Below are 72089 nucleotides of genomic sequence, written 5' to 3'. Positions count from 1 at the left end.
TAAGTTTAGAAAAACCATACATTATTACTTAACCAAAAGTTGACCAAAACAAGTCAACAACATCCACTATTAAATGTATCAAAATAGAATGCAAGTTAATGTTTAACAAAAGCTGCCATCATAAATATGCAGACTCTCTAAGCACAGCGGAAGCAATCAATCATGAACCTGAGAATAAAACATGCGAGTAACTGTCAACAAAAATTTGAGTGAATTATAGGTTTAATATTGCAAACAATATTTAATTTAAACCATAAAAATTTATATTTGAAAACATAAAAACTCATTTTTAGACCACAAAATTATATGCTAGAAAATATATAAAAACATTATTCCATTTTTCGTGAGCCACCTGGTAACCACTTAACCATTTATTTACCCTTGCCAAATGCAATAAATAATATACACCGAACAAGTGTATCTTCAACTAAATACGAAGTACTAAACATTCCGATTATAAATTGCTAGTGCGACTAGCTCGAAATGGGGTTGTCAAACCCGATAGATCTATCCGTAGGATTCGCGTTCACCAGTAGAAACCAGTGATTACAGTTACCAGACTAGGGAATATTTTTGTTCAACTCACAATGAATAATTTAAACCAACTTCCACATGTGTCCAAAATATAAAATAAATTGCATGTATTCTCATCCCAAAAGATTTAAAATAGAAAAATAGGACTATAACTCACCTTAAAGCAAATGAAGTAACCACACAAAAATGCGAATAGCAAACGAAGTAAAGTGATCAGGAATGATCACAACGCCAACCTATAAATAAAGCAGGTCGATATAAATAACTAACTTATGTCAAGTCTTAGTATGATAGCTATTGTACATGTTGCAAGTAGATATAGAACAACACTCAACATGCATCGGTTTGATCGGAACAGCGTACGGACACACTCTTTCTATTTTTAGAAAGTTTCTATTTTTAGCAGGTTTCCATTTTTGGAAAGTTTCTATTTTAGGAAAGTTTCTATTTTAGGAAAGCTTCTATTTTTAGAAAGTTTCTATTTTTGGAAAGTTTCCATATTCAAAAAGTTGCTATTTTTGGAAAGCTTATAAGTTAAGAAAGTTTCCTTAATTAGAAAGTCAACAAAAGTCAACTGAAAGTCAAAGTCAACTCAAAAGTCAATATTGGTCAAACATAGTCATCATTGAAGTTAAAATGTAAATTATATTAATAATATAAGTTATAATGTTAATTAAAGTCAATTATGTATAATTGTGTCATAACATAAGTTTAATTAAATTAAAATGAATTATTAAAGTTAACATAAGTTTAAATGATATATTTAGTATAACATAAGTATTTAATTAATTAATTAAATATTAATCATAATATAATCTTTGTGAACAAATAAATAACTTTAAAACTTGTGTATTAAAAATAATTAAACTTGGATAATTAAGGAATTATTTATGCTAAATCAAAGTGCAAGGTCTAAAGTGAAAAAGTTAAACCCTAACCCTAATAAACCCTAGCCGAATTTTAAAGGGTAAAATTGCCCTTCTACCCCTCTAATTTTCAGCCCAAGCAACAACCCTTAACCCCCTCTTCAAGCTAACTTGTTCCCTAAGTAATTCCTAATTAAACCCTAATTCTAGAATAATCCTAACACTCCTATATATAAAGGCCTAACCTAAACCTAATTCTTGTACCAAATCACAACAACAATTCTCTCTCAAAAATCTCTCTCCCTCCCTCTTGTTTTCGGCCAAAACCGAAACCCCAACACCATCATCACCATCGAAATCTTCAAGGGTTTTTGCAAGTGATCTTCAAGTGTTCTTCGCGTTCTTCGTGTTCTTCAAGAATCTTCAAGGAGTTCTTCAAGTTTTTCAAGGCTTTGATCTTCAATCTTCATCGTGTTCATCACTTCTTTGTTAGTCATCTTGAATCTTCAAAGGTATAACATAAACCCTAAACTATTTACATAAACTTTGATTCGTTTAATTCATATTCATGTTATAACACATTCATAAACATACACACACCTAGATCTACACATGAAAGAAAAAAATAATAAATATATTTGTATGTCGACCAAGAAAAAAAAAAGGGAAAAGGAAAGTTTGATCTTAAAACCCTAGGTTATTACATGAAAGATTGGTTTATGGTTAATTTAGGAAACAGAATATATATATATATATATATATATATATATATATATATATATATATATATATATATATATATATATATATATATATATATATATATATATATATATATATCGACATATACATATATATACATGTAAAAAAAATATTTATATTATATATATATATATATACACGAAAATATACATGTATATATATATATATATATATATATATATATATATATATATATATATACTAAACCCTAATTACTTAAACCCTAAACCTAATTAATTATTAAACCCTAATTAATTAAACCTAAACCCTAGATATTTATGAAACCCTAGGACATTAATTACTAAACCCTGGTTATTAATTACTACTTTAATTAACTAACCCTAATTAATGAAACCCTAATACTACTTATACTATTAATTAACATGTATACACTATTACTATTACTAGTACCTATAACCTACTACTTATATTATAACACATAAAAACATTTTTGGGATATGTATTAGAGATGTATAGATCTTCGAACTTTCTTGACGAATGGTTTCTACGAAACTCTAGGCAGAAGGGTTTAGATTTCCGATTTAAAGGATCCTATAGCTCAAGCCCCTATACCTGAAATGGCCATTCGAAGGGAAAGGGGTGATTGGAAGCTTATCTAATACGGCAAGTATCCTAAAATAAAAACACTCTTAAATTAGAAACTTTCTAGTTATAGGAACTTACTAAGATAATAAACCTACTAAAAGTGGAAACTTTCTAAAAATAGAAACTTACTAGGAAAGGAAACTTAGTAAAATGAACTATACTTACAACACTATCATACCTAAACACTTACTTAAACTTGGGCAAAAACACTTACTACTCTTAAATGTCATAGGTTGACTTTCTGTTCATTCCAATTTTCTATTCCGAGGAAAAATCGTCATCTCTCTCTACTTACTAAGGTGAATTCATAGCTCCACTTTACTTTGTGCACAACTAATTTACTTTATGGGGTGAGACACATGTTGCTTTTAATATTTACAATTTAGACACAAGTGCCAAACTGTTAAACTATGCTATACCCGTCTATGTCCGACTAAGTCCCTACAATGATATTTTTAATTGCTCGTTGATTGCATGCTTAATTATTGTGGGTAGGCCTATCGGGAGGAACGTCCTTGATACATTTGACTAAGTCTTTTTATTACTTGATAATGAATTCTTAACCGACAAGGACAGACACAACTTGTCATTGGGGCAAACTTGAACGTTTAGTCTAAATATCACGCATTGGCATAAATTTTTGATCTGCGAGATCAACTTTATAAACTAAATCTTGTGGTCTAAAACAACGGTCAAACTTAATTGTTAAACCTATGATTTCACTCAACCTTTTTGGTTGACACTTTAGCATGTTTTGTCTCAGGTGCTGTTTGATTCAAGCTTTCTTTCTTACTGCTTATGTGATGCTACTTGGACTTTGGATCAAGAGATATCGCATTATTTACTTTTGCATTCGAACATTTACATTATTGTTACTTCCATCATTGTAACGACGTTTCATTTTCCACTGCGTACTCTCAATAAAGATAATTTTATCATTTAGTATTGTTCTCGTTTATTATAATATGTTGGTTTATTTGGTATTAAGTCACATTTCACCCAGGCCCTAGCTGGGGGTGTGATACACTGCCTGTAAACCTTTGGAATTCGATGGAACCGAGGGTCCAATCAGATTAAAACGGTGGACTGAAAAGGTTGAATCGGTGTTTGCCATAAGTAAATGTACTGAAGAAGACAAAGTGAAGTACGCTACGCATACCTTCACATGTACTGCGTTAACATGGTGGAACACCTATCTCGTGCAGGTGGGACAAGATGCTGCTTACGCATTACCGTGGTCAGCATTCAAGCACTTGATGAACGAGCAGTACCGTCCCAGAAACGAGATCAATAAGCTCAAGGTAGAGCTTAAAGGATTACGAACGCAAGGTTTTGACATTACCACGTACGAACGACGATTCACAGAGTTGTGCCTATTGTGTCCAGGAGCGTTCGAAGATGAAGAAGAGAAAATCGATGCATTTGTAAAAGGGTTACCGGAAAGGATTCAAGAAGATGTGAGTTTACACGAGCCCGCCTCTATACAAAATGCAAGTCGAATGGCTCACAAACTCATAAATCAGATTGAGAGAAGGATTAAAGAACAGGCGGTCGAAGAAGCCAACACCAAACAAGTCAAGAGAAAGTGGGAGGAAAACAGTGACAAGGGTCACCAATACAACAACAACAATTACAACCACAATCGCAACAACTATCCCAACAACCGCAACATCAATCGCAACAACAACTGTCCCAACAACAACAACCGTCCCAACAACAACAACAATCGTCCCAACAACAACAATAATGACAACATGAGGCAAAAAACCAGGTGCTTAATATAACAACCCATCCTAATCTATCTGGACAAATACATTACATTTTGTTACATCACGAGGTACTTGACCTCTATATGATACATTTTACAAACATTGCATTCGTTTTTAAAAGACAAACTTTCATTACATCGAAAGTTGACAGTATGCATACCATTTCATAATACATCCAACTATAATTGACTTAATAATAATCTTGATGAACTCAATGACTCGAATGCAACGACTTTTGAAATATGCCATGAATGACTCCAAGTAATATCCTTAAGATGAGCTAATACACAGCGGAAGATTTCTTTAATACCTGAGAATAAACATGCTTTAAAGTGTTAACCAAAAGGTTGGTGAGTTCATTAGTTTATCATAAACCTTCATTTCCATCATTTTAATAGACCATAAGATTTTCATTTCTCATAAATATACGTCCCATGCATAGAGACAAAAATAATCATTCATATGGTGAACACCTGGTAACCGACATTAACAAGATGCATATAAGAATATCCCCTATCATTTCGGAAAATCCTTTGGATAAGATAAAACAACATTGAAGTACTAAAGCATCCGGTACTTTGGATGGGGTTCGTTAGGCCCAATAGATCTATCTTTGGGATTCGCGTCAATTAGTAGATCGGTTTACTAATTCTTAGGTTACCAAGTAAAAGGGGCATATTCGGCTTCGATCATTCACCCATATAATGTAGTTTCAATTACTTGTGTCTATTTCGTAAAACATTTATAAAAGCAGCATATGTATTCTCAGTCCCAAAAATATATATTGCAAAAGCATTTAAAAAGGGAGTAATGAAAACTCACCTAATGTATTTTGTAGTAAAAATACATATGACTATATTGAACAATGCAGGGTTGGCCTTGGATTCACGAACCTATATCATTTGTATATTCATTAATACATATAATCGTAATCAATTAAATATACATATAATTATTGATAGAGTTAAGTTAAATATATTTTTATATGGGGATCACTTGTTTGTAATTAATAATTATGATAATACTAATATTAGTAATAATATTGATACTTTATAATAATGATAAAAGTGATAATAATAATAATGTTAATAATGATATTAGTAATGATAATAATATTAACTTGTATTAAAGTAACTATGATAATATTTATTATAATAATTCTTTTAAAACATACTTTAATTAAGATCTTAATAATTTTTCATAATAATATTTATATCTAAAATTTCAAAATTTTTAATCTTAACAATATTATTAAACTTGTATATTTATAGTTATAATAATCATAACTTTCATGTTTAATTTATAAACTATTGACAATAGTTTCTTTTAATATTACTTTGTATTCATAATCATAATTTACATGTGTTCATATAATTATAATAAATCTCCTAATCTTTATTATAACACTTTTTATCATAAATTGATCTGTTTAGTATTCTCAAAATCCCAATATTATTACTAGCAAAAATAACACAAATAATACTATAAATAATAATATTATTGATGATAATACTAAATGATGGTACTAGTATAGTTAGTAAATATAATTAACTTAATAATACTAATGATATACATGTATTAATGTTAATAATAATAAAAAGTTACTTATCATAATAAATACATAATAATAATAATAATAATTAGTATTAGTAAAAATAATAATGAAAATAATGAAAATAAAAGAGTTCAACCTTGAAGAAAAGCTCAAAAAGCATGTCACCGCCGGGACTCGAACCCTTGACCTCTCGGAACCCGTCAACACCCCTAACCACTAATCTGTTCCTGCTTTTCCTGTTTAAAACCCCGTCTAAAAAAATATATTCCGTATGTATGTGTCTCTTAACCTCCTTCTTCCTCCTCAATTTCAATTCAAAATCAATTTAACCAAAACAATCACTCTTAGTTTCTATAATTAAAATAGAAGATGATTTAAATTTGGAATTTAAATTTAATAGACTCAACAAAACAAAACAAAATAGATAAAACAGAAAAAATAGCTTGCTGTGCGACGTTATAAAAAAATAATGATTTCGCGATTTGTATGTTTTGAGACCTTGTTATCTATATAAAATATCTTCCAAATGATCATTAGAATATACTAGCATCATCAATTGAGTCTGAGCTGCAACAGATTACGCTAATTCGTTTGAAGAAATTTGTTTGACTTTTTAAAACCAAAATTTTGACTTCAAAATTCGAGCTTGTTAAAAGGAATTGGATGTTAAAACTTTACAGAAAGATCGACTAGAGTAATCCTAACATAACTACATTATTATTTTTTGAAATAAAAATTGAATTTGGGTTATGAATAAAAAGTGTAAGAACAGGGGAGTTTGAGTTGTTTATTTGGATATCTGTTTTAATTCTTCATGTAACAGAGGTTGTTAATTGATAATTGATAATGAGAACACTAATTGACCTCTCTTCCATAACACAAATTAATTTGGTTGTTTTATATCAAAAAGGAAGTCGACAAGCAAATCATTCGTACAGCCATTCTTTAAAAAAAATAAAAAAATAAAAAGATAAAAGGTGATAACAATTGGTAACAGATTTTGGATTCTTCCTAGTATTTGGATTCTGTTTTGTACAAGATTAGGAGTAGTAAGACAATGTGATTACAGTAAGATTGTGAAAGGGAACATAATTTGATTCTATTTCCTAATTTTATAAATTATATAAATAATATTAATAATTAATAACTAATATGATATTAATAATAATAAAAATGATAATTTTTAATTAGTTTAATTATTATGAAAATAATATTATTAATGATACAAATAATAATACTAATTGTAATAATAATATTAATATTATTAATGATAATAATAATATAACAATTTATATATATCAACCTTTATTTCACTATGTTATAATAATTTTATCAATATTGATATTAATATTAATACTTACCTTAAGGAGAGTACTATTAATATGGTTATTATATTTTAATTTGTAAGAAATTTTAATATGTTAATATTACATATTATTAATTATGTAATATTTAATAATTAAAATAACATATATTTACTTAAGATATTATGTTATTTTATAATAAAAATAGATATTGTAATACATAACATTTATACCTTTCAAGATATAATACAATGATGCATTGAAATCATATATGTTTATACATAGATTCATTACAACTAAATTATCTTGTATCTTAATTTATATAACTAATTCTAATGTTTCAATTATATTATATAATTTCAAATCATTATATATACTTACATTTATATATATATATATATATATATATATATATATATATATATATATTCATATATACATATTTATTTACAAACAATTGTTCGTGAATCGTCGGGAGTAGTCAAAGGTCAAATGTATACATGAACACAGTTCAAAGTTTTTGAGATTCAGTTTAACAGACTTTTCTTATCGTGTTGAAATCATATAAGGATAAAGTTTAAATTTGGTTGGAAATTTCCGGGTCGTCACACTTAAGGTGTGAGAAATACCATCAGGATAATTACTGTAGTGAGTTATGCACAAAATGCAAAAGAACGGGTCACAGTGCTGCAAAGTGTGGAATCTATGGACCAAAGATTAACAGGATTAAAGGAACAAATAATGTCGGAACATTTAATGCCGCCATTACTTGTTTTGGGTGCGGAAAGACGGGCCATTACGAAACTGCATGCCCGGACGAAGTAAATAATAATGGCCAAAACCGTGGAAGAGTCTTCAACATTAATACGGTTGAAGCACAGGAAGACCCGGAGCTGTTATGGGTACGTTTCTTATTGACGATAAACCTGCTTATGTTTTATTTGATTAGGGTGCGGATAGAAGCTATATGAGTAGAGATTTTTGTGCTAAATTAAGTTGCCCATTAACGTCATTAGAGAATAAGTTTTTACTCGAATTAGCAAACGGTAAATTAATTACAGCAGATAAAATATGTCAGAATCGAGAAATTATACTGGTTAGCAAAACGTTTAAGATTGATTTGATACCAGTAGAGTTAGGGAGTTTTGATGTGATAATCGGCATGGACTGGTTGAAAGAGGTGAAAGCAGAGATCGTCTGTTACAAAAATGCAATTCACATTGTACGAGAAAAAGGGAAACCCTTAATGGTGTACGGAGAAAAGAGCAACGCGAAGCTAAATCTTATTAGTAATTTGAAGGCGCAAAAACTAATAAGAAAAGGTTGCTATGCCATTCTAGCACACGTCGAGAAGGTACAAACTGAAGAAAAGAACATCAATGATGTTCCCATCGCAAAAGAATTTCCCGATGTATTTCTGAAAGAATTACCGGGACTACCTCCACACCGATCTGTTGAATTTCAAATAGATCTTGTACCAGGAGCTGCACCAATAGCTCGTGCTCCATACAGACTCGCACCCAGTGAAATGAAGGAAGTCCAAAGTCAATTACAAGAACTTTTAGAGCATGGTTTCATACGACCAAGCACATCACCGTGGGGAGCTCCTGTTTTGTTTGTCAAAAAGAAGGATGGTACATTCAGGTTGTGTATCGACTACCAAGAGTTGAACAAACTTACCATCAAGAACCGTTATCCACTGCCAAGAATCGATGACTTGTTTGATCAACTCCAAGGTTCTTCAGTTTATTCGAAGATTGATTTACGTTCTGGGTATCATCAAATGCGGGTGAAGGAGAATGATATTCTGAAGACTGCTTTTAGGACGCATTACGGTCATTACGAGTTTATGGTTATGCCTTTTAGTTTGACTAACGCACCAGCTGTGTTCATGGACCTCATGAACCTAGTGTGTGGACCATACCTTGACAAGTTTGTCATTGTTTTAATCGATGACATACTTATTTACTCAAAGAATGATCAAGAGCACGAAGAGCATTTGAGAAAAGTGCTAGAGTTGTTGAGAAAAGAAAAACTGTATGCTAAGTTTTTAAAGTGTTCATTTTGGTTGGAAGAAGTTCAATTCCTCGGTCACATAGTGAACAAAGAAGGTATTCAGGTGGATCCGGCAAAGATTGAAACCGTTGAAAAGTAGGAAACCACGAAAACTCCGAAGCATATACGCCAAATTTTAGGATTGGCTGGTTACTACAGAAGATTCATCCAAGATTTTTCCAAAATAGCAAAACCCTTTACTGCATTAACGCATAAAGGGAAGAAATTTGAATGGAAGGATGAGTAAGAGAAAGCATTTCAATTGTTGAAGAAAAAGTTAACTACGGCACCTATATTATCATTGCCTGAAGGGAATGATGATTTTGTGATTTATTGTGACGCTTCAAAGCAAGGTCTCGGTTGTGTATTAATGCAATGAACGAAGGTAATTGCTTATGCGCCCAGACAATTGAAGATTCACGAACAAAATTATACGACTCACGATTTGGAATTGGGCGCTGTTTTTTTTGCATTAAAGACTTGGAGGCACTATTTATATGGGGTCAAAAGTATTATATATACCGACCACAAAAGTCTCCAACATATATTTAATCAGAAACAACTGAACATGAGGCAGCGTAGGTGGATTGAGTTGTTGAATGATTATGAATTTGAGATTCGTTACCACCCGGAGAAGGCGAATGTGGTAGCCGACGCTTTGAGTAGAAAAGACAGAGAACCTATACGGGTAAAAGCTATGAATATAATTATTCGTACTAACCTTACTACTCAAATAAAGGAGGCACAACAGGGAGTTTTAAAAGAGGAAAATTTAAAGCATGAAATACCCAAAGGTTCGGAGAAACATCTTAAGATTAGGGAAGACGGAACCCGGTATAGGGCTGAAAGAATTTGGGTACCAAAGTTTGGAGATGTGAGAGAAATGGTACTTAAGGAAGCACATAAAACCAGATACTCAATACATCATGGAACGAGAAAGATGTACAAAGATCTCAAGAAACACTTTTTGTGGCCGGGTATGAAAGCCGATATTGCTAAATACGTAGGAGAATGTTTGACGTGTTCTAAGGTCAAAGCTGAACATCAGAAACCATCAAGTCTACTTCAACAACCTGAAATTTCGGAATGGAAATGGGAAAACCTTACCATGGATTTCATTACTAAATTGCCAAGGACTGCAAGTGGTTATGACACTATTTGGGTAATAGTCGATCGTCTCACCAAATCAGTGCACTTTCTGCCAATGAGAGAAGATGATAAAATGGAGAAGTTGGCACGACTATACTTGAAAGAAGTAGTCTCCAAACATGGAGTACCAGTCTGTATTATCTCTTATAGGAATGGTAGATTTGTTTCAAGATTTTGGCAAACGTTACAACAAGCATTGGGAACTCGTCTAGACATGAGTACTGCCTATTACCCATAAACTGATGGGCAGAGCAAAAGGATAATACAAACACTTGAAGACATGCTACGAGCATGTGTTATTGATTTTGGAAACATTTGGGAGCGACATCTACCGTTAGCAGAGTTTTCCTACAACAACAGTTACCACTCGAGTATTGAGATGGCACCGTTTGAGGCACTTTATGGTAGAAAGTGCAGGTCTCCAATTTGTTAGAGTGAAGTTGGGATAGACAAGTTACGGGTCCAGAGATAATCCAAGAAACTACCGAGAAAATCATTTAAATTCAACAACGATTGAAAGCCGCCCAAAGTCGACAAAAGAGTTACGCGGAACTTAAAAGAAAAGATATAGAATTTGAAATTAGAGAGATGGTCATGCTTAAGGTTTCACCTTGGAAAGGCATTGTTCGATTTGGTAAACTGGAGAAACTAAATCCAAGGTACATTGGGCCATTCAAGATTATAGATCGTGTCGGACCAGTAGCTTACCGACTTGAATTACCTCAACAACTCGCCGACGTACATAATGTAGTGACCCGAACTTTTCCATGTTTATATATATTAAATGAAAGTGTTATTTACATGATTAAGTGTTTCCAACATGTTAAGCAATCAAACTTGTTAAGACTTGATTAATTGAAATAGGTTTCATATAGACATTTGACCATCCAAGTTGACCGGTGATTCACGAACGTTAAAACTTGTAAAAACTATATGATGACATATATATGGATATATATATATATATATATATATATATATATATATATATATATATATATATATATATATATATATATATATATAGTTAACATGATATTATGATAAGTAAACATATCATTAAGTATATTAACAATGAACTACATATGTAAAAACAAGACTACTAACTTAATGATTTTGAAACGAGACATATATGTAACGATTATCGTTGTAACGACATTTAATGTATATATATCATAGTAAGATATATTAATACATCATGATATCATGATAATGTAATAATTTAACATCTCATTTGATTTAATAAACAATGGGTTAACAACATTTAACAAGATTGTTAACTTAAAGGTTTCAAATCAACATTTACATGTAACGACTAACGATGACTTAACGACTCAGTTAAAAAGTATATACATGTAGTGTTTTAATATGCATTCATACACTTTTGAAAGACTTCAAGACACTTATCAAAATACTTCTACTTAACAAAAGTTCTTACAATTACATCCTCGTTCAGTTTCATCAACAATTCTACTCGTATACACCCGTATTCGTACTCGTACAATACACAGCTTTTAGATATATGTACTATTGGTATATACACTCCAATGATCAGCTCTTAGCAGCCCATGTGAGTCACCTAACACATGTGGGAACCATCATTTGGCAACTAGCATGAAATATCTCATAAAATTATAAAAATATGAGTAATCATTCATGACTTATTTACATGTAAACAAAATTACACATCCTTTATATCTAATCCATATACCAACGACCAAAAAAACCTACAAACACTTTTATTCTTCAATTTTCTTCATCTAATTGATCTCTCTCAAGTTCTATCTTCAAGTTCTAAGTGTTCTTCATAAATTCTACAAGTTCTAGTTTCATAAAATCAAGAATACTTCCAAGTTTGCTAGCTTACTTCCAATCTTGTAGAGTGATCATCCAAACTCAAGAAATCTTTCTTATTTACTGTAAGATATCTTTATAATATAAGGTAATACTCATATTAAAACTTTGATTCAATTTCTATAACTATAACAATCTTATTTCGAGTGGAAATCTTACTTGAACTTGTTTTCGTGTCATGATTCTACTTCAAGAACTTTCAAGCCATCCAAGATCCTTTAAAGCTAGATCATTTCTTGTCACTTCCAGTAGGTTTACCTACTAAACTTGAGGTAGTAATGATGTTCATAACATCATTCGATTCATACATATAAAACTATCTTATTCGAAGATTTGAACATGTAATCACTAGAACATAGTTTAGTTAATTCTAAACTTGTTTGTAAACAAAAGTTAATCCTTCTAACTTGACTTTTAAAATCAACTTAGCACATGTTCTATATCTATATGATATGCTAACTTAATGATTTAAAACCTGAAAACACGAAAAATACCGTAAAACCGGATATACGCCGTCGTAGTAACACCGCGTGCTGTTTTGGGTTAATTAATTAAAAACTATGATAAACTTTGATTTAAAAGTTTTTATTCTGAGAAAATGATTTTTCTTATGAACATGAAACTATATCCAAAAATTATGGTTAAACTCAAAGTGGAAGTATGTTTTCCAAAATGGTCATCTAGACGTCGTTCTTTCGACTGAAATGACTACCTTTACAAAAACGACTTGTAACTTATATTTCCGACTATAAACCTATACTTTTTCTGTCTAGATTCATAAAATATAGTTCAATATGAAATCATAGCGATTTGATTCACTCAAAACGGATTTAAAACGAATAAGTTATGGGTAAAACAAGATTGGATATTTTTTCTTGTTGTAGCTACGTTAAAATTGGTAACAAATCTATATTAATCATATTTTAGCTAACTTATATTGTATTATACATGTATTCTAATATATTATGTAATCTTGGGATACCATAGACACGTATACAAATGTTTTGACATATCATATCGACCCATGTGTATATATTATTTGGAACAACCATAGACACTCTATATGCAGTAATGTGGGAGTTAGCTATACAGGGTTGAGGTTGATTCCAAAAATATATATACTTTGAGTTGTGATCTAGCCTGAGACGTGTATACACTGGGTCGTGAATTGATTCAAGATAATATATATCAATTTTTTCTGTACATCTAACTTTGGACAACTAGTTGTAGGTTACTAACGAGGACAGCTGACTTAATAAACTTAAAACATCAAAATGTATTAAAAGTGTTGTAAATATATTTTGAACATACTTTGATATATATGTACATATTTGTTATAGGTTCATGAATCGACCAGTGGCCAAGTCTTACTTTTCGACGAAGTAAAAATCTGTGAAAGTGAGTTATAGTCCCACTTTTAAAATCTAATATTTTGGGATGAGAATACATGCAGTTTTATAAATGTTTTACGAAATAGACACAAGTAAATGAAACTACATTATATGGGTGAATGATCGAAGCCGAATATGCCCCTTTTGCTTGGTAGCCTAAGAATTAGTAAACTGATCTACTAATTGACGCGAATCCTAAAGATAGATCTATTGGGCCTAACGAACCTCATCCAAAGTACCGGATGCTTTAGTACTTCGAATTCGTTTTTATCATGTCCGAAGGATTTCCCGGAATGATAGGGGATATTCTTATATGCATCTTGTTAATGTCGGTTACCAGGTGTTCACTATATGAATGAATTTTATCTCTATGTATGGGATGTATATTGAAATATGAAATCTTGTGGTCTATTATTATGATTTGATAATATATAGGTTAAACCTATAACTCACCAACATTTTTGTTGACGTTTTAAGCATGTTTATTCTCAGGTGATTACTAAGAGCTTCCGCTGTTGCATACTAAAATAAGGACAAGATTTGGAGTCCATGCTTGTATGATATTATGTAAAAACTGCATTCAAGAAACTTATTTTTGATGTAATATATTCTTATTATAAACCATTATGTAATGGTTATGTGTAAACGGTATATTTTAGATTATCATTATTTGATAATCTACGTAATGCTTTTTAAACCTTTATAGATAAAATAAAGGTTATGGTTGTTTTAAAAATGAATGCAGTCTTTGAAAAACGTCTCATATAGAGGTCAAAACCTCGCGATGAAATCAATTAATATGGAACGTTTATAATCAATATGAACGGGACATTTCACATAATACTTTTCATGTCTCGAATCTGAAGAAATATTTTGCTAAAAAATATCTCACTATTCCGTTAGACGAAATTCAAATCAATGAAAAACTTCAATTCATCGAAGAACCCGTCGAAATAATGGATCGTGAGGTTAAAAGACTTAAGCAAAATAAAATACCAATTGTTAAGGTTCGATGGAATGCTCGTAGAGGACCCGAGTTCACCTGGCAATGTGAAGATCAGATGAAGAAGAAATACCCGCACCTATTTCCAGAAGATACGTCAACACCTCCAACTGCTTAAAATTTCGGGACGAAATTTATTTAACGGGTAGGTACTGTAGTGACCCGAACTTTTCCATGTTTACATTTATTAATTGAAATTGATAATTACATGATTAAATGTTTCCAACATGTTAAGCAATCAAACATTTTAAGACTTGATTATTTGAAATAGGTTTCATGAAGACAACTGACCACCCAAGTTGACAGGTGATTCACGAACGTTAAAAACTTGTAAAAACTATATGATATATATATATATATATATATATATATATATATATATATATATATATATATATATATATATATATATATATATATATATAGTTAACATGATATTATGATAAGTAAGTATCTCACTAGGTATATTAACAATGGGTTATATACATAAAAATGAGATTACTAAGTCAAGAAATTCGAAAATATATATATATAACGATTATCGTTATAACAACGTCTTACTAAATACATATGTATCATATTAAGATATTGTTACACTATATTTAACATTATAAAATGATAATTATATAAATCATTAAGTATGTTAACAATGAACTACATATGTAAAAACAAGACTACTGACTTAAGAATTGCGAAACAAGACATATATGTAACGATTATCATCGTATCGACATTTTAATGTATATATACCATATTAAGATATATTAATACATCATGATATCATGATAATGTAATAATTTAACATCTCATTAGATATAATAAACAATGGGTTAATAACATTAAATGAGATCGTTAACTTAAAGGTTTCAAAACAACACTTACATGTAACGACTAACGATGACTTAACGACTCAGTTAAAATGTATATACATGTAGTATATTAAGATGTATTAGTACACTTTTGAAAGACTTCAAGACATATATCAAATCACTTCTACTTTAAAAAAAATGCCTACAATTGCATTCTCATTCATTTTCATCAACAATTCTACTCGTATGCACCCGTATTCGTACTCGTACAATACACAGCTCCTAGATGTACATACTATTGGTATATACACTTCAATGATTAGCTATTATCAGCCCTTGTGAGTCACCAAGATATGTGTGAACCATCATTTGGCAACTATCATAAAATATCTCACAAAAATACAAAGTAATGGAGGCTATATGACAAGCCATGGTTCACGAAATTCTTCACCAACCATATCACTTTCATTTTCCAATTTTTATGCATCAAATTGATCTCTCTCAAAATATTTCTTGATGTTCTAAGTGTTCTTCACCATATTCATCAAAATCTACATCAATCTAGCTCTTAAATCTATACATAAACCAACTTACAAAACAACTACTCAAGAACACTTCAAGAACACTTTCAAGTTTACAAGTCTACTTCCAAGCTTTCTAATCCATTCCAAGTAATCATCTAAGATCAAGAAACCTCTGATATTTACAGTCTATTATCATTCTAATTCAAGGTATAATTCATATTCAAACTTTGATTCAATTTCTATAACTATAAACTATCTTAATTCGAGTAAAAATCTTACTTGAACTTGTTTTCGTGTCATGATTCTACTTCAAGAACTTTCAAGCCATCCAAGATCCTTTGAAGCTAGATCATTTCTTGCCACTTCCAGTAGGTTTACCTACTAAACTTGAGGTAGTAATGATGTTCATAACATCATTCGATTCATATATATATATAACTATCTTATTCGAAGATTTAAACTCGTAATAACTAGAACATAGTTTAGTTAATTCTAAACTTGTTTGCAAACAAAGTTAATCCTTCTAACTTGACTTTTAAAATCAAATAAACACATGTTATATATCTATAAGATATGCTAACTTAATTATTTAAAACCTGGAAACACGAAGAACGCCATAAAACCGGACATACGCTTCATAGTAAAATCGGGGGTTATTTTGGGTTAGATAATTAAAAACTATGATAAAATTTGATTTAAAAGTTGTTCTTCTGAGAAAATGATTTTTCTTCTGAACATGAAACTATATCCAAAAATCATGGTTAAACTCAAAGCGAAAATATGTTTTTCAAAATGGTCATCAAGACGTCGTTTTTTCGACTGAAATGACTACCTCTATAAAAATGACTTGTAACTTGTATTTCCGACTATAAACCTATACTTTTTCTGTCTAGTTTTATAAAATACAGTTCAATATGAAACCATAGCAAGTTGATTCACTCAAAACGGATTTAAAACAAAGAAGTTATGGGTAAAACAAAATTGGTTAAAAATGGTTAATTTGACTACGGGATGAATTGACAAAAATATATACTAACCATATGCTAACTGTGATGACCCGGAAATTTCTGATCAAATTTAAACTTTATCTTTAAATGATTTAATATTTTCGACACGATAAGCAAAGTCTGTAAAACCGAATCTCAAAATTTTTGAACTATTCAAGTACCCTTCGGTTGTTCTCAACGATTCGCAAACCATTATATGTAAATAGATACATATATATACTATAACTTAAAAACGTAACAAAGTTTTAATGGTTTAATACGGTACATTAAACTTATTGGTTTAAATATTTATTTGAATATATATGATAAGTTGGAATATTAATTGTATGAATAACTTGCGACGTATATTTAAAACGTGTTTATGAATGTTGAAAATATATATTAACTTGGTCATAAAACGATTTGTTATTATACATATATATATATATATATATATATCAACAAATAGCGAGACAATGATTTATAGAAGTAAATGACCAAAACACTCGAAAGTTTAAGATACACTTTGAATGATATAGTTTATTGATAATTTAAGACTATATTTTGACAAAGGTACGAGTCACAAAACGTAAATTGCGAGTTTTCTAAGCGTACGAAAATGCGTTCGAGAAACCAGAACCGGGACATAAGTCGAGTGACAACGTACGAGTCATCGGAACGAAAATTACAAGTCAACTATGCATGTGAATTTAATATAATATATAATTAATTATATAAATTAAATATATTAAATATATTATATAAAATTATGTCGATAAACAAAAAGTTAAAAGTTTGTGAGCTGGATCAGAGGGTCATGCGATCACATGGCCTTGAAGCACAAATCCCAAGTGATCGCATGGGGTACTTTTTCAGAAAAGGTTCTATAAATTGCTCGAGTTTGGGTTCAGTTTTTACACCTTTTCATCTATCCATCTATCCTCACTCCGTATGCATTATATTTATTTATTATATTATTATTATTATTATTATTATTATTATTATTATTATTATTATTAATATTAAGATTAATATTATTATTAATCTTATTAATATTAGTATTATTAATTAGTATTATACATAAAATACTACGACGGAGTGCCGTTCGAGTAATTTAAAAACAAGTTTTACGAGCGGGATAGAGCTAAGGAAAATATGGGTTATAGCTATGGAGGTTATGGGTAATATTCATGGGTACTGTTCGCAAATCAAACCTAGTGTTTATCATCTCCGTTGTGTCTACGTACTTTTCTACAATATTGAATCTCAATATTGATACGTAAGCACCCATATTTTATCTTTTATATATTAATTGTGTATCCATGACTAGTGCTCGAGTATATATATTTAAGCATGCTTGTATGCTAAATTTCGTCGTTAAACAGTTTATAATGAATCACAAATTAAATACATATATTACTGGTAAAAGGTATATGATATACATGTTTTTGGAAAGCTGGCGAAAAATCAATAACTTTTCATTTAGATATCGAATAGTTTCGATGAACGGATTAAAAGATATGATCAACTGAATTATGATTGACGTTAATTGAAATTGCTTTTGAATCTGCAATTAATATTTAAACAACTTGTTTGTAAGATTGATAATTTGAATTTTTGAATATTACCAACCGAGTAAATGAATCCTTATATAAGGTACGTCTCGTTTTGTTGAACTATTGTCAAAATTGACTTTTTGAAACGACTTTGGATAACTTTTGTATGTCGATCTCGAGCATTAGGATTGTGATACACTATGACCCAACCTAGTTTGTTAGACATGTATTGACCAACATATGTTCTCTAGGTTGAGATCTACGGTTAATCTTGCATTCCAAGTTACGGTCACTTTTTGATGAATGACCTTATGTGCTGCTAAGGTGAGTTTCATTTGCTCCCTTTTTAATTGCTTTTGCAATCTATATTTTTGGCTGAGAATACATGCACTTTATTTTAAACGCAATGGATACAAGTACATACTAAATTCTACACCGAGTTTGAATCGTAAATCCCTAAGCTTTGGTAACTAGTAACTGCCAGTTATAAGAACTGGTGGGCGCGAGTAGTTGTATATGGATCCATAGGGCTTGACATCCCCGTCTGTTCCAGGTATAGAAACCCTAGCCTGAACTATAAAACAGACGTATGCTATTTGAGTTTAGTACACGTTGGTTTGCATGTATTGTACATGTTGGTTGCATGTATGTTAAAATAGGGGTACTTATTATAACGTTAAAGTTTAGTTACCAGGGTGCTCAATCTTGTAGAATATTTTGATAAACGTTTCTGGATGAAACAACTGAAATCTTGTGATCCACCTTTATGTACAGATTATGCAAAACATTAAAACTATGAACTCACCAACCTTTGTGTTGACACTTGTTAGCATGTTTATTCTCAGGTTCCCTAGAAGTCTTCCGCTGTTTGCTTATATGTTAGACAAGCTATATGCATGGAGTCTTACATGGCATATTTTTCAAGGAAACGTTGCATTCACCAAATCATCACCATGTATCTTATTTTGACTGCATTGTCAACGGAAGTACTATTGTAAACTATTATATTACGGTGATTGTCTATATGTAGAAATCATCAGCTGTCGAAAACCTTTGATTTAAATATTCATTTATGATGTGCCTTTTCAAAAGAATGCAATATTTACAAAACGTATCATATAGAGGTCAAATACCTCGCAATGAAATCGATGAATGACGTGTTCGTCCATATGGATTTGGAGCGATCGTCACAGTTGGTATCAGAGCGTTGGTCTTAGTGAACCAGGTCTTGCATGAGTGTGTCTAACTGATAATTGTTAGGATACATTAGTAAGTCTGGACTTCGACTGTGTCTGCATGTCAAAAGTTTTGCTTATCATTTCTTATCGGAAATACCTGTCTATCATCTTAAGTCTAAACGCGTCTTATTGCATTGATTGCATAGATAGTGTATAGACCAAATTTCATATCTTAGCATATCTGTTACTGTCAACTTTACCTGACAGCTTTCGAAAATTTCTCCGTAATTTGCGGGATCCCTTGTACTATATATTGGTATTCTATGTAATTAGAATATCATCCGATACCCAAAAATCATTTCATACCAAAAATCCTTTATCTAATCGTGTAAGATGAATCCCGTATCTAGTTCAAATTCCTTAAACTCTGACAGCTATTCCGATATGGATATTCACCTGAATTCCGAAGACAGTGTAACCGGAATGGATCAACCAATTAGCCATCATCTATTCTGGATGAATTGGGGATGGGTTCGTAGTCTACTTAATTATTGGAGACAAGAAGAAGGTGATCCATTCCATCCACCACATTGCCCTCTTGGCGAAGAACCTGAAGCACTTACCGGCGAACCTGTTCGTAATACCATTTTCTCTCTCATCTCTAGAATATCTCGTCATGATCATATACTATCTCAAATTCTGTATCTTATTCATCCGCTCGTCCGAACCGCCAATCATCCCGGTGTAGTAGAAGAAGTCAACGAGCTTCGCGCTCGGGTAGTGGCTTTGGAGAATATGGTGCAAAGGTTACAAGCACCAGCAGAATCACCGGCATCAACAGTACCACCGACAACAACACAAACAGTACCATTACCACCACCAACAACATCCGCACCACAAGCCTCAACATCACAATATGTACCTTGAACATCAACGTCATACGCATCGTAGTTACCAAGAAATACCAGCAACAATAACCGATGAAGTATTAACTCATTTTCCCTGAAGAAATTTTATGTATATTTAATATATATGAAATTTGAAATCAAAATAAATCTTTTCGTACTAAGCTATTACGCGTGAATCTTAACTGGTAGGTACTACTCGGTTAGTTCATATTACTAATATGCAATGATGTACATCCTTCCTTAACAACTTAACCATTGTTAACTACAATCTCTGTTTCAACTTAATGAATTACATTTCATAATAAACCAAGTGTATTATTCAATTACATAATTGATTTTACATTTTCATTTTCGATGTACTCAAAACATTCCAGAAAACATCATCTGTGCCTTGTAAGGTTCACAAAAAAAAAAAATTCCACGAGCATCAACATCCTTCATCGAGGAATAAGAATAAATAATGAAGTATTGATTACATTAGCGAAATACTCCGCAAAGATGATGTAATCTTTAATGTTTTAGAGATTAATCATTTCTAAGTCAAGCCGAAAATTAAATGAGCTTAATATGATATTAACTCATTAAATCTGTGTTACATCTGAAGAAAATATACATACATATATTTTCATAAAGACGGTAATAAAAATTCTTTTGTACAAAGTATTAATTGTGAAGTCTTTAACGGGTAGGTAATACCCGAGAAATATATAAGTTCGCAATTAATATGTTACACTATACATTCTTCAACTTTGATTCAAAAATTATTAACAATGCTCACAATGATATACAATCATTTTCATACAAATTCAATTACATATTCTGATATTGACGGATCAGAATCCAAGTCATAACTCTGAACCGGTGTCATCATTCTTAGATCTCTACTTCTTTCAAAGCTATACTTTGACTTTAAATCTGTGCAAGATCCATTAGCATTGTTTTTACCGAAAATAACCTTGCAATTCCTTTTCAAAAGTATCCAGTATTATCAACCGTTCAACCAGTCAACGATGACCTTTCAGACTTGTAACTTTGGCATATACGTTTTTGTTACTGGGGAACATTTCATGTTCCACCACATTAACAGTAAATGTACCAGCAAATTCATTAATCTGTGACTTAAAGTCTCTCCGAAAAACCATTATAATTGTTCATTGAAACCCTATCATGTACTCATCCACATCTTGTAACGGTAATTACCATACCAACTACCGGGAATTAGCAATCAGTATTTCGAATTTCGCAGCAATTCTACGCCAACAGTTATATATATACATATAATGTTTATCTCCTAGACTTACTTACTTCGAATGTGAAGTTTCTGAAAAACACCTTAAACCGCGAACTAGTTCTCGAAATTTTGAAAAGTACTGATGAAGCAGCAAAAACTGTAAATGACCTTAACAGTAAAAAGTTTGATGATAAAGAATAGTGTGTTGGCAAAGCTCAGAAAAAAAAAAGGTTTGGAACTGGAAAACGGATTGAGCAAAGTATGAAGGAGGCTGTGGATAAATCACAAAGACGAAACCTGCCTTCCAAGAATCCAAATGATTCAGTATTTGCTGAAGCCATTGACCAATACCTTGCTTCCGAATCTAAACTCTTGCGGACAATATTCTTCATCATCCTCTGATATTAGAAATTCTAAGATATCTTCGTATCTTTCATTATAAATATCCTCGATATTTCTGGAGATATCTTCATAACTATTCTTATCTGAAATCATTCATATCTTCGCGCTATCTGTATTACATCATAAAAGAAACTATTTTAGTTTCTAAATTCTGAAACCTTCATGTTTAAAATATGAATGTTTTGAAGTAGTGTTGGGAACTGAAGCATGAATTAGTATAATATAATGACACTTGATCAACGTGATTATATTACAGTAAGTCATGCTGAGTTTCTAATGGAACGTGATAAAGATTCACATATCCCACCCTCATCATGAACCATGTTATATAACTCTTTCATTCTATATAATCTCTAAGTATATCAAGAAAATATATTTCTTGATGATTCGGTCTTTTCCGGATATTCTGGCAATTTGACAAATCAAGATCGTGCCATTACAATTCCCTTCTTAGAACATTAACTATGTTCATCCAAAACTCCATACCTACGAATTCTGGACCATTATTCGCTTGACTTGAAGGCGGGAAGAGAGAACGAAAGCATGAAGCTTCGAAATATAAAGGAGAATATAATCCCGATAACAAACCCAAAATTTACAAACCATGTATATCAATGCGTATAGCAATATAAAGAAACGGGAGAACTAAAAACACTATAAAGCTAAGAGTATAGTAAAAGTGAATAGATTCCTCCGGCGGCAGATGAAAAAGAAGAATGATATATATGAAAGTTAGGAGTATATCAAGAATCAGAACTGGATGAAGCATTTTCACAATCTATTAAGAAGTATTAAATAAGGAAGAAGATTATAGGAGTGATGAAAACAAATGAAATGAAAGAGGTCAATTTATAGCGAAATATCAGACATAGCAATCGAGGCAGATTACGCATTTAATCAAAGAAAATCCTAATTTCCTCAAATTCCGAAGAATCAAATCTTATTTAGATTATGAAGATTTTCTATTCCTTAAATTCCGGAAATCAATCGTAACTATGTCAAAAGCTAAGACGAATCTCTATTCTTTCATTTCACTCTTTTACGATAACTTCTCTCATACGCTTCGAGAAATCAGATTGTTTTATCCATATAAATCAACGGTGATAAAATTCTATTTATCAACTCATATTCGTCATGAAAACATTTCTATTGTTAGCCATGACGACCTCACTTAAATTTCGGGACAAAATTTCTTTAACGGGTAGGTACTGTGATGACCCGGAAATTTCTGACCAAATTTAAACTTTATCTTTAAGTGATTTAATGTTTTCGACACGATAAGCAAAGTCTGTAAAACTGAATCTCAAAATTTTTGAACTATTCAAGTACCCTTCGGTTGTTGTCAACGATTCGCAAACCATTATATGTAAATAGATACATATATATACTATAACTTGAAAACGTAACAAAGTTTTAATTGTTTAATACCGTACATTAAACTTATTGGTTTAAATATTTATTTGACTATATATGATAAGTTGGAATATTAATTGTATGAATAACTTGCGACGTATATTTAAAACGTGTTTATGAATGTTGAAAATATATATTAACTTGGTCATAAAATGATTTGTTATTATATATATATATATATATCAACAAATAGCGAGACAATGATTTATAGAAGTAAATGACCAAAACACTCGAAAGTTTAAGATACACTTTGAATGATATAGTTTATTGATAATTTAAGACTATATTTTTACAAAGGTACGAGTCACAAAACGTAAATTGCGAGTTTTCTAAGTGTACGAAAATGCGTTCGAGAAACCGGAATCGGGACATAAGTCGAGTGACAACGTACGAGTCATCGGAATGAAAATTACAAGTCAACTATGCATGTGAATTTAATATAATATATAATTAATTATATAAATTAAATATAATAAATATATTATATAAAATTATGTCGACAAACAAAAAGTTAAAAGTTTGTGAGCTGGATCAGAGGGCCATGCGATCGCATGGCCTTGAAGCACAAATCCAATGCGATCGCATGGGGTACTTTTTCAGAAAAGGTTCTATAAATTGCTCGAGTTTGGGTTCAGTTTTTACACCTTTTCATCTATCCATCTATCCTCAATCCGTATGCATTATATTTATTTATTATATTATTATTATTATTATTATTATTATTATTATTATTATTATTATTATTATTATTATTATTATTTTATTATTAATATTAAGATTAATATTATTATTAATCTTATTAATATTAGTATTATTAATTAGTATTATACATAAAATACTACGACGGAGTGCCGTTCGAGTAATTTAAAAACAAGTTTTACGAGCGGGATAGAGCTAAGGAAAATATGGGTTATAGCTATGGAGGTTATGGGTAATATTCATGGGTACTGTTCGCAAGTCAAACCTAGTGTTTATCATCTCCGTTGTGTCTATGTACTTTTCTACAATATTGAATCTCAATATTGATACGTAAGCACTCATATTTTATCTTTTATATATTAATTGTGTATCCATGTCTAGTGCTCGAGTATATATATTTAAGCATGCTTGTATGCTAAATTTTGTCGTTAAACAGTTTATAATGAATCACAAATTAAATACATATATTACTGGTAAAAGGTATATGATATACATGTTTTTGGAAAGCTGGCGAAAAACAATAACTTTTCATTTAGATATCGAATAGTTTCGATGAACGGATTAAAAGATATGATCAACTGAATTATGATTGACGTTAATTGAAATTGCTTTTGAATCTGCAATTAATATTTAAACAACTTGTTTGTAAGATTGATAATTTGAATTTTTGAATATTACCAACCGAGTAAATGAATCCATATATAAGGTACGTCTCGTTTTGTTGAATTATTGTCAAAATTGACTTTTTGAAACGACTTTGGATAACTTTTGTATGTCGATCTCGAGCATTAGGATTGTGATACACTATGACCCAACCTAGTTTGTTAGACATGTATTGACCAACATATGTTCTCTAGGTTGAGATCTACGGTTAATCTTGCATTCCAAGTTACGGTCACTTTTTGATGAATGACTTTATGTGCTGCTAAGGTGAGTTTCATTTGCTCCCTTTTTAATTGCTTTTGCAATCTATATTTTTGGGCTGAGAATGTGACAACCCGGAAATTTCCAACCAAATTTAAACTTTAATCTTTATATATTTCCGACACGATAAGCAATATTTGTTAAGTTAAATTTCAAGAATTTTAAACTATGTTCGTACATTCATTCAACCTCGACCAAGTTCCAACGATTCACGAACCATTAAACGAATATGATTATATATGTATATGTGTATATATATTATAACTTGAAACGTAAACAAAATATTAGATTAAATACTTTATATGATTGTATCTGTTTCAAAATGTTTATCAATGGAATTAGAAGACAAGATCAAATGATTGAATTATCAGATATATTGAATTATGATTACAAGTCTCTGTTGAAAGGCCCACGTTGATTTGAGAAATCTTTCCATTTTAACAATATTCAGAAAATGGTAAAGTAATTTATAAATAAGAACAAATTATCAATCATTGAGAACTAGACAAAGGATAGTGGAAGATTGAATCTCATAAAGACTCGATTGATCTATTTAGTTTCAAACGTACAAAAACGTTTTCAGTTTAAAAAGAACTTTATTATTAAAACGTATATAACTTTTATAAATATCTAGAACCACTTTTGACAACTCATTACTTAACTAGTATGATAAAGATAACGATATTTATATTTATATTTTATTTTATTAAATATATATAATGATTTAAATTAATATTATATATATTTATACGCATATTATACGTACATAATTTTATACTTTTACTATACTTAAACTTTACCTTTACTTTATATTTACTTTACTTTAACTTTAATAATTCACTTTAATAATTCATACTTTAATAATTCACTTTAATAATTCATACTTTAATAATTCATACTTTAATAATTCACTTTAATAATTCATACTTTAATAATTCACTTTAATAATTCAAAAATCTATTATAAATAGAATTCAATAGGTTTCATTATTTCATAGAAACTTGAAAATATTTTTTCTCTAAACTCTCTCAATCGATTTACATATATATATTTACTCCGTATTATTTCAAGATATTATTAGTATACATAAAATATTACGACGGAGTGCTGTCCGAGTGATTTCGAAATTGTTTTTCGAGTAGGATAGGATTAAGGAAATTATGGGTTATAGCTATGGAGGTGATTGAGTATGGTTCATGGGTATGCTCGTGAGGTCAATATAGTGTTTATCATTTCCGTTGCGTCTACTTACCTTTCCTGCAATATTGAATCTCAATATTGATACGTTCGTGAATCTGAGGCCAACCTTGCACTTGTTCAATGACGTTATATGTTGTTTTACTACGAAATACAGTATGGTGAGTTTCATTTGCCTTTTTACCCTTTATATTTTTGGGACTGAGAATACATGCGCTTTTATAAATGTTTGACGAAATAGACACAAGTAATTGAAACTACATTCTATGGTTGAATTATCGAAATCGAATATGCCCCTTTTTATTAAAGTCTGGTAATCTAAGAATTAGGGAACAGACACCCTAATTGACGCGAATCCTAAAGATAGATCTATTGGGCCTAACAAACCCCATCCAAAGTACCGGATGCTTTAGTACTTCGAAATTTATATCATGTCCGAAGGAGGATCCCGGAATGATAGGGGATATTCTTATATGTATCTAGTTAATGTCGGTTACCAGGTGTTCACCATATGAATGATTATTTTTGTCTCTATGCATGGGACGTATATTTATGAGAACTGGAAATGAAATTCTTGTGGTCTATTAAAATGATGGAAATAAATGATTATGATAAACTAATGAACTCACCAACCTTTTGGTTGACACTTTAAAGCATGTTTATTCTCAGGTGTTAAAGAAATCTTCCGCTGTGTATTTGCTCATTTTAAAGATATTACTTGGAGTCTTTCATAGCATATTTCGAAGAACGTTGCATTCGAGTCATTGAGTTCATCAAAGATTATTATTAAATCAATTTATAGTTGGATAGTGGATATTATGAAATGGTATGCATGCCTGTCAATTTTCGATGTAAAGAAAGTTTGTCTTTTAAAAACGAATGCAATGTTTGTAAAATGTATCATATAGAGGTCAAATACCTCGCAATGTAATCAACTATTGTGAATCGTTTATAATGTATATGAATGAGTCCTTTCAGTTGGTATCAGAGCAGTGGTCTTAGCGAACCAGGTCTGCATTAGTGTGTCTAACTGATAAGTCGATAGGATGCATTAGTGAGTCTGGACTTCGACCGTGTCTGCATGTCAAAAGTTTTGCTTATCATTTTGTGTCAAAAATTAACTACTTATCATCCTCGAGAAATTACCTGCTTATCATTTTTAATCTAAGACACGTCTTGCTGCATTGATTGCATAAATAGTGTATAGACAAAAATTCATATCTTAGCATATCTGCTAAATCATATCTTATCGTATCTGTTACTTTAAACTTTGCCTGACATATCCCGCAAAGTCCTCCGTAATCTACGAAATCTTTTGATCTATATATATATATATATATATATATATATATATATATATATATATATATATATATATATATATATATATATATATATATATATATATATATATATATTCTATGTAATTAGAATACCATCCGTTAGCCAAAATCATTTCATATCGGAAAAAAAAATCCTTTATCCAATCGTACGAAATGGAATTCGTCATCAGTTCAAGTCACTCAGATTCCGAAATGGAATCCCATTCAAGCTCCGAAAGCAGTGTGACCGGAATAGATCAACCAATCAGTCATCACCTATTCTGGATGAATTGGGGATGGGTTCGTAGCCTCCTCAATCATTGGAGACAAGAAGAAGGTGATCCCTTCCATCCACCACATTGCCCTCTTGACGAAGAACCTGAAGCACTTACCGGCGAACCTGTCCGAAACACCATTTTCTCGCTCATTTCCAGAGTATCTCGTCACGATTATATATTACATCAAATTTTAGATTTTAGTTATCCACTCGTCCGAACCGACAATCACCCCGGTGTAATAGAAGAAGTCAACGAGCTTCGCGCTCGGGTAGTGGCTTTGGAGAATATGGTGTAGAGATTACAAACACCAGCAGTAGCATCAGCAGCATAACCAGTACCACCATCATCAACGCCAACAGTACCATTACCACCTCCAACCACAACCGCGTCGTAAACCTCAACTTCACAATCTCTCCCATGAGCATCAACGTCATACGCACCATAGATACCAAGGAGTGCCAACAACAATAACTGACGAAGTATTAATTCATAACTTCATTGGAGAAACATTCCGCGGCGATTATGTAATCTCTAAAGTCTTAGAGATTATCTAATCTAGCCCTAACCATAAATCAGTTAAGTGAACCAAAATGATAGAAGGAAGAGTAGAAACCCTGACTAAAATGGTGTGTGATTAACAAGCTAAACTTGCTTTACCAACAGCATCAACAGTACCGTCAGCGTTACCAGCATCGTCAGTACAGTCAACATCCGAATCAACAAAACCGATAACATCATAAACTCCGTCAGTTCAAGAATCACTGTGGACATCATTACGAATCAATAACGTGTATATTGTATCAACGAGTTATGAAGAATTAACTCATTCCCTCTGAAGAAATTATATGTATATTATTTATATATATATATATATATTTTGAAATAAATCTTTCCGTGCTAAGCTATTGTGTGTGAATCTTAACTACTCGGTTAATTCATATTACAAATATGTAATAATGTACGTCCTTCGGCCGCAACTTAACCAGCGTTAACTACAATCTCTGTCGCAATTCAACAAATTCCAATTCATAATAAATCAAGTATATATTTGATTTTACACTTTCATCAACGATGTACCCGAAACTTTTCAGATAACATCATTCGTACTTTGCGAAATTCATAAGAATTCCACGAACCGAACATCATACATCAACAAATAACGAAGTATTGATTCATAATTTCAATGTCATTAAAGAAATACTGCGTAAGAGTTATGTACTTTTTAAAGCCTTTAGGGATTATTCAATTCTAGTTTCAACCGTAAATCAAATGAGTTTAATTTAACATTAGCTCATTAAATCTATGTTACATCTGAAGAAAATATACATATATATATTTTCATAAAGACTGTAATAAAATTCTTTTGTACAAAATATTAATTGTGAAAATTTTTTTTAACGGGTAGTTAATACCCGAGAGATATATAAATTCACAATTAATATGTTACATTCTTCGAATCTGATTCAGCAAATCATCCATTATACTCCCTACTTTCACAACAATATACATTCTTTTATAGAAATCAAAACAACCATACTCATTCAAAATTTAATTACATATTCTGATTTTGAAATCTCAAAATTCAACTTGAGATATGACCAAAATCATCACTCTTAGATCCTTACATCTTTCACAAGCTATATTTTGACTTCAAAACTGTGTTAGAACATCAAATGTATGTTAACGATTACAATCTGTGTTCAAACCCTTCGAAAATTTCTGAAGACACTTCGAATGATGAGCAATCGAGATGATGATCCAACCACATGTTACCCACAGTTATATACCCGAAAAACTCTCGAAATGAAAGTAAAAGTTTAAACAACGTATCCTCGTCAGATTCTTTGGCATTTATTAGCAAAAATAACTTTGCGACTCCTATTCAAAGTAGCCAGTTTTGTCACAGCTCCAGCAAGTCAACTTCGACTTTTCAGTCAGACTAACCTTATTATAACCTTGAGATATACACCATCGTTACCAGGGAACCTTTTACATTCCACCACATTATTAGCAGATGTACCAACAACTTCATTACCCTTTGACTTTAGCCTCTCCAAAAAGTCATTATAATTATTCATTGAAACCCCATCATTTACTCATTCGCATCTTGTAATGAGAATTGCCATACGAATCATTAGGAATTAGCAATCAGTATTTTGAAATCTCGCAGCATGTCTACGCCAACAGTTATATGTGTATATATAACGTCTATCTTCTGGACTTAATTTGAATGTGAAGTTTCTGAAAAACACTCCGAACTACGAATTGGTTCTCCGAAAATGGAAAAAATGCTGATGAAGCAGCAAAAACTATAAACGACATTAAACGGTAAAAGCTGGATGATAATGATGAAGTGTGCTGGCAAAGCGCAGAAAAAGAGAAGTTTTGGAACTGGAAAACGGATTGAGCAAAGTAGGAAGGAGGCTGTGGACAAATTACAAAGACTGAACCTGACTTCAAAGGATCCAAATGATTCAGTACCTGCTGAAGTCATTAACGAATACCTTGCTCCTGACTCTAAACCCCTGCGGACAATATTCTTCATCATCCTCTGATATTAGAAATTCTAAAATATCATCATATCTTTCATTATAAATATCCTCCATATTTCTGAAGATATTTTCTTAATTTTTCTTATTTGAAATCATTTACCTCTTCGCGCTATCTGTATTACATCATAAAAGAAACTATTTTAGTTTCTAAATTCTGAAACATTCAAGTTTAAAATAGGAATATTTTGAAGTAGTGTTGGGAACTGAAGCATGAATTAGTATAATATAATGACACTTGATCAATGTGATTATATTACAGTAAGTCATGCTGAGTTTCTAAATGGAACGTGATGATTCACAGATCATAACATCATCATGTGACATGTTATACGACTCTTGTATTCTATTTAACCTCTAAAATATCAAGAAAATATTTCTTGATGATTCGGCCTTTTCCAATATATTCTAGTAATTTGACAAGTCAAGGTCGTGCCATCACAATTTCCTTCCTAGAACATTAACAATGTTCATTCTGAAATTCATATCTGTGAATTCTGGACCATTGCAAGCGGTGCTTAATCGCAAGAAGAAGAAACGAAAGGACAAAACTCTAAAATAGAAATTGGGGTATAAATTGCAGCAAATAAAAGAGAGCATTAACTGTGAATGATAATGATTATAGAAGACAGAAGTAGAGACTTTGAAATATAAGGGAACATATAAAGCCCAAAGATAAACCAGAAATTATAAACCATATATATCGATGCATATAGCAATATAAAGACACGGGAGAACTAAAAACACTATAAACCCAAGAGTATAGTAGAAGTAAATAGATTATTCCGGCGGTAGATGAAAAAGAAGAATGACCGATATGAAAGTTAGAAGTATATCGAGAATCAGAACTGGATGGAGCATATTGATGAATACTTTAAAATATGAGTTGAGGGGGAAAGAATAGAAGGTGATGAAACATGACTAGGAACTTAGAAATCAACAGATTTAACTCACACAATGGCTGAATAAGTGAATCAAACCCTCTAGTGAATAGGTTAAGTTTTTTTGATTAATTTAGTCAAACCACAAATAAATCAAGTGTGATTAGATCAACACCTAGAGCTATTATTCACCACCTGGTTGATTTGTACTGAGAGAGAATCGGAGGAGCTCACTAGATCTGAGTGTGTGTAACAAATGAGAGGCTTAACCTAAAATAAAGAACATAAGACTTTATATACCCCTGCTGTTGACTCACCCATACGATTCATTCATCACACGTACGAGTTGGCTTCATCAGCCGTACGGGTGATCACTCACTCGTGTCTTCTCATTTAGGTTGTAATTGTGACTTAGCTCAGCATCAACCGTGCGTATGAGCCTGTCAGCCGTACTAGTGAGGCTTCACTCGTACGTCTGACTAAGTCTAACATAGTCAAACATCTAAATCTCGTTCCTGCAGTTCCTGTAACCGCATACAAACACGGATAGGATAATAACGAGCAATCATGGTGGCCTGTAAACTGTTGTACCTGCAATGGACGTGGGTAGATGTCTAAGGACTTGCATAAAATGCATCAACAGAAGGTGTGAGTTGTAAGGAAACGAATGAGGTGAATTTATAAGAAAATCTTCGACAGAACAATTAAAATAGACGATCGCATTTAAAGTGGATCCTAATTCCCTTGATTACCAGAGAATCAAATCTTATTAAGAAGATTTTCTTCAAATCCCTTGAAATCTGGGAATCAATCATATCTACGTCAAATGATAAGATGAATCTACACTTACTCATTTCACTCTTCTATGTTAGCTTCATTCGTACTCTTCATATAAATGGATTATTTATCCAAATTATTCGCTGATGATAAAACTCTAATTTTCAGCCCGTATGCATCATGAAAACATACTTATTATCATTCACGACCTTTCTACTCAAATTTCGAGACGAAATTTCTTTAACGGGTAGGTACTGTGACAACCCAGAAATTTCCAACCAAATTTAAACTTTAATCTTTATATGTTTCCGACACGATAAGCAATATTTGTTAAGTTAAATTTCAAGAATTTTAAACTATGTTCGTACATTCATTCAACCTCGACCAAGTTCCAACGATTCACGAACCATTAAACGAATATGATTATATATGTATATGTGTATATATATTATAACTTGAAACGTAAACAAAATATTAGATTAAATACTTTATATGATTGTATCTGTTTCAAAATGTTTATTAATGGAATTAGAAGACAAGATCAAATGATTGAATTATCAGATATATTGAATTATGATTACAAGTCTCTGTTGAAAGGCCCACGTTGATTTGAGAAATCTTTCCATTTTAACAATATTCAGAAAATGGTAAAGTGATTTATAAATAAGAACAAATTATCAATCATTGAGAACTAGACAAAGGATAGTGGAAGATTGAATCTCATAAAGACTCGATTGATCTATTTAGTTTCAAACGTACAAAAACGTTTTCAGTTTAAAAAGAACTTTATTATTAAAACGTATATAACTTTTATAAATATCTAGAACCACTTTTGACAACTCATTACTTAACTAGTATGATAAAGATAACGATATTTATATTTATATTTTATTTTATTAAATATATATAACGATTTAAATTAATATTATATATATTTATACGCGTATTATACGTACATAATTTTATACTTTTACTATACTTAAACTTTACCTTTACTTTATTTTTACTTTACTTTAACTTTAATAATTCATACTTTAATAATTCACTTTAATAATTCATACTTTAATAATTCATACTTTAATAATTCACTTTAATAATTCATACTTTAATAATTCACTTTAATAATTCAAAAATCTATTATAAATAGAATTCAATAGGTTTCATTATTTTATAGAAACTTGAAAATATTTTTTCTCTAAACTCTCTCAATCGATTTACATATATATATTTACTCCGTATTATTTCAAGATATTATTAGTATACATAAAATATTACGACGGAGTGCTGTCCGAGTGATTTCGAAATTGTTTTTCGAGTAGGATAGGATTAAGGAAATTATGGGTTATAGCTATGGAGGTGATTGAGTATGGTTCATGGGTATGCTCGTGAGGTCAATATAGTGTTTATCATTTTCGTTGCGTCTACTTACCTTTCCTGCAATATTGAATCTCAATATTGATACGTTCGTGAATCTGAGGCCAACCTTGCACTTGTTCAATGACGTTATATGTAGTTTTACTACGAAATACAGTATGGTGAGTTTCATTTACCTTTTTACCCTTTATATTTTTGGGACTGAGAATACATGCGCTTTTATAAATGTTTGACGAAATAGACACAAGTAATTGAAAATACATTCTATGGTTGAATTATCGAAATCGAATATGCCCCTTTTTAATAAAGTCTGGTAATCTAAGAATTAGGGAACAGACACCCTAATTGACGCGAATCCTAAAGATAGATCTATTGGGCCTAACAAACCCCATCCAAAGTACCGGATGCTTTAGTACTTCGAAATTTATATCATGTCCGAAGGAGGATCCCGGAATGATAGGGGATATTCTTATATGTATCTAGTTAATGTCGGTTACCAGGTGTTCACCATATGAATGATTATTTTTGTCTCTATGCATGGGACGTATATTTATGAGAACTAGAAATGAAATTCTTGTGGTCTATTAAAATGATGGAAATAAATGATTATGATAAACTAATGAACTCACCAACCTTTTGGTTGACACTTTAAAGCATGTTTATTCTCAGGTGTTAAAGAAATCTTCCGCTGTGCATTTGCTCATTTTAAAGATATTACTTGGAGTCTTTCATAGCATATTTCGAAGAACGTTGCATTCGAGTCATTGAGTTCATCAAAGATTATTATTAAATCAATTTATAGTTGGATAGTGGATATTATGAAATGGTATGCATGCCTGTCAATTTTCGATGTAAAGAAAGTTTGTCTTTTAAAAATGAATGCAATGTTTGTAAAATGTATCATATAGAGGTCAAATACCTCGCAATGTAATCAACTATTGTGAATCGTTTATAATGTATATGAACGGGTCCTTTCAAAGAATACATGCACTTTATTTTAAACGCAATGGATACAAGTACATACTAAATTCTACACCGAGTTTGCACCGAAAATCCCTTAGCTTTGGTAACTAGTAACTGCCAGTTATAAGAACTGGTGGGCACGAGTAGTTGTATATGGATCCATAGGGCTTGACATCCCCGTCTGTTCCAGGTATAGAAACCCTAGCCTGAACTATAAAATAAACGTATGCTATTTGAGTTTAGTACACGTTGGTTTGCATGTATTGTACATGTTGGTTGCATGTATGTTAAAACAGGGGTACTTATTATAACGTTAAAGTTTAGTTACCAGGGTGCTCAATCTTGTAGAATATTTTGATAAACGTTTCTGGATGAAACAACTGAAATCTTGTGATCCACCTTTATGTACAGATTATGCAAAACATTAAAACTATGAACTCACCAACCTTTGTGTTGACACTTGTTAGCATGTTTATTCTCAGGTTCCCTAGAAGTCTTCCGCTGTTTGCTTATATGTTAGACAAGCTATGTGCATGGAGTCTTACATGGCATATTTTTCAAGGAAATGTTGCATTCACCAAATCATCACTATGTATCTTATTTTGACTGCATTGTCAATAGAAGTACTATTATAAACTATTATATTACGGTGATTGTCTATATGTAGAAATCATCAGATGTCGAAAACCTTTGATTTAAATATTCATTTATGGTGTGCCTTTTCAAAAGAATGCAATATTTACAAAACGTATCATATAGAGGTCAAATACCTCGCAATGAAATCGATGAATGACGTGTTCGTCCATATGGATTTGGAGCGATCGTCACACTAACTAACTTATATTGTATTATACATGTATTCTAACATATATTATGTAATCTTGATAGACCATAGACACGTATACTATGTTTTGACATCTCATATCGACGTCATATATATATATTATTTGGAACAACCATAGACACTCTATATGCGGTAATGTTCGAGTTAACTATACAGGGTTGAGGTTGATTTCAAAATAATATATATACTTTGAGTTGTGATCGAGTCTAAGACTTGTATACACTGGGTCGTGGATTGATTCGATATAATAGATATTGATTTATTTCTGTACTACTAACTGTGGACAACTAACTGTGGACTACGAACGTTGGACTGTTAACTTAACAAAACTTAAATCGTTAAAATATAATAAAACATAGTGTGAATATATTTCGATCATACTTTGATATATATGTATATATTTTTTATAGGTTCGTGAATCGACCCGTGGCCAAGTCTTATTTTCGACGAGGGAAAAATCTGTGAAAGTGAGTTATAGTCCCACTTTTAAAATCTAATATTTTTGGGATGAGAATACATGCAGTTTTATAAATGTTTTACAAAATAGACACAAGTACTTGAAACTATATTCTATGATTGAATCATTATACCGGATATCACCCTTTCAGCTTGGTAGCCTAAGAATTAGGGAACAGACCCCCTAATTGACGCGAATCCTGAAGATAGATCTATGGGCCTAACAAACCCCATCCAAGTTATGGATGCTTTAGTACTTCGATTTTATATACAGATGAGTGTACCTGTATATTTGGGGATATTCTAGATGCATTTGTTAATGTCGATTACCAGGTGTTCATCATATGAATAATTTTTATGCAGATTGCATGTTGTTTATGAGAAATGGAAATATGAAATCTTGTGGTCTATTATTACGATTTGATAATTATATAGGTTAAACCTATAACTTACCAACATTTTTTGTTGACATTTTAAGCATGTTTATTCTCAGGTGATTATTAAGAGCTTTCGCTGTTGCATGCTAAATAAAGACAAGATTTGAGTCTGCATGCTTGTATAATATTGTTTAAAAACTGCATTCGAAGACTTAAGTTGATGTGTAATATTATTGTAAACCATTATGTAATGGTCGTGTGATAACGCTATATTTTAGATTATCATTATTTGATAATCGTCGAAATGTTTTTAAAAACCTTTATCGATAAAATAAAGGTTATGGTTGTTTTAAAAATCGAATGCAGTCTTTGAAAAACGTCTCATATAGAGGTCAAAACCTCGCAACGAAATCAATTAATATGAAACGTTTATAATCATTATGAACGGGACATTTCATACCTGAGAATAAACATGCTTTAAAAAGTCAACACGAGGTTGAGTGAGTTCATAAGTTTGTCATAAATAATGATTTCAGTAATAGATCACAAGATTTAATAAAAGACGATATATCATGTATATCAAAAGTATGCCATGAGCGTATAATGTCAAAACTAAACGATTTTAGCCCGAGACAATACATATGTAATTTTCGAGATCATTATTATACCACCAATTGACCTGAGGTCAACAGTGCGGGACGTTACTCCTAATAGTGCTATTTATAATAATTCCGTTTGCCTCTTCATTATCTAGCAATTAATGATATTACAAAGCAGGGTTTTACATGTTTCAAATGAACACAATAAAAGTACCCATGTTGGTCACATAATAGTTTGTACTTGTGTCTATAAGTTATCAAAATAGTACATGTATTCTCAGCCCAAAAATATAGATAAAAAAGGAGCAAATAAAACTCACGATACGATATTTCATAATAATTATGCGTATAACGGCACTGAACAAATGCAGAGTTGGCCTCCGATTCACGAACCTATATCAAATATTTATATTAACACATATACTTGTAATCGAACGGATTAATAATATATCTTGAATTATATATCTTGTGTATTTAATTTGCGTATAAATTTGAAATGATTAATATTTATATAATTACGTTAACATATATTTTTGATTAGTATTATATTAAAAATACCTAACTTGTTATACATGAATATTTATATTAGAATGGTTAATGTGATTAATACCTAATTTTATGTAATATTACTTATAAGTATATTTTTTTTATATACACAATATTTATTTGGTAAAATAATATTAGTAATAGTAAATAAAAGTTGTATTTGATTATAATGATAATATTAATAATAACAATACTGATGAGAATAATAATAATTTTAATGAAAATGATAATAATAATAATGGTAATAATTTTAGTAAAGAATATAATAATAAAATGATATTTTTATTAAAAAATATTAATTTAAATGATAAAATACTAATGTTAATAAAATGATAGATTTAAAAGTAATAATATTTTTAGTAATAATAATAATAGTAAAAATCTTAATATTAATTTTAAGGATGATGATAATTACAATAATAATATTTATTTTTATAATAATAATAATTCTAATAATTTTAATAATAATAAAAATGGTAATCTTTATAATAATTCTTGTATTAGTAATAATAATAATAATAATAATAATAATAATAATAATAATAATAATAATAATAATAATAATAATAATAATAATAAAAATAATAATAATAATAATAATAATATTAAAAATAATAATAATAATAATAATAATAATAATAATAATAATAATAATAATAATAATAATAATAATAATAATAATAATAATAATAATAATAATAATAATAATAATAATAGTGTTAATAATAATAATGATAATATTACTAATGTTAATAGTTTTAAAATCATGTTATTAATAATAATAATATTAAAAAATTTAGGAAATGAAAACTACCTCAAAATAAGCCTTTTCTAAAAAAATGTCCCAAGCCAGACTCGAACTCGAGACCTCCCGCTAACCCGACACGCCATTAAACCAACTGAGCTGGCTGTTCTTTCTGTTTTAATCCGTTCCTAATTATATTTAACATATTCATTTGTTTTCTCCTCCTTCTTCAAATTTTCAGTCGACCAGAGACCTTCACCAATCATCACTGTTTAATTTTAAGAATTTGAGAATGATGCAGAATTGTTCTAAGTGTGGGATAATTGGATATAAAAAAAAAAGACAGCAGCAGTAGGGCTCGACGAAAAACAAGAACACTTGAAATTTGATTTTAAAATATGGATCGCTTTAGATGATGATTACAACATGAAAAAGGTTGTAAAACTCTTTTAGAAACTATCTGTATCCTTAATTGAACTTAAAACATCAAATGAAAATCGAATTTCGCGATGAACAGACGGTTGACTTTTTAAAAATAAAACTTTAACTCTAAAATTACGACTCGATACAAAGAATTGGATTCTGAAACTTTTCAGGTTGTTTGAATAGATGATTCCTAACACTTATACATTTAAGGATTTTTAAAATTATTCGAATTCAAAATTTTTGAAAATTGATCAAGAACAGAGAGTTCGTGGGTTTTTTTATGGGTTTTCTGTTTGATTTGTAATTAGCAGAACCTTCAATTAGTATTTATATAGTGATTATGATGAATAATTTAAGCAAAACCTAATTCGATTACTGGTTCAGTGGAAATCAACGATGAAACCTCCAAACAGACATAAACCGAAAATAAAAATAATAAAAAAAATTAATGGAGATGTTGAACATAAAAAAATTTAAATCAGATAGTGACTGTAATTCATGATCCAGAAAGAAACAATAAAGAATTTAAACAGATTGAAAAATTAGGTATTTGTCTAATTCAACCTATATTTTTTTTTATCTGCACATATTTTTTTATTTTATTTATATTAATAATAAATATATTAATAATAATAATAATAACTATTATTATATTAATAATAATAATAATAATAATAATAATAATAATAATAATAATAATAATAATAATAATAATAATAGATAATAATAATTATTATTATAAAAATGATAACAATAATGTTATTAATGATATTAATAATAATAGATTTCATTATTTTTAATAATAATATTGATAATATTAATAATAATAATAATGCTTTTAATATTAATAATAATAATAATAATAATAATAATAATATTAATAATGATAATATTAGTAATAATATTTAACATTCAAATTTACTAGTGACAATAATATTTTTAATGATAGTATTAAGTTTAATAATTGTAACAAATTATATATATCAAGGTTTCTAATACTGATATTAATATTAATATTAATAAAAGTAATAATATAACATTTATCTTGTATACTTTACATATTTAATTATAACAAGTAAATCGTATTTATATTTCAAATTATTATATGTATATGTACATATTTATTTTCAATTATTTGTTCGTGAATCGTCGGAATTGGTCAAAGATAATTGAAACAGCTCAAAATTTTGTTTAAATTTTATCGAAAATTTCTGGGTTGTTATAATAATGTGCTAACGTGGCAGTGTGCTACACTTTCCCGACTTATGAATTGCTACTAAAATAATCAATGATATATAAAGGTCAAGAATACAAGAATATTACGGAGTAATATAGAAAAAATAGGGAAAAATAGTAGATACAATCAATCGCAAGTCTTCAAGAAAAGGAACTGCAAACAATGAACCGGAAACAAAAAAAAAACCACCTACTCCAAGCTATAATATATAAACACCTAATCAAATTAAACAAATACGTAGTAGTATTGTTATCTCTAATTCTATTAAACTAATTAATTTAAATGTCTTGCAACCACTGATTTGTATGTTTTGTAATGATTGGTCTAAAAGGGGACATAACAATCAGGGCCGGCCCAATAGGGTGTACATTGTGTACATTTGCACAGGGCCCAATAATATTAAAGGCCCAATATTAATACTCGAACAGTACTATTTTATAATTGTTATTAAAAAGCTCAATGCTAAACCCATAGAATCAGGCCCAACTTTCTTGAATTTCAAGTTTAACAAGGGTCATTCATCTTATACACTCTCTTGTTTCCCTCACCCACCGATGTGGGATGAAAAACCTGATAGATATTACACACTAATATGTCGATATAGTGACAGGAATATAAAATAAGGAAACAAGATGTGGGGCAATTTTCTGGTTTATTCACTTTCTTAAAACTGAGATATACAAGTGATTGAATGATGAAAAACAAACGTTGCCTCTAATCTATTTAAATAAACAAAATAACTGATAAAAAAAGGAAAATCTTGGATCACATCTCCACTTGCCCACGTCTTGCAATCTTGAAGTCATTGTACTCCCATGCTCCTTTTTACTCGGTCAACAAATGACTTGGTCCATAAATTGATCCAACAAAACCATTAACTAACACTGCAACATTTGGTAAGTTATTGATTGCTTGACGATTCATTCTTTTTAGAGTATACTTATAATTATAATTTATCTTTATTCCATACATGACTTGTTCTTGTTGATGTTTATTAGCTGGCTACTAAACGAAGCTCTAGATCCATGATTAATAACGTGCCAAAACAAACTGCGTTGGCTTTTAGAAAACGAACACTTGCGCGATGTCGCAAATTCGAAACTTATAATATACAGTATTTTTATATATAAGGGGCATTTTTTCTTCGACTCGCATAGAGCATCCAAAATCACAGGACCGGCCCTGATAACAATTACTCATTACTCATATTAATTTATTTATTGGCACTAATTAGTACGTATAAGCTAGGAAAAGATGGCCCCGCTAGGCAGCTTCGTGGAAGAAAAAATAAAATAGACGTCGTATAAAAAAGCGCAAAATTCTCCAAACGTCACTAATAATAGTAATTTGCGACTTCATTTTCTATGTCTGTTGTGTAGCTTCGTGGAAGAAAAAAAGAAATATGCGTCGTATAAATAATGCAAAATTTTCTAAATGTCACAAATGATGGTATTTGAGCCAATAAGATGACTTCATTTTCCATGTCGCTGTGCAGCTTCGTGGAAGAAAAAGGAATATGCACCCTATAAAAAAGATGCAAAAATCTCCAAATGTCATACTCCCGTAGTAATTTGAACCAATAAAATGACTTCATTTTTCATATATTGTTTAATATGTAGTTTTATATTGAAAATATTAACTTTGCAATTAATGAATAACTATAGTCTTTAGGGATTTTCATTTCTTTTATACGTAGTACGTAGTAATAATGAAGAGTGATTTTTACACATTAATTTTTGATCCATATATATTTTTTATCATAAAATTTACAATTAGATTTCTAAATTAATCTAGCAAGTTGAACTTACATAAAGCATAAGTATATAATAGTAAGTTAGTGTGTAATGACTAGAAAAAAATATATAAGAATCACGCCTCATAGTGTTACCTTTCTTTTTTCATTTTTCATCTCATTTTTTTGACAAAATTTTGCGAATAGTCCTTGTGGCTTGCACCATATTGCTCGGTTAATCAAAATATCGGGTTTTAATATGGATATAGTTCATGTAGTTTGCAAGAGGAGCAAAGACAATCTAATTCGCTAACATTGTTAATTAATTCCATTAAAACATAGTCATGTGCAAAACATGTAAGGCTATTATCGGTATTTTACGTAACTCCTTTTTCAAATGTTAACTTTTTCTCACTCTTCTTCTGAATATCAAAACCCATAAAAAGATATACTTCATAATACATGAAACCGTCAATTAAAATCAAAATATATTTTGACACCTTATCTAATATAATTATTATATCCATTCTAAAACATATTCGAGATCTCGTTTTGTTACCAAAAAATTCATTAATGACGAACTTGGACCAAATAATTGATACCTAAAATCTGAAATACCCATTATCAAATTGAACCAAAACACCAAATAAAAACTCAATTCTTGTTCGATAGCTACGAATTCTTGTTCATCTACTAAAGCATCAATAATTTCATCATCGTAAACATTTATGTACATGTTTAAACTCAAATCATAATTAGAAAAAAAGTTGAACTAGTAGCTTGCGGTTTATCTCGGATATCAATCAACCCTGATATGCGATTTTGATCAAATCTGTCGATTCAGACACAGTGGCGGCAGAACCAATCGTCGGGGTTTTGCTTCAATCGTTGGTTGTAATCAATTGGGGGTGGTACCAACTGGCGGTTGGTTGAAGTTAAGTTCGAAAATTGTGATATTGTGGCTTTTGGTTCAAATATGACGTGAAACTGAGGCTTTTGTTTTTTTGATCTGATGTTTTAAATATGGCGTGAAATCGTGGTGTTTGGTTCTCAGATCTCATGTTTTAGTTCGAAAGAGACGGAGTTCCAAAGTATGGAAGAGGATACATAGTTGGAATTCGCCGATGGTTATAAAGGAGACGACGAAAGATTGAAAGTGGCTTTTGGTTCTCAGACATGAAACCGCAGATTTAACATACGAAGGTAGGTGGATTTAACATTTGAAGGTTCGCGGTGACATTTTGATTTGGATTTAATTTTAGATTATATTATATATATATATATATATTTAGATTGAAATATTAAGTTTTAGAGTTTATGATTTTGAGATGAATGAAGGAACATTAAGATGGAGAATAAGGTGATTAAGAAGATGGGGATGAAGATGGAGATAAAAAAGAGAAGATATGTCAAATGATAAAAGTACCCTCACATGTTTGTCACATGACTAACTTTAACGGAAAAAATTTAACAATGTTGGTGGATTATACTATCATTGCTCTTCTTGCAAATTACATGAACTATTCACATAAAAAACTGATACTTGTGAAATATGATACAAACCCATGGACTAACCTTGCAATTTTGTCCATTCTTTTTCATAAACGAGGACACAGTGTAAATACTTACGGAGTAACATACAATGAGTTGAAGAGGGGGAAAAAGTTGTAGGAACATTTATTTGACATAAAAATAAAAATATTTGTTTATTTAGCTGTTTCACCATCTCTGAGAAACCAAGGAGATTCTGTTTCCTAATTGGGCTAATCTCCCCACAATTCTGTTTCCTAATCATGAATACATACATACTACATACACACATACATATATATATATATATATATATATATATATATATATATATATATAAATATTTCATTTTCATATATTTAACTCTGTATCTGTATCTGTATCTTTTTCTATAATTCCATAATTTTATCCGGCAGCAGGATCCACGTCAAGATTCGATTTTTTTAAAGTTTTTTTTTTTTTTTTTTTTTTTTTGCAATTCCACCTTTTCCCCCAATTTTATAATCATCCAATTATATATAAATACCCACAAATTAGTAGGGCAATTCAATTTTACAAAATTATGGTTCACACACACTTTGTGTGGTCTTATGGCGGCAATCAAGTGCTCTTATGTGGTGATTTTACTGGGTAAGTTGCTAATTTTATTAAATGAAGTTTTTTTTTTTTTTTTTAATTGTTAAATTCATTGATTTTGATTTTCTCAAACACACAGTACTTCTATACACATACACTAAATATATAATGCAAAATGGTGGTTGTATTTGAAGGTGGAATAAATTTCATCATATGGTTGCTGTTAAAGGTTCATCTACAACTTTTATGACAATTTGTGATTTACCACCCGGTTTGCACAAGGTAATTAACTAGTAAAACTTAGTTGATTTTGAATAATTATGTATGTGGTTTATGTTTTAATCAAGTTGGGTATGGTGTTTTAATAATTTTTAATGTGAATTGTTAGATTATGGCAAGTTATGCCAAAATGTATTGAAATTTTAAGATTTTGTTATTGTATGTAAAGAACTAACAAGAGTTCTCTCTTATGTGTTAAACTTCACAAAGTGACTCTAGTTATGATGACATTACATCTAAAGAAAGGAACTTTTTTAGTTCGACACGTAGAAAAGAAAAAAATGATATAAATTGATACATTTCGGTGTGTTTCTCTCTTAGATTATTGATGATGTAAACTTATTTAATTTAGTAATATATATACTAATTTTTGTTTTTTTGGTGGGGCTAAAATGTCGCATGAAGTTCAAATTTTTGGTTGATGGTGTGTGGAGAATTGACGAGCGGCAACTGATTTCCGATGATGAGTTTGGTGTTTTTAACGCTGTTATGGTGGAAAGACCGGAGATTATGCCTCAGATACCAGTTATGGAGATTGACGAATTAGATAGTCGAAATCCTGATGCTGGTGGTGTAAGTATTTTGAAATATTTTATTGTAGTTTGTTTAGAAGTGAACTGTCAGCCTATTTAACTATGAATGGGTTGATTTGGGTCGCGTTTTATTTCTCAAGGGTCAAATGGGTCATAGCAAAGAAACTTGCTTACAGATGGGTCATTGCTGAACATGTTAATATTCGTTCAAGTTGTATTTCTGATGCATAAAATTTCTTTAATAGCTTAAGCCCAAAAGTTGGATTAGTTGAGCTTATATAATTTTGAAACCATTTTTAACACATTAGTTTTTAATTACTACGTATTATTTTTTATTCTTTTTTTTTTTAAGTCAACCCCATGGGTACAATTTTTCGTTTTGAGTGTTATCCAACCCGCCCATTTTGACACCGCTATGTTTGTGGTTTGACTGCTAGTGAACTGTTGCTTTCTTGTGCTTTTAGGCTTCCACGTCAGGAACTGTTTCTAATGAAGTGGAGGTGACATTAACGGATGATGATGTAGATATTACCCGTAAACGCTTATTTAACCATTTGTCATCTTATAAAGCATTTGATTTAATGCCCAATTCAGGAAAGGTTTGATAGTGGCTCCTTTTTATTTATGCAAAAGATAAAACACTTTTTTTTATTGTAATCATTCTAATGTTCTTTTGACATTAGGTATTTGTATTAGATGATAATATGACTATAGAAGAGGCGTTTCTTCGTATGCATGAAGAGGTACAAGAGATGCAAATTTTCTCCCGTTTATAATTATTGTTAATGATTAATGATTAATGATTTAATGATTAATGATCTTATTATAGCATTTCCTTGTTGACAATTTCTTGGATTTTGTGTGTAACTTTGGCTGTTTTTTACTTCAGGGACTTGCTATTGCTCCCCTTTGGGATGCAGCTAATTTACAGATTTCAGGGATGCTAACCTCATCTGATTTCATCTTAATCCTAATCGAGGTATTATACATCTTATTAACGTTAGTATCTAGGATTAAGTGTGTGTAAATGTATCGAACTTCACCCAAAGCTTTATCGTATGTATCCAACATTACGACTTTGTATTGCACATATCAAACAATCAATTAGTGAGTGCTACATTGTACATCCGATGACTTCTTCATCAGGTAACCAGTGTATTCTCTGCTGATGTGGCCTTGATATAAGCTGACATGTCATTACAATAGGTACTTTTGAAGTTGATATACTATGGTATTTTGGGTAAATTTTGACATAATTTCAGACACTTAACCCTAGTATTTATAGCAAATGTAATACTTCATTTGCTAATTAACTTTAAAAGCTGGTATTAAACTTGCAGCTCCATAGAAATTATGCAATGGCCACCAATAATGTAAATCATCTGTCTACAATATCTGCTTGGAAAGAAGCAAAACTTCAACTCCAAAGAAGGCCTTTGATTCAAGTAAGCAGTGTTTGACATGTATTTACGGGTCAAAACGGGTTATCTTCAGACTTTATTGCTGATCGGGTCGGGTTTTCCCTAAAACATTTTGTCCACTTCAAGTCTCTTTTTCTCTCTTTTTTTGCTACCTTTTAAGTTTAGTATTGTTTAAATCCACTAGTTCCACCAAGTTCAGTTAACTTGACTTAATGAGAAGGTGGGAAAAAAGATTTATCTTTGCATAAAAAGTTTTATACTTTTTTCGTTATTGTTTATATGAAATTAATATTCTTATAGTCCCCAGTTTACTTTTGAACACAGGTTCATCCTGATGAATCCCTTAATAATGTTGTCGTCAGGATCTTGCAAAATCACGTATCAGGAGTTCCTGTCTTATATGTTCTAGAAGGTTCTACTTGTCCACAATTGCTTCATGTTGCATGCCTTGCTGGACTCTTACAACGTAAGTTCGATACATTTTTAAAATTAAAACCAAAACTATATTATTATGTAAATAATACACAAAGTTAATCTAAAAATGTAATTCTTGTGAGATGAGCATAAAAGTTACATACTATAGAAAAATGAGAAATTAGATAATTAGTTCCAAAACGCAAACCTGAACACCGCCTTCCTCTGCAAGTTTTGTTTATCATATTATATAAACTAATATCAATTTATTTATTTTTTTAAAAAATAGATATACGCAGACATTTTGAACACCGTACGGCTTATTTTCCTCTTCTACAACATTCAATTGGTACTCTACAAATTGGTACTTGGATTAGAGAAATTGGGAGTGCACGGGAATTAAAAACATTTGCCCCTAATTATCTTCTTAGTGATGCTTATAGACTGTTAATAGATGGTACGGACTATCTTTTTTATTTACTTTTACTTAACTTACATTTGATCATGCTTATATCTCAAGCATTTATCGTAATCTATCTTTTGATGCTTTGCAGAACATATAAGCGCGGTTCCCATTGTTGATGATAAAGGGGCCCTCATTAATGTATTTTGCCGGAGGTAGTTCCTTATAACACCTACTTTAAATTTGACCCATTTACTTATGGATGGGTCGATTTGGGTAATTTTATCTCTAACAGGTCAAATGAGTATAATAAAGATGCTTGCCTTGATTGAAATTGATCAAATGAGCTGAGGCGTTGATTGGTTACCCCAACGTGTATTTTTGATCTTACAATCTCTTAGATAATATACTTACAAAAATTAGTATATTAAGACTAAATATTTAATGCGTTAATTATTCATTTATAAATAGTTATTTGGATAAAAGGGTGTTTGGGTTTAAGTCGACCCATAATTACCCATTTATAACTGAACGACCTGCCCATTTTCCCACCTTTAACGTCGGACCTTTTTCCTAGAGGTCAATACGGGCGGATCAGGCGTTGAGTTTGAGTAATGGATTCAAGTCAATCTTGTATCTTTAAAATATTGGTCAATTCATTTCACCCGTTTCAGTTTCAGCTAAGTTTCAATTTACCAGTATGACCCATTGTAGGTAAATATTACCCAAGTCGGCTCATATTAATGGGTTAAAAGCGTTTTGTTTATGTTTGCCTTTATTTATCGACCAACTGCTGATTTATTATTTTTGTTTTATCAGTGATGTTATTTCATTAGCAAAGGATAATGCATATGCTCGTGCTCCTCTTGATCAAACCACAATATCGCAAGTAAGTGCGATATCATTTTCACAGCAATATTAGAAATTATATTATATTATATTTTAATCAAAATAGAAATTCAACAGCTACTACGAAATTCAATCATTCACTAAAAATGAAAAATTAATTTTCTCTATTATCAGATGAAAACACGTGTACACCATTTGTTTCCTATGATCATAAATCATATATTCATATATTCATATATTATGTGATTTTAGGCATTACAGCTTGTCGATACGAATGCTCGCGCTAGATTTGGTATATGCACACGCTCGGATTCCTTGTTTACAGTCATCAGTCTTCTATCAGATCCAGGTACATTTGTCACTTTATGAATTACTTCTCATTTTTATAACCATTTTGTATATCTCGTGTGTTGAAACTTTTGCATTTTTCCTAATAGGGATGCGACGAGTTGTGGTTGTTGAAGCCGGTACTCGTTATGTGTTGGGTATAATTACATTAAGGGACATATTTAACCTCATTTTTAGAGATTTTTCTTGAATTTTCATTTGTGTTGTCTGAATAGAAAATTGATTTCTAGCAAAGTATGGGATGATGCAGATGCAGTATAAAATTGATCCCATATGGTATACTGCAAATGTAGGTGTATTTAGTTAGTTCAATGAATTGTTGATATTGATTTTTCTATTCTTGATGTAACAAATATGGCACACTGATGCTTGTTGTATCATACATAATGAAATGTATATTTATCATTTTATTAAATCCTTAATTGTTTTAATGAATAATGTTTTTGTTTATACATCTATAACACCTGTGATACCCTCGATGCCGGACTGTTTATGGGGAATGGAAGTGATCTGCAAGCCGTCAAAGAACTTGACGGTTTAAGAATTTTCGGGGAGCACTTTTACGTTGGTTGGCCCAAGCTTCGTCAAGGTGGAAGACACGCTCGATCATGTCATGTTTTTAACAAATCTTTGCGACGTAAGATTGAACAAAACCCGAATTTATTACAGTTATTACGTTTCTCTGTTCTTGTTCTTGATTGTGTGCCTATTTTGGAGACGAAATTGTCTGCTTTTTTGATATCCTGTAACGCTAAGGTGTCACATATAAGTAAATTCGGTCACTTTGGGTATATTTCTTATTGCGGTGATGTAGATAGTTTTAACAATTTGTTGAATTGTTCTTCTTCGTCCCGGTATTGTGTATGCCCAAAACTAGTGCTTCAAAGGTAGCCGGTTTGTTTGGGGATGTTTTGGCAATTTCCAAATCCTCCTCAACTTTAGGATCGGTTGGTTCACTTTACGCGTTTATTTAAATCGACTAACGCTAGACATATCCATGACACGGTTAGTGTGGATTAGGTGGATTCTAAATGTTCTAAATACAATGTTTGGGTGTCAGAAGTCTCGGATATTACTAGCTTGAATAAGGTTCTTTTTGACGGATTCGACAAAGCTTTGCTGGAATCGACTAACCGATTTGTGATTTCAAATGGGGTGATGTCTGAGGGGCGCGTGGAGCAATAGATTGAAAAGACACCGGATACGGCTAAGTGTTCGGGGGTAGCAACTTTGTATCAGTCGGGTATTAGTTTTGGTAGTGTTCAGGTGTTTGATTCGGGTTACAACTCGGGTACAGGAGCTGCTGGATCAGTGTCTGTTTCGGAACACAAAAATGGTACGAAGAATGATCTACAGGTCCACAGGATGAGGATGCTGCTGGATCAGTTTCTGTTTCGAAGCACAAAAATGGTTCGAACACTAAAGAGGCTGGATGTACTTGTAGAACACTAATGGTGTAGCTATGTTACAGAAAAAAAACAGGAAATATCAGATTATTTTCATATGTAACCAACAACAAACGTCATCCATCCGAAAGAAAGAAGATTAAACGTGACTCGTGAGTCTTGAAAAGTAAGCATCCCATTCCCAAGTATTGAGATAACAAAAAATGGGCAAGTATAACGTAGTCAGTTTGGACAAGAATCTAGTACAGACAAAACATGTACATGGAACAAGAATGCAATAACATTCCAGGCATAGCCCTGAACACACACACTTCTTCGCTTTACAAAATTCCCGCATCCTTCCAAGTAGGAAGTTAAACACCTATTATCATGTAACTCGAACAATGGGCTATCACCTAATAAATAAATCTACCTTTTTATTCTAAGTTTCATTCTCATCATCATCATCATCATCATCATTGACATCATTCAAGATCTAACGTCTTTTTCATTGCTTCATAAACCATATATGTGATACTGGCAGCTGGTATTACTTTTAAGAGATTTGGGAAAAGTCCTTTGTAGAACCCTCGTGCACCTTCGTTCCGATAAGTTCTCATGAACACATCAGACATCCCTTTGTACGCATCAGCTCCTTCCGCACGATGTGCTTGCATCCTGAATTGTATAATGCCAGTAAAATAACATAACAGGCATGAAGTAAAACAAATTTCTTGTAAACATTTAAAGGTTTTGTTATAGAAATAATTACCTGGTTCTAACAACTTGCAATGGGTACACACAGGTGGCTCCAAGGGCCCCTGAAACTGTGCCACACCCCAATTGCGCTAGAGGTCCAGGGTCTGCAAGGCAAAAAGCAAAGCATTAGATATCATTACCAAAAACAAAATCTGCAAAATGAGAAAACTAAGAGGCCGTACCACTATCAACAAGAATATAAGTTTTTGACATCTCCTTCAAGGTCTCATAAACCGCCAAATCAATTCCCGCGTAAGGAACAATTCCAAGTAGCGAAGGAATAATCCCCTTATAAAAAGCTCGAGGACCCTCTTTAACCCATATATCCTTCGATAGTTTCCCCAAACTAGGAACTTTTCCAGCTTCACACACATAAGTTTGTAAACGGGTTTTTACCAGATCCAACGGATAAATAGCAGTTTGTGCAACTGCACCCGCCATACCTCCCGCCACAAGCCGCCCAGATGTTCCTATATCATCCTTATCTCCACCACCAATAAAATTCTTCAACAATTCATAAGTGTAAAACTTAATCGCACTTTCCGGGGCAACCTTAACAACATTCAAACCATTACCTCTAAAAAATGATAACATCCCACCTTCTTTCCATATGTTCTTAACAGCCGGTCCAATTGCAGCACGAGTGGTCTGAACTTGTAACACCACTTTAAGACGATCAAGCGGTGCAGTGGCGGTTCTAGAAGCAGCCCCGGCGACCCCACCAGCGATCAGATATTTGCTGGCATGCACGTGTTTGCTGATGCCAGCTGGAATAACGGCTTGTTCCCCGATATCTACGAGTGATATTCGTTCCCAATATTGATAGATGTTCTCAATTGTAGCTTCATGAGGATAAAGAAGAAGAAAATCTCGCCATTCTTCGAAAGTTATGATGCCGTTGTTGTCTTTGTCAACACGTTCTACAAAACTAGCAAGTTCGTCATCATCTAGTTCTATCCCTGCAAAAGAAAAGCTGCCATGTCACACATGTCACACCCTATCCATCAACAGAAACGTTTACTTGACGCTACCCATATCATTCAGTAACAAAAACAGATGCGTCTCTAATGCTACATCTTACAACAGATGATAAAAAATAAGTTCTTTTAACAGCAGTACAGGATCACAGGATCACCCAGGGGGACTTAATCACCCACGCGTTCATCTCCTGCACTTGCATAACCCGCCCCCAACTGCTGCCCGGGAGGAAACCCGGCCTAATCCGAGGGCATGAGCGGTAAAAAACCCCCTCCCCCACTGCCCCGCAACGCAATGTGCGGAAGGCACCCTTGGGTGAAATTCAAGGATAAAGGGGCAACCTTGTGTGCAATGATGCACCCCACGGGAGTCGAACACTACCGCATGAGCTACAACACAAGGTTAAAAAAAAAAAAAAAAAAAAACTGCTCAGGAATTCATTTTTTCTTTTACTAGCATAAACAAACTAATAAACCTGGCAAACCTACATGATAGTGACCAATAAATGTCAACATCAACAAGTTCCATTGATGACATTCCATCCTCCTAAAGCAAAGGTCCAAAATAAACTTTCATATAGTCCTATTTTAACGAGTCACAAAGTAAGCACAAAATGTTATCAACATTGTCCAATTTCTAGCAACTAATTCACATATTTCAACTAGAAAGCAACAAACTATGGATACAAAGTGTGTTAGTAAGATTTAATACCCGCCTTAACAAGTGCATCATAGAGTTCTTCAGGTAGAATGCATCCATTGTGTTCAACATCAATTGCTTGAAATATTCGATACAATTCAAGCTCTTTATCATCCATATACCGCCTAAATTCCTGATAATCAACTCTACCATCTCGATTCGCATCACAAACCCTAAGCAATTCCTTCGCATATTTATAATCAGACGGAATTTGTAACGCCGATAACCCTACCTCAATCTGTACGGAATCCAAATAACCTGCGTTTGATGTATCGAAGAAATTAAATAAACTTCGAATTCGTGATTCACGTTCTTCTTTTGTTTCACCTAATGCTGACAAAACGTGATCTATTGATACCGGTCCTGGTTTTTTCACCGGATTACAACAGTTTTCCGGCCGGCGGTGGTCGACGGATTGTTCGATCGCCGGCGGTGTCATCCGTACAGAAATGTTAGTTTGTGGAATTGATGTACATAGAGGCGATTTCTGTTATAAGTGATTAGATCTAGGGGGATATAGATACACTTTTTGTGTATCTATATGTTTATACGGGGATTAGGTTGTATCATATTTTTTATTTCAATATTTTTGTTTTCTATCAATCGGCATGAAGTAATGATTGAAAGGATATTATGGAAGAGAATCTGTAAAATGTGACCCGTTTGATTGAGGTGGTTTCGGGCATGTTTCGGGTCGATGTTTGTAAAAGGTTTCTTTTGGAGATGGTAAAGCAGGGGTGTAGATTTTTGGGTCAGATTATTGTAAAAAGAAATAAATCAAGAAATGGGGTTGAGAGTCGAGTCCCTATCGTTTGACCATCATTTCATTGAAAATGCCAAATCATTTTAACAATATTTGATATGATACTCCGTAATAATTATATACTCCTATTATTTAAGATCTAGTGATATATTAGTGATATGTAATTTCTTAAAAGAGTATTCATCATTCCACTAACTTATCTTAATTGTTTTTAATCATCCCTAATTAATTATTGTCACTTGATTAAACTAAGCAAATGTGGAGGAGAAAAAATAATTAGATGTCACATGTAAGAATTGTTTATGATTAGGAAGATTGACGATTAAAGATTGTTAGAATGATTTAATAGTAGAAGAAAAATCATTTCTTTTTCTCAAAAATGATTGTCTTTAAACAGTTTTTAATTGTTTAAAACGTGTATATGTAAATTTAATAATTTTTAAAAAGGAATCATAGATGGTGTGGATTTATTAAGATAAGGTGTAAGATTAAAGGGACAATTATGCCGTTAAAAAAAAGGGAAAATTATGAAAAGGACGCACGTATCATATCTTAAACGTTAACCATTCAAAGGTAGTCCAGTGGTTAGGGCCATTTTGCATGAGGTATCAGATCTGAATCTTGAGATGAACAAGGAGAGATTGAAAACATAATGAGTTGCGTACAATAAAGTATGAAATTGAAATACTTGTCCACGAGTAATTTTATTCAAATATGCATTAAAGTTATTGTACGTTACTAATTGAAAAATTATATTATGAGAATATATAATTTATGTGTTTATGTGGAGTAAAAAATGATATTTTCTCTTAAAATGAGTTATATCATATTTATTCTTTATAAACACATAAATTGCATATTTTCTCAAATATGCATCAAAATTATCATATATTTATGCAATTAAAAGTGTGGCAACTTAGTGTAAGGGGTAATGTTAATAAAAAAAGGTTCAACTTGTATAAAAAGGATAAAAAATAGCCAAAATTATTAATTCACATACTTTTACTTTTAATTCACAAACAAATCAATAATGATAATTGAATAAAGTGATACGGAGTATAATTTTCACATATACTAGTAAAAAAGTTGATACAATTTTCACATCTATATAACACTTGTTAATACATTTTTTAAATTTTGAGTTCCTAAAAAACTTCATATATTTTTCAACCAGCATGGTATGAATAAAAGTTGATACACTCTTATAAATGAATAAAGAAAATTGATATAAATAATTTTTTCTATCCTTTTCAAAATAAAAGTTTTTTTTTTTTTTTACTTAAACCAATGGCATCAACGTAAAAATTTTACTCGTTATTTAGTCGGTAATTTAGTTTATATTTGGCGTAGAGCTTTTGAGAGTTTTAAGGGCTCCTCAAATGTTTCGAGCTCACCTCAGGGCTCAAAGTGAATTATAGCAAAAGCAAGCTTTTCGGGATAAATGTCAGTAATCTTGAAGTTGAGGCAATTGCTAATGTGTTTTGTTGCAATATTGGTACATTCCCGTGTACTTATCTTGGACTCCCTTTTGGTGCGAAAATGAATAAAGCCTCGAATTGGAAACCGGTGGTCGATAAATTTGATAAAAGGCTCGCGGATTGGAGAGCACGATCGATGTCATTTGGTGGTCGTTTGACACTTGTCAAATCGGTGCTCAATAGTTTACCGTTGTATTTCTTCTCGCTCTTTCGTGCCCCGCAAAGTGTGATTAAAAAACTAGAGAGTGTGAGGCGTTTTTTCTTTTGGGGCGGGTCGGGAAATAAATCACGAATTCCATGGGTAAAATGGGATGAGGTGTGACGACCCGAAATTTCCGACCAAATTTAAACTTGATCTTTATATGATTTCGACACGATAAGCAAAGATTGTAATGTTGAATCTCAAAAATTTTGAACTATTTTCAAACATTCATTTGACCTTCGATCATTCTCGTCAATTCACGAACTATTAATTGTAAATAAATATGTATATATATGTATATATAAGTATATAAATAATAATTAGAAATATTAAATAAAGTGTTATATGAATTGATGATTTGAACTAATCATAATCTACGAAATAATTAAATTATTATTAAAACATAATAAATATAAGGTAATTCGAATATAAATGGTTTTGAATTCATTTAGTAAACGATTGTAGTACGTGTTCATCAGTCGATGGGTATTTAGGGTATTTAAGCAAGTTAAAATTCAATCCGTAAATGGTAACGGCTAACTAATCACACGTTTAATTTCTTTTATTATATTATAATCATTATTATATTTAATATTACTATTATTGATTGAACTATAATTGAATGTACTATTCCAGATTGAATTATGATGGATAGTTTGTTATACTCCGTGAACTAATTATGCACCATTTTATAAATTGAGGAATTACATCCTTACACTTGGCCACTATCCTATCTAATTCATATATTTCCTACATATATATGTACATAGCACACATGTAGTGACCCGAACTTTTCCATGTTTATATATATTAAATGAAATTGATATTTATATGATTAAGTATTTCCAACATGTTAAGCAATCAAATTTGTTAAGACTTGATTAATTGAAATAGGTTTTATATAGACAATTGACCACCCAAGTTGACCGGTGATTCACGAACGTTAAAACTTGTAAAAACTATATGATGTCATATATATATATATATATATATATATATATATATATATATATATATATATATATATATATATATATATATATATATATATATATATATATATATATAGTTAACATGGTATTATGATAAGTAAACATATCATTAAGTATATTAACAATGAACTACATATGTAAAAACTAGACTACTAACTTAAGGATTTCGAACGAGGCATATATGTAACGATTATCGTTGTAACGACATTTAAATGTATATATATCATATTAAGATATATTAATATATCATAATATCATGATAATATAATAATTTAACATCTCATTAGATATAATAAACAATGGGTTAACAACATTAAATGAGATCGTTAACTTAAAGGTTTCAAAACAACACTTACATGTAACGACTAATGATGACTTAACTACTCAGTTAAAATGTATATACACGTAGTGTATTTAGATGTATTAATATACTTTTGGAAGACTTTAAGACATATATCAAAACACTCATACTTAACGAAAATGGTTACAGTTACATTCCCAATCTTTTTTCATCAAGAATTCTAGCCGTATTCATACCCGTATTATACACAGCTACTAGACGTACTTACTATGGGTATATACCAATAGGAACTAGCATGGAATTCCACTCTTGATTATGTCATGCATGACTAATCAATTTTAACTTCTACCATGAACTAGTCAACTAACTAGAACTCCTTTTAACCCCACTCACCACTTACCACTCATCATTCACTCCATTTCACTTCCAATTCTCTTTCTAATTCTCTCTCAACACACACACACACACACTTATGAACGAATTTTTTCAGTAGCTAATCCTCATCTTCATCAAAAATTACTTCATGAATCAAGCTATAATCATCTTAGGAAGAACACTTCAAAAATCCTTTCAAGTTTACTAGTTTACTTCCAAGCTTTCTAATCCATTCCAAGTAATCATCTAAGATCAAGAAACCTTTGTTATTTACAGTAGGTTATCTTTCTTATTCAAGGTAATATTCATATTCAAACTTTGATTCAATTTCTATAACTATAAACTATCTTAATTCGAGTAAAAATCTTACTTGAACTTGTTTTGTGTCATGATCCTACTTCAAGAACATTCAAGCCATCCAAGCTCCTTTGAAGCTAGATCATTTCTTGTCACTTCCAGTAGGTTTACCTACTAAACTTGAGGTAGTAATGATGTTCATGACATCATTCGATTCATATATATAAAACTATCTTATTCGAAGGTTTAAACTCGAAATCACTAGAACATAGTTTAGTTAATTCTAAACTTGTTCACAAACAAAAGTTAATCCTTCTAACTTGACTTTTAAAATAAACTAAACATATGTTCTATATCTATATGATATGCTAACTTAATGATTTAAAACCGGAAAACATGAAAAACACCATAAAACCGGATATACGCCGTCGTAGTAACACCGCGTGCTGTTTTGGGTTAGTTAATTAAAAACTATGATAAACTTTAATTTAAAAGTTGTTATTCTGGGAAAATAATTTTTCTTATGAACATGAAACTATATCCAAAAATCATGGTTAAACTCAAAGTGAAAGTATGTTTTCCAAAATGGTCATCTAGACGTCGTTCTTTCGACTGAAATGACTACCTTTACAAAAATGACTTGTAACCTGTATTTCTATCTATAAACTTATACTTTTTCTGTTTAGATTCATAAACTTAAGTTCAATATGAAACCATAGCAACTTGAAACACTCAAAACGGATTTAAAACGAAGAAGTTATGGGTAAAACAAGATTGGATATTTTTGCTTGTTGTAGCTACGTGAAAATTGGTAACAAATCTATGTTAATCATATCCTAGCTAACTTATATTGTATTATACATGTATTCTAATATATTATGTAATCTTGGGATACCATAGACACGTATGCGAATGTTTTGACATATCATATCGACCCATCTATATATATTATTTGGAACAACCATAGACACTCTATATGCAGTAATGTTGGAGTTAGCTATACAGGGTTGAGGTTGATTCCAAAAATATATATACTTTGAGTTGTGATCTAGCCTGAGACGTGTATACACTGGGTCATGGATTGATTCAAGATAATATATATCGATTTATTTCTGTACATCTAACTATGGACAACTAGATGTAGGTTACTAACGAGGACAGCTGACTTAATAAACTTAAAACAGTAAAACGTATTAAAAATATTGTAAATATATTTTGAACATACTTTGATATATATGTACATATTTGTTATAGGTTCGTGAATCGACCAGTGGCCAAGTCATACTTCCCAACGAAGTAAAAATCTGTGAAAGTGAGTTATAGTCCCACTTTTAAAAATCTAATATTTTGGGATGAGAATACATGTAATTTTATAAATGTTTTACGAAATAGACACAAGTAAATGAAACTACATTATATGGGTGAATGATCGAAGCCGAATATGCCCCTTTTTAGCTTGGTAGCCTAAGAATTTGGGAACAGACCCCCAAATTGACGCGAATCCTAAAGATAGATCTATCGGGCCCAACAAGCCCCATTCTGGAATTTGGATTGCTTTAGTACTTCGATTTTATCATGTTCAATGGGTGTCCCGAAATGATGGGAATATTCTATATGCATCTTGTTAATGTCGGTTACCAGGTGTTCACCATATGAATGATTTTTATCTCTATGTATGGGATGTATATTGAAATATAAAATCTTGTGGTCTATTACTATGATTTGATAATATATAGGCTAAACCTATAACTCACCAACATTTTTATTGATGTTTTAAGCATGTTTATTCTCAGGTGATTATTAAGAGCTTCCGCTGTTGCATACTAAAATAAGGACAAGATTTGGAGTCCATGCTTGTATGATATTATGTAAAAACTGCATTCAAGAAACTTATTTTTGATGTAATATATTTTTATTGTAATCCATTATGTAATGGTCGTGTGTAAACGGTATATTTTAGATTATCATTATTTGATAATCTACGTAATGCTTCTTAAACCTTTATCGATAAAATAAAGGTTATGGTTGTTTTAAAAATGAATGCAGTCTTTGAAAAACGTCTCATATAGAGGTCCAAACCTCGCGACGAAATCAATTAATATGGAACGTTTATAATCAATATGAACGGGACATTTCAGTTGGTATCCGAGCGTTGGTCTTAGAGAACCAGAATTTTTGCATTAGTGTGTCTTACCTAGTTTGTTAGGATGCATTAGTGAGTCTGGACTTCGACCGTGTTCTTCTTCAAAAAAAAAAAAACAATTGCTTAACTTTTTTGTGGGAAACTATATATTATTAACATGTAATTATTATGTGATATATTAACCTCTTAATGTGTTTGATATTGTGTGATAGATGTCTACCACTAGTACACATCCCATCGACTCACCTAATAATAATGAAGAGTCGAATATACTTTGGGAAGATTCACAAATTCCCGAAGAGGAACCGGAAGAGGATGAACCAGAAGAAGAGGAACCAGAAGAGGAGGAATCGAAAGAGGAGGAACCGGAAGAAGAAGAGGTTCCGGAGGAAGAAATATTGATACCTACATTAAATCGTTTAAATAAAAGAAAATCCTCAACCAACGGACCAAAGTTAAAAATGGTCAATGGTGTTTCCGCCGAGGAAGCAAAATATTGGGAAGATTACCAATTTTCCGATGAATCGGATCCCGATGAGGATTCCAATGATGTTATAGAAATTACCTCTACCCAATTTAATATAGCAAAAGAAAATAATAAGGGAAAAGGTATAAAAATAGAGAAACCTGATTCCAACCCCGATGAGCTTTATATGTATCGGCAACATCCGTATTTTCTAAAGTGTAACAATAATCCGGGAACCTCTAAACCACCAGGTTTTTCTAAACCATTGTGGAAAACGATGGCTCGTATTAGAGGAACACCATATATTCCTAGAAAATTAGGAAAGCGAACCAAGTCCGAAGAAGAAGAAACCAGTGATTCAGATTAGGGAGTTGTAATCATGTTGTGTATTATATGTATTGTAGTGTGCTTGTACTTTTATGTTCTATGTAAAAATTACTTGTATTGTTTGCTATTTATCTTTTACGAATCTAATCCTTGTCTATTTTACAGTATAAAAACAAAATGGACGTTAAGGGTAGACAACCGAATATTTTAGAAGACCTACCAGAGGATATGATTGAGGAAATCTTGTCTAGAGTCGGTCGGAATTCATCAGCACATTTAGTTATGGCGAAATTCACTTGTCAAACATTTGAAATACTTTCCAGAAATGTCTTAGTTTATAAAAGGCTTTCCTTTGATAGGTGGGGTGTATCACATTGCGTAGACCGTAAGTTACGCCGTGTTTTCTTTAAAGCGTTAAATACAGGGAACCCAAATGCAATTTTACGCTACGGGTTAAGAACCTATTTTGACTCAACATATCCCAACATAGGATTTCATGAGTTAGAAAGAGCTTCTAACATGCAACATAAAGAAGCATGTTATGCTTACGGGTTAGTGATGTTCGCTTCTTACCAAAGTGAGAAAAAGAACATCGGATTTCAACTTTTAAATAAAACCTTTCCACAAGTGACGGATTCAGTAGTTGAGGTGAGAAACAAGGTTTTTAGATTGCTACGAGGCTGTTGGGCATTACGAAACCCTCGTCCTTTTGACGACATTACAACATGCTGCCTAGCCAATGGTCATAACGGTTACTTTCCACAAGACCAAGGATGGGAAGTTGTTTTAGTAAAACCAGAATGCATGACCTGTTTCTGGACTTATGAATTACGTGTCTTTATTGCCTTTGCTGAACAACTTGCGTATTAACTAGAATTACCTTTATAGCTGCTAAATAGCAAAGATATTATGTGCTATATTTCATCCTATATGTATAATGGTGGTATTGTAAGTTGGTAAAATATTGTATAAAGGTTTGAACGCGAAATATTATTGTAATAAGTTTTTCATATAGAAGCGTAGTAGTTGAGTTGTATAGTAGCTAGTAAGTATGAACTTAACGGGTAGATACTACCCGAATTAAAACTATAAAATGCTAATATGAAGAAAAAGCTTTTATAAATAAGTTCATATAACGCTACGAGATACTATTGACTACTCTTAAATTCTATATGATTAACTCAATTCTTTTGGCTATTTTTGAAGGAAATGGCACCGGCGACTCGTCAGAATTTGAACATGAGCGAGGAAGACTTCCGTGTTTTCCTTGCAGCAAACATAGCCGCAGTACAGGCTGCGATGCAAAATAACAATAACTCTGGATCTAGCAGTGGAACTAATTCCACAAGAAATCGTGTAGGATGCTCCTACAAAGAATTCACTGCCTGCAAACCTTTGGAATTTGATGGAACTGAATGACCAATTGGATTGAAACGGTGGACTGAGAATGTCGAATCGGTGTTTTCCATAAGTAAGTGTACTGAAGAGGACAAAGTTAAGTACGCTACGCATACCTTCACAGGTACTGCGTTAACGTGATGGAACACCTATCTTGAACAGGTAGGGCAAAATACTGCTTACGCACTACCGTGGTCGGCATTCAAGCAATTGATGAACGAGCAGTACCGTCCTAGAAACGAAGTCAATAAGCTCAAGGTAGAGCTTAGAGAGTTATGAACACAAGGGTTCGACATTACCACATATGAACGACGATTCACATAGTTGTGCCTATTATGTCCAGGAACGTTCGAAGATGAAGAAGAGAAGATCAACGCGTTTATAAAAGGGTTACCAGTAAGGATTCAAGAAGATGTGAGTTCACACGAGCCCACTTCCATACAAAAGGCAAGTTGAATGGCTCATAAACTCATAAATCAGATTGAGGGAAGAATTAAAGAGCAGGCGGCTGAAGAAGCCAACACGAAATAACTCAAGAGAAAGTGGGAAGAAACCAGTGACAAGGGTCACCAATACAACAACAACAACAATTACAACCACAACCACAACCGCAACAACAATCGCAACAATAACCGCAATCCCAACAATAACTATAACAAACATCCCAACAACAACAACAACTACAACAACCGTTCCAACAACAATAACAATCCCAACAACAACCTCAATAACAACAACGGCAACAAAAACCAAAAATGCCAAAGGTGTGAAGAGTACCACCAGAATGGGTTCTGCACGACATTTTGCACCAAGTGTAAAAGAACTGGCCATGGTGCGAAAAAGTGTGAGGTCTACGGACCAAAGTTTAACAGAACTAAAGGAACAAATTGTAACATCCCACCTTTTTCCGTTAAATTTATTTTTAACACCGTCTTTTTTTAAATAATACCTTTCGTTATTTAAATTCGTAGTTTCCGTTGACTAACGTTCATAATAATTCCGTCATTTAATTATAATATCACTAGTTTACTCGAGCGTTTTTAAAATATTCGTTTGGTTAATTCCCGCACCCGCTTTGAAACTTGAGGGACTAATCTTGGCACTTGGCCAAATTTTGGTAACTAGTCACCACCACCTCCCACCATCTCATCCATTCATTTCTCACTTCATCTTCTCCCTCTTTTTCTCTCTTCCATTTTAGAACTCAAACACCCATCTTTATAAAATCATCATCTAAATCCGGATCAAGAAGGAAACATCAAAACAAATTACATTTTCGTGATCCTCTCTTCATCCTCTACATTTTGGTACCAATTTCATCAAGTTTGGGTAACATTTCTAAAACTCTAGATTTTCTCTAAATTCGTGTTTTTATACTTGAAATGGTGTTAGTTAGTGTCTATGGCTCGTGTGTAACATGAATATATATTTTGTTTGCTCGATTTGTTGTTTTAAGTAACTAGTTTGAACATTTGAAATGTGTTTGCTTAATCTTGCATTTTGGAAGATTAAATGTTGTTTGATTGTTAAAGTTCATGTTTTAATTGTGTTACTGGTATCACTAGCTTCGTTTTGATGCGTAGGTTGATTAAGAAAACTTCAAACACATGATTATTGATTTTTGTGAATTTTGGTTAGGGTTTGATAGACTTTGAAATGAACTTTTGATGCGTTGAATGCTTGTTAATGTTGTTAGTAAGTGTTTAGATGCATTGTATGCTTAATTACCTTCGAAACGGCATATCGTATGTGTAAATTGGATTCCCGAATCATAAAATACGTTTTACGAACTTGAAACTTTGAAAATAAACCTTTCTTGATCAATTGACGAGTTTTAGGTTATTGTAATTGATGTTTTTGCTTGTGAAAGGTAGTTAATTGTATTCCTTGTCAAAAGAGCTTTCCAATGATATAAGATGCGTATTCTAAGTGTTTACGGTTTGCGTTTTGTGCTAAATTGAATTTTGGATCAAGACTTGAACTTTTGAAACTGACCAGGTACCAGGCCACGCCTAATGTCGCGGCGCGACACCTCTGGCCGCGGCGCGACAATAGCCGTGTTTGGGTTCTGACCTACTTTGTCAAATTTTGAAAAATGTTTGCTATGCTACGCACCTCTGATTCACATGTAACTTGTTCTAACATGCTTATACATGAATAAAAACCTCAGAAAAATAGTTCGGGACCCGACCCGACCCCGTTGACTTTTTTGTTGACTTTGACCAAGTTTGACTTTTAGTCAAACTTAACAAATCACTTATACAATCGTTCTAATCTTATTTTATACTTGATTCTTGCATGAAACTTGACAACGTGATTCACATGCTATATAATCGAGTCGTAATGAGCCATAAGACTAATTGAACACATTTCGCCCGACCTTGTGTCGTAACCGGTTAATTGATACAACTTACTTGTTTAGGTCAAGGCTAAGCAACATTCATGCACACGTTTACTTTGTGAAGTACATTTATACTCGTGCACTCGAGGTGAGATCATAGTCCCATCTTTCAACAACTTTTATACTTTTAAATCATGGGATGAGAAACATATACGGTTTTATACTACATACTTTTACACTTTGAACACAAGTACGGAAACGAACATTCCACGTGCGGGTTTGAACAAAAAGCCTCAATTCAATTATCATTAGTTACACTTGCAGGGTGTAAACGAGAACTTATATTATGTGATCACATGGGCTTGACGAGCCTCATTCGGACGGTTCGCTACCGTTAGCGGATGAAATATATTTTCGGGTCTAGTGTATGTTCTAACACTACGCAAAGGGTGCAAAACAGTTAAGTTTGATAATTGGGTGCCCGGGATACAAATAACAACTTTTGGAATGCAAATGATTTTGATAATCATCTTATATTAAATCTTGTGGTTCAAATACAATGTTTACTAAAACACCTATGATTTCACCAACGTTTTTCGTTGACAGTTTTCTATATGTTTCTCAGGTTCATACATGGCTATTTGATACATGATTCCGCGTACACTCATACTTGCTTAGGGTCAAGCATACATACATGCATACGCTAGTGATAGCACCTTTGGATTCAAACATGTTGTTTACATACTTACGCTATTTATAGCAAACCGTGACTTTTAACTTATATTATGTCGCAAGTTATTTCATTTATACTTTACAACTTTTGTAAACTTAAACTTGTTGTCGAACCGTTTGGTAAACTAAACTTTGTAAGTTTTGTATATTTCAAATGAATGCGACATAATTTTGGTCAAACGAGTCTCATATAGGGACTACGACCACGTAACGGGACCTAAGTTAGCGGCGCCGTCAATGACGATTTTTTCGGGTCGCTACAGATGGTATCAGAGCGTTGGTTGTAGGGAACTAGGATGTGCATTAGTGTGTCTGACAGAGTCGTTAGGACGCATTAGTGAATCTAGACTACAACCGGATAGTTAATCATTGCATCCTGACTTGCATTTGCTATAGATAGCACTTACTTGACTATTTGTGCATATATACTTGAATCTTTCTTAGGTGAACTCCATAATGGTACCAAACTTTCATCATACGAATCCGTATTCTGCCACTTCCTGGTAACACACGTAAATTCGAGATTCATGCGCGTAAGGATGACAACGACTTCATTGGTCACACTTGTCCGGGAACCCTGTCTCCCAGATTATGATTCGCCACCGTTTCAACTTACTATCGGTGTCACACCGGTGTTCCTTACTATCTACCACTTCTTGTTACTACCATCACTACTCTAGGTGAGTATCGTCATCGCTAATTATCACTACGGTTGCGTACTTTTTGTTATCATGATTCGTTACTCTTTTCGTGCCTAAGGGCATTATCGCTTGACTTGAACCGCAATGACGTGAACAATCATTTATACACTTCCCTCGGGGAACGCTTCTTTATAGTTGCACTAATTCTTTCGATTCAATACGAGTCACGTTAGAGACGTCGTTACACTTTGTTTATTTTAAACTACACGATTACACGAACTTGAATCTATAGAGTGATGTGGGAATGGAGGTATGAGTTAGCGTAATATAACGACACTCGATCAACGTGGTTATATTACGGTAAGTCATACCAAAGTTCTAATGACACATGATGGTGGTTGGACTCGATCAACCTAATCACCACCATGTGCCATGTACATGACTTTATTTTTCTTGTTTGAACATCCGAAAACTCCGAGAATACTGATAACAACCATACCCGGGACACATCTTCGATTATTGTCGAACCATATTGATGCTTCCGAATGAATGACAAATTCTTTCGACTTCAAACATATGTTACACGTGTGTACTATCTCGTTTTCTTATAGTTTTTATAGACGAACTACAAAATGCTTGGTATGCTCACATCGAGGCGAAAACTTCTCTCGCCTTACACTCGTACTTCCGTTTAAGGAAATATTTTATCTAAATTCTCAATGGATAGAGAGACTCTTCACACTATACTAGTATTCGCCTCGAGGGTGAATAGTCCTATCGAACATTTTCGGAAACCGATAAATCTTCCGCGGCGCGAAATTCTTGAGAAACAGAAACTTGTTCCAACAAACGTTTTCACGTCCTAACAAACTCTTTCAAATATACCTTAAAGAGATGTACCTCGTTTCGGATCGAGATCCTCGTTTCACTTCTAGATTTTGGAGTGCCTCACAAAAAGTCTCGGGACCACGTTTAGACATGAGTACCGCACATCAACCACAACCCGACGGACCAAGCAAACATACGATTCAAACCTTGGAAACCGTAATACGAATTTGTGTTATCAACTTCAAATTTACTTGAGAAAAGTTTTTGCCTTTAACCAAATTCTCTTACAACGATGGTTATCATTCAAGTCTTAACGTCACACTTTCGAGGACCCGTATAGCCGTAATTGTCGTTTTCTTAAATTGTTGAACCGAAGTAGGTGACAAGCGAACCACCGGACCAGAAATCATTCATGAAACAACCGGAAAATTTTTCAATTCCAAGAAAGGCTCAAGGCGGATAGTAGTCGCCAAAAGAACTATGCCGATGTTAGACGTGAACCTCTCGAATTCCAAGTGGGTAACCGCGTAACGTTAAAGTCGCACCTTGAAAAGTTGTAATCCGTTTCGGGAAACGTAGATAGCTAAATCCGCGATATTTTTAGTCCTTTTAAAATCCTGGGGCGTTTTGGACCCGTTACTAGCCGTTTAGATTTTTCAACTCATTCGAGTCTCCGTTCATCCTAAATTCTACGTATCAAACTTAAAGGCGTGTCTTGCGAAACAAGAACTTGTTATCCTCTTCGATGAACTTACTATCAACGATAAACTCCACCTCATAGGAGGACCGATTGAAACTATAAATCGTGAAACCAAACTTTAAACCAACGTAAAAACCCCGATTGTCAAAGTTCATTGAAATGCCCAAGGAAGTACCTTCACTTATTCGTAGAATTGGCAACACAAGATCTCGAGGAAGAAACAACGACTACTACTTCCAACTAAATTTCGGGACGAAATTTCTTTTAAGGTGTAGGTAATGTAACATCCCGCCTTTTTCCGTTAAATTTATTTTTAACACCGTCTTTTTTTAAATAATACCTTTCGTTATTTAAATTCGTAGTTTCCGTTGACTAATGTTCATAATAATTCCGTCATTTAATTATAACATCACTCGTTTACTCGAGCATTTTTAAAATATTCGTTTGGTTAATTCTCGCACCCGCTTTGAAACTTGAGGGACTAATCTTGGCACTTGGCCAAATTTTGGTAACTAGTCACCACCACCTCCCACCATCTCATCCATTAATTTTTCACTTCATCTTCTCCCTCTTTTTCTCTCTTCCATTTTAGAACTCAAACACCCATCTTTATAAAATCATCATCTAAATCCGGATCAAGAAGGAAACATCAAAACAAATTACATTTTCGTGATCCTCTCTTCATCCTCTACATTTTGATACCAATTTCATCAAGTTTGGGTAACATTTCTAAAACTCTAGATTTTCTCTAAATTCGTGTTTTTATACTTGAAATGGTGTTAGTTAGTGTCTATGGCTCGTGTGTAACATGAATATATATTTTGTTTGCTCGATTTGTTGTTTTAAGTAACTAGTTTGAACATTTGAAATGGGTTTGCTTAATCTTGCATTTTGGAAGATTAAATGTTGTTTGATTGTTAAAGTTCATGTTTTAATTGTGTTACTAGTATCACTAGCTTCATTTTGATGCGTAGGTTGATTAAGAAAACTTCAAACACATGATTATTGATTTTTGTGAATTTTGGTTAGGGTTTGATAGACTTTGAAATGAACTTTTGATGCGTTGAATGCTTGTTAATGTTGTTATTAAGTGTTTAGATGCATTGTATGCTTAATTACCTTCGAAACGGCATATCGCATGTGTAAATTGGATTCCCGAATCATAAAATACGTTTTACGAACTTGAAACTTTGAAAATAAACCTTTCTTGATCAATTGACGAGTTTTCGGTTATTGTAATTGATGTTTTTGCTTGTGAAAGGTAGTTAATTGTATTCCTTGTCAAAAGAGCTTTCCAATGATATAAGATGCGTATTCTAAGTGTTTACGGTTTGCGTTTTGTGCTAAATTGAATTTTGGATCAAGACTTGAACTTTTGAAACTGACCAGGTACCAGGCCACGCCTAATGTCGCGGCGCGACACCTCTGGCCGCGGCGCGGCAATAGTCGTGTTTGGGTTCTGACCTACTTTGTCAAATTTCGAAAAATGTTTGCTATGCTACGCACCTCTGATTCACATGTAACTTGTTCTAACATGCTTATATATGAATAAAAACCTCAGAAAAATAGTTCGGGACCCGACCCGACCCCGTTGACTTTTTCGTTGACTTTGACCAAGTTTGACTTTTAGTCAAACTTATCAAAACACTTATACAATCGTTCTAATCTTATTTTATACTTGATTCTTGCATGAAACTTGACAACGTGATTCACATGCTATATAATCGAGTCGTAATGAGCCATAGGACTAATTGAACACATTTCGCCCGACCTTGTGTCGTAACCGGTTAATTGATACAACTTACTTGTTTAGGTTAAGGCTAAGCAACATTCATGCACACGTTTACTTTGTGAAGTACATTTATACTCGTGCACTCGAGGTGAGATCATAGTCCCATCTTTCAACAACTTTTATACTTTTAAATCATGGGATGAGAAACATATACGGTTTTATACTACATACTTTTACACTTTGAACACAAGTACGGAAACGAACATTCCACGTGCGGGTTTGAACAAAAATCCTCAATTCAATTATCATTAGTTACACTTGCAGGGTGTAAACGAGAACTTATATTATGTGATCACATGGGCTTGACGAGCCTCATTCGGACGGTTCGCTACCGTTAGCGGATGAAATATATTTTCGGGTCTAGTGTATGTTCTAACACTACGCAAAGGGTGCAAAACAGTTAAGTTTGATAATTGGGTGCCCGGGATACAAATAACAACTTTTGGAATGCAAATGATTTTGATAATCATCTTATATTAAATCTTGTGGTTCAAATACAACGTTTACTAAAACACCTATGAATTCACCAACGTTTTTCGTTGACAGTTTTCTATATGTTTCTCAGGTTCATACATGGCTATTTGATACATGATTCCGCGTACACTCATACTTGCTTGGGGTCAAGCATACATACATGCATACGCTAGTGATAGCACCTTTGGATTCAAACATGTTGTTTACATACTTACGCTATTTATAGCAAACCGTGACTTTCAACTTATATTATTTCGCAAGTTATTTCATTTATACTTTACAACTTTTGTAAACTTAAACTTGTTGTCAAACTGTTTGGTAAACTAAACTTTGTAAGTTTTGTATATTTCAAATGAATGCGACATAATTTTGGTCAAACGAGTCTCATATAGGGACTACGACCACGTAACGGGACCTAAGTTAGCGGCGCCGTCAATGACGATTTTGTCGGGTCGCTACACAAATAGTGGCGAAACAAGTAATGCCGCCTTTGTTTCTTATGGATGTGGAAAACCGGGCCACATTAGAAGTAATTGCCCGAATCAGGGGAATACTAATGGGCAGGGCCGCGGAAGAGTTTTCAATATTAATACGGCAGAAGCGCAGGATGACCCGGAGCTTGTTACGGGTACGTTTCTTATTGATAATAAATCTGCTTATGTTTTATTTGATTCGGGTGCGGATAGAAGCTACATGAGTAGAGATTTTTGTGCTAAGTTAAGTTGCCCATTGACGCCTTTGGATAGTAAATTTTTACTTGAATTAGCAAACAGTAAATTAATTTCAGCAGATAATATATGTCGGGATAGAGAAATTAAACTGGAGGATGAAACGTTTAAAATTGATTTAATACCAGTCGAGTTAGGGAGTTTTGATGTAATAATTGGTATGGACTGGTTGAAAAAGGTGAGAGCAGAGGTCGTTTGTTACAAAAATGCGATTCGCATTATGCGTGAAAAGGGAAAACCTTTAATGGTGTATGGAGAAAAGAACAATGCGAAATTTAATCTTATTAGTAGTTTGAAGGCGCAAAAACTAATAAGAAAAGGTTGTTACGTCATTCTAGCACACATCAAGGAAGTTAAACCTGAAAAAAAGAACATCAGTTATGTTCCTGTCGCAAAAGAATTTCCCGATGTATTTCCGAAAGAATTACCGGGATTACCCCCACATCGATCCGTTGAATTTCAAATAGACCTTGTACCAGGAGCTGCACCAATAGCTCGTGCTCCATACAGACTCGCACCCAGCGAAATGAAAGAATTACAAAGTCAGTCACATGAACTTTTAGAGCGTGGTTTCATTCGACCAAGCACATCACCATGGGGAGCTCCTGTTTTGTTTGTCAAGAAGAAGGATGGTACATTTAGGTTGTGTATCGACTACCAAGAGTTGAACAAACTTACCATCAAGAACCGTTACCCACTACCGAGAATCGAGGACTTATTTGATCAACTACAAGGCTCGTCGATTTATTCAAAGATTGATTTACGTTCTGGATATCATCAAATGCGGGTGAAGTAGGATGATATTCCGAAGACTACTTTTAGGACGCGTTACGGTCATTACGAGTTTATGGTTATGCCATTTGGATTGACTAACGCACCAGCTATGTTCATGGACCTCATGAACCGAGTGTGTGGACCATACCTTGACAAGTTTGTCATTGTTTTCATCGATGACATACTTATTTACTCAAAGAATGACCAAGAGCACGAAGAATATTTAAGAAAAGTGCTAGAGTTGTTGAGGAAGGAAAAACTGTACGCTAAGTTTTCAAAGTGTGCATTTTGGTTGGAAGAAGTTCAATTCCTCGGTCACATAGTGAACAAAGAAGGTATTCAAGTGGATCCGGCAAAGATTGAAACCGTTGAAAAGTGGGAAACCCCGAAAACTCCGAAACACATACGCCAATTTTTAGGGCTAGCTGGTTATTACAGGAGATTCATCCAAGATTTTTCCAAAATAGCAAAACCCTTGACTGCGTTAACGCATAAAGGGAGGAAATTTGAATGGAAGGATGAACAAGAAATAGCGTTTCAATTGTTGAAGAAAAAGTTAACTACGGCACCTATATTGTCATTACCTAAAGGGAATGATGATTTTGTGATATATTGTGACGCCTCAAAGCAAGGTCTCGGTTGTGTATTAATGCAACGAACGAAAGTAATTGCTTATGCGTCTAGACAATTGAAGATTCACGAGCAGAATTATACGACGCATGATTTGGAATTAGGCGCGGTTGTTTTTGCATTAAAGACTTGGAGGCACTACTTATATGGGGTCAAAAGTATTATATATACCGACCACAAAAGTCTTCAACACGTATTTAATCAGAAACAACTGAACATGAGGCAGCGTAGATGGATTGAATTGTTGAATGATTACGACTTTGAGATTCGTTACCACCCGGGGAAGGCAAATGTGGTAGCCGACGCCATGAGCAGAAAGAACAGAGAACCTATTCGAGTAAAAGCTATGAATATAATGATTCACACTAACCTTACTACTCAAATAAAGGAGGCGCAACAAGGAGTTTTAAAAGAGAGAAACTTAAGGGATGAAATACCCAAAGGATCGGAGAAGCATCTTAATATTCGGGAAGACAGAACCCGGTATAGGGCTGAAAGAATTTGGGTACCAAAATTTGGAGATATGAGAGAAATGGTACTTAGAGAAGCTCATAAAACCAGATACTCAATACATCCTGGAACAGGAAAGATGTACAAGGATCTTAAGAAACATTTTTGGGGGCCAGGTATGAAAGCCGATGTTGCTAAATGTGTAGGAGAATGTTTGACGTGTTCTAAGGTCAAAGCTGAGCATCAGAAACCGTCAGGTCTACTTCAACAACCTGAAATCCAGGAATGGAAATGGGAAAACATTACCATGGATTTCATCACTAAATTGCCAAGGACTGCAAGTGGTTTTGATACTATTTGGGTAATAGTTGATCGTCTCACCAAATCAGCACACTTCCTGCCAATAAGAGAAGATGACAAGATGGAGAAGTTAGCACGACTGTATTTGAAGGAATTCATCTCCAGACATGGAATACCAATCTCTATTATCTCTGATAGGGATGGCAGATTTATTTCAAGATTCTGGCAGACATTACAGCAAGCATTAGGAACTCGTCTAGACATGAGTACTGCCTATCATCCACAAACTGATGGGCAGAGTGAAAGGATGATACAAACACCTGAAGACATGCTACGAGCATGTGTTATTGATTTCGGAAACAGTTGGGATCGACATCTACCGTTAGTAGAATTTTCCTACAACAACAGCTACCATTCAAGCATTGATATGGCACCGTTTGAAGCACTTTATGGTAGAAAGTGCAGGTCTCTGATTTGTTGGAGTGAAGTGGGGGATAGACAGATTACGGGTCCAGAGATAATACAAGAAACTACCGAGAAGATCATCCAAATTCAACAACGGTTGAAAACTGCCCAAAGTCGACAAAAGAGCTACGCGGACATTAAAAGAAAAGATATAGAATTTGAAATTGGAGAGATGGTCATGCTTAAAGTTGCACCTTGGAAAGGCGTTGTTCAATTTGGTAAACGGGGGAAATTAAATCCAAGGTATATTGGACCATTCAAGATTATTGATCATGTCGGACCAGTTGCTTACCGACTTGAATTACCACAACAACTCGTGGCTGTACATAACACTTTCCACGTCTCAAATTTGAAGAAATGTTTTGTTAAAGAAGATCTCACTATTCTGTTAGACGAAATCCAAATCAACGAAAAACTTCAATTCATCGAAGAACCCGTCGAAATAATGGATCGTGAGGTTAAAAGACTTAAGCAAAAAAAGATACCAATTGTTAAATTTCGATGGAATGCTCGTAGAGGACCTGAGTTCACCTGGGA

At 32.3% G+C, this 72089-nt stretch overlaps 2 protein-coding genes across 3 annotated transcripts; one reads left to right on the top strand and one right to left on the bottom strand.

Annotated features, from left to right (window-relative positions):
* Window positions 1-43766: 43766 nt before the first annotated feature.
* On the top strand, window positions 43767-48491 carry LOC139894097 (sucrose nonfermenting 4-like protein). Of its 2 annotated transcripts, XM_071877299.1 has the most exons (14): window positions 43901-43941; window positions 44082-44169; window positions 44377-44470; window positions 44572-44739; window positions 45164-45298; window positions 45383-45442; window positions 45589-45678; window positions 46040-46144; window positions 46445-46586; window positions 46824-46991; window positions 47089-47152; window positions 47757-47826; window positions 48039-48135; window positions 48224-48491. In XM_071877299.1, the coding sequence occupies exons 4-14, from the start codon at window positions 44656-44658 to the stop codon at window positions 48322-48324; spliced, it is 1116 nt and encodes a 371-aa protein (XP_071733400.1). In that variant the 5' UTR covers window positions 43901-43941; window positions 44082-44169; window positions 44377-44470; window positions 44572-44655; the 3' UTR covers window positions 48325-48491. The 2 variants fall into 2 exon arrangements, with proteins under 2 accessions (XP_071733399.1, XP_071733400.1); XM_071877298.1 differs by lacking the exon at window positions 44377-44470 and having other exon boundaries at window positions 43767-43941.
* Window positions 48492-49718: 1227 nt separating this feature from the next.
* On the bottom strand, window positions 49719-52675 carry LOC139894096 (calcium-dependent mitochondrial ATP-magnesium/phosphate carrier protein 2-like). The gene is made up of 4 exons (XM_071877297.1): window positions 51968-52675; window positions 50461-51237; window positions 50292-50382; window positions 49719-50197 (listed from the first exon to the last, which is right to left on the bottom strand). Exons 1-4 carry the CDS (start codon window positions 52392-52394, stop codon window positions 50005-50007), a joined length of 1488 nt encoding a protein of 495 aa, XP_071733398.1. The 5' UTR covers window positions 52395-52675; the 3' UTR covers window positions 49719-50004.
* Between the last annotated feature and the right edge of the window lie 19414 nt (window positions 52676-72089).

The sequence above is a fragment of the Rutidosis leptorrhynchoides genome, chromosome 2 (genome assembly GCF_046630445.1).
Source record: "Rutidosis leptorrhynchoides isolate AG116_Rl617_1_P2 chromosome 2, CSIRO_AGI_Rlap_v1, whole genome shotgun sequence".
NCBI lineage: Eukaryota > Viridiplantae > Streptophyta > Magnoliopsida > Asterales > Asteraceae > Rutidosis > Rutidosis leptorrhynchoides.
The sequence above is the reverse complement of the archived record's forward strand: the minus strand, read 5'-3'. Positions and strand labels throughout refer to the sequence as shown.

What these genes read in the sequence shown, in the direction of transcription:
- LOC139894097 (XM_071877298.1), top strand. Translation starts at nt 43,874, where the DNA reads ATGGTTCACACACACTTTGTGTGGTCTTATGGCGGCAATCAAGTGCTC. An exon ending in ATTAATGTATTTTGCCGGAG is followed by an intron (nt 47,153 to 47,756) that starts GTAGTTCCTTAT and finishes TTGTTTTATCAG; the next exon opens with TGATGTTATTTCATTAGCAA. An exon ending in CAGTCTTCTATCAGATCCAG is followed by an intron (nt 48,136 to 48,223) that starts GTACATTTGTCA and finishes TTTTCCTAATAG; the next exon opens with GGATGCGACGAGTTGTGGTT.
- LOC139894096 (XM_071877297.1), bottom strand. Translation starts at nt 52,394, where the DNA reads ATGACACCGCCGGCGATCGAACAATCCGTCGACCACCGCCGGCCGGAA. An exon ending in TGATGCACTTGTTAAGGCGG is followed by an intron (nt 51,238 to 51,967) that starts GTATTAAATCTT and finishes TTTCTTTTGCAG; the next exon opens with GGATAGAACTAGATGATGAC. An exon ending in TTGCAAGTTGTTAGAACCAG is followed by an intron (nt 50,198 to 50,291) that starts GTAATTATTTCT and finishes TATACAATTCAG; the next exon opens with GATGCAAGCACATCGTGCGG.